Raw genomic sequence first — 60,948 nt, 5'->3', positions numbered from 1 at the left:
GAACAATTTTTAAAAACTGCTTTTTAAACTATTTTTGAAAATACTTTTAAAATAGAACATAATTCATGGGGGGTGCAACTTGGGTGAGCTATAACCCAATCCAATTCGAATCTAACTCAACATTTGGGTGGGATTGGGGAATCATTTTCAATACTTGAATTAAGCATGGATTAGATTTTTTCAACTTAGAACTCAATTTGTTTGGACAACCAGAACTCGATTTAATATTTTTATAATATTTATAATACATCTTATCTTATATAATAGTATTCATTTTTTTTTAAAATATCAAATTATATAATATCATATGTTTTTTTATTATTTTTAGGAAATACGTAAATTTATGTTTTTTTTATTGTTATCTTCAAATTTTGTCATATTTGTTATTTAAATTTGAATATAAATACATTAAAATAATATCATATAGATTTTGACTTACACAACTTAATCAATTCAAATTTAACTCAATCAACTCGAATCTAACTTAAACAATTTAAACTTAACCCGAGTTTAAAAAAATGAAATTGGATTGGACTTAGGTCGAATACCTCATGTCAGAGTTCGAGTTGGATTCGAGTTAGGTTGATTATTTTTTATTTCGGATTAGACTCAAATTAATCATCAACCCAACCAATCCAACCAAATTGTAACCCTATCATTCATTCACACCCTTTGAACCCAAAGGGGAGAAAAAAGAAACCCATAAAAATTATAAATCTTCATTCAGTAGACAAAAATAATAAAAATTGTAGGAGAAAGAATTTTATTTTAACTTTTTTTTTTTTTTTTTTATTTATTTATTTATTTATTTATAAATTGTAGGACAATCAAATATTTGCATTTAACGGTTTGATAGTTGAGTGAATTCAATGGCTCATAGGTTATATAAATATTTTTATCTTCTATGATAAACCACAGTAATAAACATCATCAAAGAAAGAAAACAAAAACAAAAAGGAAAAAATTAACAAGGAAATCAACCACCACAAAAATACCCAGCCAGGAAATAAAATTCTCCTTAAACTATCTTGTACATGCAACTTTAAATTTTCAATGGTCCATCCGAAATTGTACTCGCTCCATTGGAAAGGATTTTTTTTCCTTTTTTTTCTTCTCTCTCCCAAAGTTTGTTCCTGAGGCAAGGGGAATGTGTATGGTCCCTACTAGAAGCTCAAATCAGTTTCCTTGTTAATCTGCAGGAAATATGAGACAAATTAATGCTACAAATAAGCCAATCAAATACCAGTTTGAAACATTTTAAAAAGCCGATGATAAAAAATAGTTTTTGGGAACAGTTTTTAAAAACTTCCAAATACCAAAAACGGTTTTTTTCCTTCATTTTCCATGAAAGTACTAGGTACTTATGTACAGTATTTTAAAACAAACAAATTTCCCATATTTTCAATTATTGCTCTGAATGCTAAAGAAAAAACAACCGAAAACACCTCAAATAGTCAAATTTGTTCTTAAAAACAGGTTAGTTTCAAAACGAATTATCAAAAAACTGTTATCCATCAGAAGTTTCCCTTCCGCGTTTTCTGAATTACAAAACTGCAAATTTGAAAAAACCTGTTTTCCATCAAAGGTTTCCTAACCGTGTTTTCTATCAAAGGTTTCCCAAACGTGTTTTCTGAATTACAAAAATGTTGTCAAGAATCGTTTTCAACCAGGGCCTAAATAATCTAAAGTTGAAACTTACAGATTTAGCTAGCTCCTTAGCTTTATCATCGTTAAAACCGAGAGTTGCCAAAATCTTGTGACCTGCTGATTCTTCCTCTGCCCAAATTCCAAGAAGCAGATGACTTGTGGTTATTTCCCCTTCTTCACCTGCATTTTACAGCATCCATGAAGTAAGAAATCTACAGCTAAAATATCACTATTCACACCATCTAAACCAAGTTTCAATCAAAGTTCAATCCATAGAACAAAAAGAACAATAAAGACAGGCGGTATTTGCTAAAAATGTCAATCACTACTCATATACATGAATTTGGAAATCAACAATTCATGTGCAGACTTACCTATGATGCAGATATCAAATAATAAAACAGAATCTATGGATTGCACATCAATATCCATGAGGCACATGGAGCATTACTGATCAAACTTGTCAAGATTTATAAATCTCCTTTTTCTTTGTTGTTGGAAGAAAAGCCAACAGAAGTGTCAAAAGGCAATGCAATCCAAGTATAGGAGAAGTATACGAGGAATATCAATCATAAGCGATGAAATGAGGAAAAAAAGAACTCGGGCAATCAAAAGGTCAAGAAGGGCTCAACTCATCCATAGTCTTAAAAAGAGCCACTCCTATTTGCTGAGAAGCATGAAACTGGACATAATAAAAGCACATGCTTAAGCTTAAAACTGGAAGATCCTTCCCCATGAAGGTCCAAAATGTCACTCTCCTTCCTTAAACACAACAACACACCCAGATGAGCTGTTCTCACAGTTGGCAGCCTAGAAACCATTCATGCCAACTCCATGGACTCCCCATTGTTGTCTTTGACCAAATCCTAGAAAAACAAATTCACTCCAAGAAAGGTACAAACAAGGGAGTAAGGGAAGATGGTCAAACACCACCATTGTGAAATAAGTTTCCCTTTTGCAATAAACTGATCTACTGTCAGGATGTTATGCTGCATTGCCGATAATTACAATACTACCTATGGAGGTGCTTTCAAACTCCATACCTTTCCAAGAAAACTGTAAGCCTGAGTCCCAGTAGAAGATGTTAGAAGGATATCAAACTTAACACTCCTGTCATTACCACACAGACCTGACTCAGGTGGGGACTAGGGAGGTTTCAGGTTTGATCCCATGTACAAGAAAACAAAACAAAACAAAAACAAAATCTGATACTCCTCTCCTAGGGGCCAGGCACCTTATTGTCCTCAAATCCAAAATAACCATCTTCCAATAGTGGCCTGAAGAAAGCATCATGGAATTCTACCTCTCAATTTAGCAACTCCCTTGCAAATATCAGATTCAAAATACCTCCCGAATGATCAACATGCATCTTTATTTCCTGGAATACAAATAATTTAGGATCTTGTGTTCACAGCTTCCTCCCTGGAACAAACATCATGCCAAAAAAGAAAGAAAGAAAGCCTTTTCCAATTATCTGGAGTGAAAGGAAAATTTTGAGGTAGAAGTCCACCCAGCCCTTCCTAATATGATTCCACAAACCGAACCCATAATGTTGAGTAAACCACCACCTTTCAGCCCTCAGCCTCAATCCCTTCTCAATCATCACCACCCCTCTCCCCTTCACTGCATTTCCAAAGAATTGCCAGCCAAGCTACCTCCTGTGGATGTCCATAGCAATCTTCATAAAAGGGTTATACTGAGAAAGACTAAATCCCTGCATGACGAGGCATGATTTCACCATGACACACACACTCCTGCATCCTACCTAGATAGTACTTCTTATCCTCTAACCCAATTTACATGAAGTCCCACTGAATCTTTCTCATTTTCTCTGCTACAGAGATCTGAGCTGTGAACTGAGGCACAAAATATGTAGGATGGCCGGAGAAAGTACTTTTAATAAGAGTCACTCTAAAACCTTATAATACTGCTTTTTCTAACTCACCAATCTGCTCTTGAACCTATCCACTACCAAAATCCCCATGCCAAATAAAATGCCTTAGAAGTCCTATGCAACAACACAAAAATTGTGCCAAACTTGATACCCTCACCACCATACTATCTTTTGATAAAGAAGAGCAAAAAACAGAGATTGTTGAACAACATAGACCTCTTTTCTTAAAAGTAGTAAATGAGAGAGAGAATCAGTGAAATGTGAAAGAACCACAAACTCCGAGGACATGACAACTTTAAAAAAAAAGAGCAAAAAAAAAAAAAAAAGAAAGAAACTAGGGCAAAGAGAATTTCAACCAGTAGTCAGTACTATTTCAACCCTTTTTAATAGATTCTAATACCGAAACACCATCACTGGATTGAACTTGGACAATCAGCAAATATCTATAGCTGCTATCACTCGATCAGGAACAACCTTCAACAACAAACCACAAAAATAGGAGGAAACAAGAGAGAAATTTTTTTGTTCTATTTGGATCATGGAAAATATTAAAATTACAAAGAAAGTAAGAAGGAATATCAAATTCTCTTATTTGGTTTACCATGAAAAATACAAAGGAAAATTAAATATAATGTACATTATTTAGAAATACAATTTCAAATTCTTTGTTCTTTGTATAAAAGAGGAAACAAGAGAAATATACTGGGGGAGGTATGTAAGGAAAATTAAAACTAAAATGTAATTTCCATTCTCAATATTTCACATCTTTTAATAAGAAGGATGTTACTTTGTAGCACTAATAGCTAGTAGCTACAGCCTACATCAACAGTCCTCACTGACCCACAGATTTTGTTACTGTAGTCTCAGTGACACACGTGCCACACTTAATTTTAGGGTGACCTAAAATACACTAAGAAAAACATTATAAACAATAATACCACCACAGAGATGAACCTTCCAAGTCATATAGAGTAAAAGAAAGTATATTCATATGAGAAAAAAAAATTAAGTCCAAAGAAACTACAGAAGCATACATTGGGAAAGAGAAATACAAACTTGACTCAGTCACATTCTTATAAAAAATAAAGAAAAGTGAATCATCATTTGTCAGGTTGTTTTTTAATAGGCAAAAGTACAAGTTACCGCTTGTGTCCACTTCTAGCATAATATTCTCTCCAAAATTCTAGTTGTATAAGCTCCCACCCTCAACATTTAAATAGTGAGACATGAACCCCACCCAAATACCCAATGACCTCACATTCAATAAATCAACTGACTCCAAGAGCAGTATACATTTGACATCATATATTCAGTTACCTGAAGGCTGAATAAACCTTTCACTGTGTTAACACTCAACCTTGCATCACAAACTTATATTAGTTATTAATAATCATGAAAATTTGAAAAGACACAAAGCCATAAAATTACTGAATCTACACAAATGATAAGAACTCAAACTTAGCACTTTGATGGGGTCATTTGAACCTAGCTTAGTGAGTTTGAGTGCTTAAAACTTATCCAAGCTTAACAGTGAGTGAAGCTTAAGTGGGTCTATGTTGTAGCAAATGCTTGCTGCGCTGGTTGTAAGGGCCAGAAGTCAACAATCAAGAAATAAATACTGAAACTACCTGACTTTATTTTCTCATCAACAGCCCAATCAAGGGCTCTCTGGGCAGGTTCAGTCAATGGAGGATGCTCAGGGCTGAAAAAGTACAAATCAGATTTTCCAAGCAAATTCACAGTTTCTTCTCGCACCTTGAAAAGTGCAATTCCATTTGCCCTCAAAAATTTTGCAGCTAGGCTAGTACCTGCAAGAAAAAGAAAAACTTGCAGTCAAATGAGCAAGGAAAAGGAATATTCATAGAATGGCATGGCATATACAGGCAATTGCATGAGGCACCATGTAACTCCACAAGATGCTACATTGCCACCCCTATTACTATTTACATTTAAAAAATCTCCTTAATAGAAATTCATCAGGCTAGAAAAAATTTCACCAATAGGATGGAAAATATTACAACTATTAGGCTTTAGATAGAACAAATGGTTTCAGTAAATACTTCCAGATTTTTATTCCAATGCAGGTCCTGGTACCAGCATTTGTGCATGAAGTAGCCACAGGCAACTAATGGAGTAATTTGGAATCAATAAGAAACTCTCTCAAGGGGATTAAATCATTAAAGTAAAATTCTGTGCTTGATGGACCAATGGTAGTTAATAAGTACGTAAATAAAAGAACGAAAAATAAAGGTTAATAATTTTTCTATTTTTATTTTCTAAAGATCGTTATTCTTATTTTCAGTATTTTGAGTGTCTCGTCCATGCTGAAACAGCTTGCAACAAGAAAAATCTGCAACATCTAAAACACAAATGTGAACAGTGATCAACCTAAAAGATGTGACCAAAATTACTAACCTTCAACCAAGATTCCCATTAGAAGAGCCTCGGTTCCAGTATTTGGGTACTTCAGCTTCCTTGCTTCCAATTCCGCCATAGAAAATGACTTTATTGCCCTGGCCGACCATCTAAACACCATTTCCCATACATTTAAAGTAAGTTCTAACACTGTCTAGTTGCCAAGAAAAATAAGGAGAACAAAGAAAAATAAGTTTTCAATATTATATTTTATGCTATTTAATTACTGGGAAATAGAGAGTCAAGTTAGAAAGCCAAATACTGTACAAATCTAACTTGAATTGATTTTTCCTATTTTCTTGATAAGCAATATAAGAAAAATGGTAAGGACCTTGAAGGTCTCTGTGGAGAGGAAGACCTTCTAGGTCAGGGTAGAGGGTGAGGTTGGAGGAAATTGGTGTTCGATAACAGAGCATAGTAAAGGCTCTATTTTCGTCTTAGGCCTTGAGAAGGAGGAGGTTAGTTGGTTGATAAAACAGCTGACAAAGGCCATTGAGATGAAGATTTGTATGGGATTCAACAGAAAATTTAGAGGAAAAACCAGAGTACATCTTCTGGAGGTTTGTTTCAATGTTCATGGCAGGTTTATAAGATTATCAGAGTTCACCTCTAACAGGAAGTCAACCTTTCTGGTAATACCTGAGGGAGATAATGGCAGGGGATGAGAACTTTTAAAGTCTGCATTGAACTCAATGTTGGTGGTCCCCTCCTTGAGTTTTGTTGAAAAGGGAAGGCAAAGCAGGGAAGGAAGGATTATGCACAAAAATGCGGGTCCCCTGCAACGGTCCTATGCGAAGGTTGTCAGAGACGAAGGTCCGAGGAAAGGCGGCCTCGTTCCAGTTGGGAGATGGGCGAGGGTTGTGGTGTGCGAATGTCAAGATGGTGCTGTCAATTGGGCTGAGGCCGGCCGGGCCATGGCGAGAAGGCTAGGGCACAAAGGCGTGGTGACAATCGTCCCATTCGCCGGAGGAAAAAGATTGTTTTTTGTAGAAACCTTAGAGGAAGCTTTATCACTACACAATTCAAGGTCCATCAGGATTAAGGGCAGAATTACAGTCTTGTTGAGAAGATGGTCGCCAAAGGAAAATTCAGAAGTAGAGGGGAGATTCAAGGAAGGTTGGATAGAGTTAAGGGGTTTACCATTTCATTTATGATCTGAGGTTCACGTGAAGAAAATTATGGAACAGTGGGGGACGGTGACAGAGATCGATTGGCGAACATTGAAACTTTTTTATCTAAGCAAAGCAAGGGTGAAAGTGGTAATGAAAGAACGATCGGTTCTCCCGGCTTTGATTGAGGTGGTAGATGGGGGTTGGGACTTCACAGTTTCAGTCGCAGTAGCCGTGAAGGAAGAAGGTTGGCAGGTTAGAGAGATGGGTGAGTCAACTCGGCAATCGGCTGAGACTCACAAGGGGACAGGTGGTAGCAAGAGGGAAGAGGAAGGTAGATCAACGGCTGGTAAGGGGACCTCTGTTGGGGCAATTGGTAGAACGTTGGAGTGGAGAGGTGGGCAAAAGGCTAAGAACGCTCCTGGGAGGACATGTGGAAAGAACAAGACGTTAGTGGGATACAGTTGGTCCCAACCTCCATTGCAATCGGATTCAAAAAGGCAGAGAGCTGGATCTGCTGGGCCAAAGCAGGCTGGAGGGGCCAAAGCCCAATCAACCCTCCAGGATGGGTTTCGGGCCTCCAAAGTTATGTCAAGAGCCCATCCTTTTAGTAAGCCCAGCCTACGGACTGAAATTGACGTGGGCTGGAAGAAGGAAATCCATGGGAAAGGCCCGTTTCAGTTGTTGGGCCAAGAGAAGGGAGACCATCAAGACAAACAGTTAAAGGGCCCTTTTCACAGTGCTTACCTCTCTGCAAAGGGGAAGGCGAAGTCGGGCCACGAGGATCCTGAAAATCAACAGAGGGACTCCGCGATGAAGCGCGGTTCAAGGAAGCTGTGGAATGCTCTGCTTCCATCAAGCTCTATATGTCGACAAGGGGATCGAAGCCGAAGCGAGCCACTCATGACTGAGAGATTGACGCTACTCAGTGATACTCTTCCAATGGAAGACGGCTTCGAAGCGGGAACACAGTTGGTTCAAGGGTGTTCCGAGGAAGGAACGACGTCGACGAAGGAATACGTGGAGCAAAGGAATCTTCTTAGGGCTCCTTGTCTATCAAAAAGGAAGGAGAAGATGCGCAATACTGCTAAAGGAGGAGACGGAGCGGGTTTTAAGGGATTTGTGGGTTGTTCTCATAGTGGATCTTCAGTCATGGATCACCTTTCTCATCCCGCATCCAGAGAAAAAGGGCTCAACTTTGAGGGGTACTGTGGAATGACGGAAAAGGAAATTCTCGAGGTATCTTCTCACCATTTTTCTCAGCCTTATCTGCCTTTTCATTCTCCTTTCTCTAGTGTGGCTCCTCCACGCCCAAGCTTTTCTGCCATCGATCTCTCCATTCCAGCCTTTCAATCCCAATTTCCTACGAAAAATCGAGTGTTACCTGAAATTTTTTCAAAAAATGATGATGTTGGGACTTATAATATTGGGTTTGTTGGCATCCCTAACCGTGATGATGCGGTGCCCCAGCTGTCTAGATTGGATCTTTTGTCTGAAAGCTGTAATTATGTCAAGACCAATCCTAGCTCACATCATGGGGCCCCTGTTCTGGGTACAGCTAGCCAGGGAGACACTAAGTTCTCCCAGATGGGTGGGTTCCAAATTGAAGGTCTTTCCTCTAGCAAAATGGCTAAAGTATGTGAGGTCTTAAGCTTCTTGGATATTAAGGTGTATTCAAGGCGAAAGAACAGAGTCGCCATAGACATTTGAGTTCTATTGACGTTGGTTAGGTGGTATAGGGTCAGTGAGGTGTTTTTATGAAGATCATAAGTTGGAATATCAGGGGGTTGGGATCTAGGAAAAAGAGAAGGGTGGTTAAGGATTTTTTGCGCCTTCAGAATTCGGATGTAGTGATGTTACAGGAAACAAAAGGAGAGGTGTGCGATAGAAGGTTTGTAGGTAGTGTCTGGTCGGTTAGGAATAAAGAGTGGGCTACTCTCCCGACATGCGGGGCTTCAGGAGGGATTTTAATCATTTGGGACTCAAAGAAAATGAGCAATGAGGATGTGGTAATTGGATTTTTTTCTGTCTCAGTCAAGTTCTTGTTGGATGGATGTGGACCTTTGTGGTTATCCACTGTTTATGGCCCAAACAGTCCCTTAATTAGGAAGGATTTTTGGGTGGAGCTATCAGACCTTTTTGGCCTTACTTCTCCTTCATGGTGTGTGGGTGGTGACTTCAATGTTATAAGGAGAAGTTCAGAAAAACTGGGTGGCTCTAGATTCACTTCTAGCATGAGGGAGTTTGATGGCTTTATAAGAGAAAGTGAATTACATGATCCCCCATTACGAAATGCCTCTTTTACTTGGTCAAATATGCAAGAGTCACCGATGTGTAAGAGATTGGATCGGTTTCACTATTCAAATGAGTGGGAGCTTTCATTCCCTCAAAGCCTTCAAGAAGTTCTCCCTAGATGGACATCGAACCATTGGCCGATTGTATTGGATACCAATCCTTTCAAGTGGGGTCCAACACCTTTTAGGTTTGAGAATATGTGGTTGCAACATCATAGTTTCAAAGAGTGCTTTAGCAGTTGGTGGAGAGAATTTGAAGGAAATGGTTGGGAAGGTCACAAGTTCATGAGGAAGCTACAATTTGTTAAGGCAAAATTGAAAGATTGGAATAAGAATACTTTTGGAATGCTAAAGGAAAGGAAAAAAAACCATCTTGGATGAAATAGCTATCATTGATGCCAATGAACAAGAAGGGGCTCTCTCTTCTGATCTCGTTGTTCAAAGAGCTGTAAGAAAAGGGAAGCTAGAGGAAATAATAATGAGGGAAGAAATTCATTGGAGACAAAAAGCTAAGGTAAAATGGGTTAAAGACGGGGATTGCAACTCAAAGCTGTTTCACAAAGTGGCTAACTGGAGACGAAATAGGAATTTCATCAAATTATTGGAGAATGAAAGGGGTTTGGTGTTGGACAATTCCGAGAGCATCACAGAGGAGATATTACTTTACTTCAAAAAGCTATACTCGAGTCCTCTAGGTGAGTCTTGGAGAGTAGAAGGTATTGATTGGTCCCCTATATCAGAAGAGAGTGCCTCTAGGCTGGATTCCCCTTTCTCCGAAGTAGAGATCTATAATGTCATCTTTCAATTAGATAGGGATAAGGTGTCAGGGCTTGATGGTTTCACCATAGCAGTGTTTCAAGATTGTTGGGATGTGATCAAGGATGACTTAGTGAGGGTGTTTGCAGAGTTTCACAATAGCGGGATTATTAATCAAAACACCAATGCATCCTTCATAGTTCTTTTGCCCAAAAAGAGTCGATCAAAGAAGATTTCGGATTTTAGACCTATCAGCCTGATCACTTGCCTCTATAAGGTAATAGCAAAAGTCTTGTCAAGGCGTCTAAGAGGAGTACTACAGGAGACCATCCACTCCACTCAAGGTGCTTTTGTTAAAGGGAGACAAATTCTGGATGCAGTTCTTATAGCCAATGAGATTGTGGATGAGAAAAGGCAATCAGGGGAGGAAGGAGTTGTATTCAAGATAGACTTCGAAAAGGCTTATGACCATGTTAAATGGGATTTTTTGGATCATGTGTTGGAGAAGAAGGGATTTAGTCCTAAATGGAGGAAATGGATGAGTGGTTGTCTGTTGTCGAGCTCTTATGCTATTCTAGTGAATGGTAATGCTAAAGGGTGGGTCAAGGCATCTAGAGGTTTAAGGCAAGGTGACCCTTTATCCCCTTTCCTGTTCACTATTATTGCAGATGTGTTGAGTAGAATGTTGTTGAAAGCTGAAGAAAGAAGTTTGCTGGAGGGCTTCAGGGTAGGTAGAAATAGGTGTAGGGTGTCCCATCTGCAATTTGCAGACGATACCATCTTCTTTGCTAACTCTAGTGAGAAAGAATTGCAAACTCTTAAGAGTTTATTGTTAGTGTTTGGTCAAGTCACTGGGCTTAAAGTCAATCTTGACAAGAGTAATCTTTTTGGTATCAACCTTGATCAGAATCATCTCTCTAGGTTAGCATTGTTGCTTGACTGCAAGGCTTCAAATTGGCCTATACTTTATCTGGGTCTTCCCTTGGGAGGGAATCCAACTGCTTGTGATTCTGGGATCCAGTGATTGAGAGAATCTCTAGGAGATTAGACGGGTGGCAAAAGGCTTACTTATCTTTCGGCGGTAGGATAACTCTCCTACACTCATGTCTATCCCATATCCCTAGCTACTCTCTTTCTCTGTTTAAGATTCCTGTTTCAGTGGCTGCAAAAGTTGAGAGGATGCAAAGGAACTTTCTTTGGTCAGGGGTTGGGGAAGGCAAAAGAGACCATCTTGTTAGTTGGGATGCTGTGTGTAAGCCGAGGGTAAAAAGGGGTTTGGGGATTGGGAAGATTCCTTTAAGGAATCGCGCTCTTTTAGGGAAATGGTTGTGGAGGTATCCTAGGGAGAGTATAGCTCTATGGCATCAGGTCATTCTAAGCATATACGGGACACACTCGAATGGTTGGGATGCCAACACTTTAGTCAGGTGGTCACATCGTTGTCCTTGGAAGGCCATTGCACAAGTCTTTCAGGATTTTTCCAAGTATACTCGGTTGGTTGTAGGAAATAGGGAAAGAATTCGCTTTTGGGAAGATTTATGGTGGGAGGACTAAATCTTCAAAGACCAATATCCAAGACTATTTAGAGTAGTAATGAATAAAAGTGTTCCCATATATTCAATTTTTGGTTCGGCTCGCCCTTTCTCATGGAACTTTAATTTCCATCGTAATCTAACCGATTATGAGATAGAAGATCTAGAACGCCTCATGCGCTCTATTGATTGTATGAATTTATCCACCTCCGCTTCAGATGCGAGATCTTGGTCCTTATTGCCTTCAGGACTATTTACAGTCAAGTCCTTCTTTACAGCCTTGTCCCAAATGCCTGATTCATCTCCTTTGTTCCCTTTTAAGTTTGTATGGAAATCTCAAGTTCCCTTCAAAGTTAAGGCCTTTGTCTGACTTGTGGCACACAAGAAGGTAAATACCAATGACTTGCTACAATTGAGGAGACCCCACAAAGTTCTTAGCCCTGACATTTGTAAATTGTGTATGGGGCAAGGAGAATCAGCAGATCATCTATTCCTTCATTGTTCTGTGACGTTAGGGTTGTGGCACAGACTATTCCAGCTAGCCAAGATGGATTGGGTTCCTCCGAAAAGCATTTCAGACATGATATTCATCAATTATAAAGGTTTTGGCAAGTCCAAGAGAGGGTTGGTTTTGTGGCAAAATGTGTGCATAGCTTTAATTTGGGTTGTGTGGCGGGAAAGAAATGCTAGGATATTTGAGGACAAAGCTAGGAGAATCTTTGGGACTCCATTCATTTCATTGCTTCGTTTTGGGCTTTTTGCTCAGCGGGTTTTAAGGGCATTCCCCTTAACGTTTTACAACTAGATTGGCTAGCAGTGTGTAGTTCCAATGAGACGGTGTAGTGTCATGTTATTTTCTTGTGTTGTTTAGTTTTAATTCTAGCGGGAGGACTTCTCATCCTCCTTATGTACTATTTTATCTTATATTCATGCGTGGTTTCCTATCAAAAATCATAATGTTGCTTCTCTTTTATTGTCCTCCTTTTTCTCAGCAAGCCATTAGAGCATCAAAAAATGCCAACCAAAACAGAAAGAAAAACACTAAGTCTAACAAACTCACTTTGGAACTTTCTCAGAAGAAGTCCTCTCTGGCTTTCTGCAAAATCAAACCCATAATTATAAGAAAACCTTGATCCTCACAAAAACAAAGTCAACATATAAAACCAAAATGAATAGGTTAGCATTTTCTTACCTACAGTAGTTGAAATGAATGCATTTTTCATTTGAAAGAACAAAGAGAATATTTTACAATAAAAAGACTCTTCAAATAACTAAACGAGTATACCAAATTAATTAAATTACGGTTACATTAGCATTCTAGAAGACCTTTTTCTCACTTTTTTTTTAGCTAAATAAATGTGAAATTTGTCATAAAAACAAGATGTTCTGAACATGCCACCAAAAACAAATCTCGTAAACTCCTCAAACATCGTTAATCAAATTAGAGTTGAGCTGAGTTTCCATTTTGAGCATGCTTTAGTTCATTTTAAGCCACACGTGCAATTTTCTGCTGTTTTAAACAAAAATTATTCTTAAAGCAAATCATTACTACGAGCCTAACCATCACAAAAACCACAACCAAACCATGTATAATGCACCTCTAACTTCAAAAAGCAATTTGAATATTTGGAAGCATTTTTCTTGCACTTAATATTTAAAAACCAATATAATTCTTCCTTTCCAAAACAATAGGACTACTTTGAAAATTCTTGTCACAACCTTGCAGTTGGGCAACTTTTACAACCAGTAGCAATTGTAGGAGCAACACATCTCAAACTAAATTAAAATATATAAAACTACCAGACATGAAGAGCATTTTGAACAAATCATTCTCACAATAAAAAACACTCAAAAGAAAAACAAAACCAACATGTAAAGATTCAATACGAGTAGAAGTCCATGAACATTTTGGAAGCACTTCTGACTTTCAAAAGGCCGAATTAGTGCAATTTTGTTTTTCTTTCCAAACGAACAAAAGTGCTTTGCCTAAGCTAACAAAACAAATTATTCGTACTAACTCAAACTTCACAATAACATAAATCAACAAGTAAAATTAACCAAAGTACAATCCAATAAGGATTGTACAAGCACTTCTCTAGCTTCTGAAAACTTAAATCAATCCCATTTTCCTACCAAAAAAGGAAAAAAAAAAAAAGTACATGTACCGAGACATTATTCTAACAAACCAAACCCTCGCAGAAACAAACTAACATGTAAAATGCCCGACCAACATTCTATAAACAATTTCCTTTCGGTTTTTAAAGCCAGAATCAATCAAAATTTTGCTTGTACAAAGAGAAAGGAATTGTAAAACTTCTAATTGCTAACAAAACTTACGCAGTTGGAAGGCTCAACAAAACCGTAGCGACAGTCGACCTATAACGCGTCGAAACAACAAGCCGCGAATGGGAAGACTGAATGGAAAGCTTCTGACCAATCAAAGAGCTAAACAAACCGTTTTTATGGAGAGAAAGTAGAAGAGGTGAAGCAGGATCGTTAGGGTTTCTATGACATGAAATTGGGAGCAGAGACAGTGAGTGGGTAGACATATTGTTGGTTTAGAAACCCTAGACTGTGAAGAAGTGAGGTGGAGGGAATTCTTTTCGCCGGAGTGTTTGGATTGGTGGAAAATTTTATTTTGCGTTGGATGGAGTTTCCGAATGGATAGAAACTTGGACTTGACCCGACTCTCGTTTAACAAGTTGTAAATGTATGCGTATTATCAATCGGGTTAGGGACTGTTTGGATTGGCTTCCGACTGCACAACTTTTCTTTAGTAATTTCATAAGTTATTTGATTAAAAGCAAAGTAATAACTTCGTCCAAAAAAAATATCTTATTTTTGATAAAAATATCTTATTTTTTTTCTCATAAAAATAATATTTTTTAAAAAACTTACATAAAAATGATTGAAATATTAAAGGATATTTACCTAAAAAATAAGTTATTTTCAAGTTTAAACATAATAAGAGTTGAATTTATAAAATTGAAATTATTTAATCCCTTTTAATTAATTAATTTTACTTTTATTACAAAAGTTTTTTGTGCAATGAATAAATATATAAATAAGTGGTCCTATAAGATTAATACAACTATAGATTATAAAACATTTTTGATGGTAAATACCATGATATCTTTACAATGCTACAATTATATCTCTTTGAGTAATTATAAGATTAATTATTATAATTGATAAAACTCGTGTTTTTTCTTTATTTCAATTTAAATAGAACTTAATTTAACTCTAAAAATACAATTTAATAATATTAATTACGTAGGTTATTTTTTCATTACCTTATTTTTTGATAAATATTAAGTATTAATAGGGTAAGGGTCATGTCGAGATTGTGTTTTGGATATTTCAAAAAGTTATTTTTAACGTTCAGTAAAAAGTAAAATATTTTGATATTTTTATTTAATAAATAATTTGAATAATAAGTAATAAGTGAAATAAAAAAAGTTAAAAAATTATTTAAAGTTCAAAAACAAATTGCATTAAAGAAAACAAACACCACATGTATTTGAATGGAATTTTCTAGGAAAAAATTGAAGAAATACTCAGGTAACTTCAGAGAAAGTTCGGGACGAAATTGTAAACTTTTTTTTCAATTAAATTAAAATTTGAAATGTATACAATCTAGTATAAAATACAAGGAAAATCTTCAATAGACTTGTGATTGACTGTAACAATCTTGATTAATACAAACTCTTTAGTTGGCTACACTAACTATGACAAAAATAAAAAACTTCAATCAACTAATCTTATGTCTTAACATTCTTCCTCAAACTTAAGGTGAGAAAATTTTCTTCTATAAGTCTGAATCTTATTGAATTAAGTTGATCACTTGGAGCTACCTTCGTGAAAACATTGGCTAGTTGATCTAATGAAGGAATATGTCTGACTTCAATCTTGTCCTTCATTACTTTCTCTCTAACAAATTAAGAATCAAATTCTATATACTTAGTCCTAGCATGTAACATTGGATTTGCAAATAACAACACAAAACTCAAATTATCATACTAAATTAATCATATTCTCTGCAACTTCACTTGTAACTTGGACAATAAAGACTATATCCAAGTCATTTTAACAACCAAATTGGTTAAACCTATGTACTTAGCCTCAATATTGGATTTAGAAATAGTGTATTGTCTATTTGAGTGCTAAGAAACCTAATAGAAGCCAACAAAAGTATAATATCCTGATGTCAAACATTTATCATTGTGATCTGATGCCTAATTTGTAAAACAGAAACCTACTGAGTCTAGCAAAGCTCAAATACTTAAGAATAGTCTTCATAAGTTTCCAATGTTCTTTAGTCAAATTTTACATAAATTGACACACTTTATTTGCACTATAAGTTATCTCAAGTCTTGTTACAGTATAATATTACAAAGCTCCCATTGTGCTCCAATAAAACTAGACAATATCAATTGGGACTCTTTCACTTGTGTTGAGCTTCAAACCTTTTGCATGAACCATCTTGGATGTGCTTAACAAATCACCAATATATTTGGTTTGTGTTAGATGAATTCCTTCACTTGTTTGTTTTACTCAAATGCCTAGAAATAATCAATCTTATCTAGGTCCTTCAAAACAAATTCAACAGTTAATGTTCTTATCAACTGAAAAATAACTCTTAACTCACCTCCAATTATAAGGATATCATCTACATAAACAATAATGGAGATGATATCCATTTATAAGAGTCTTGAGAAAAAGTAATTAGTTAGACTTTCGTGATACAAATCCAAGCATTAAAAATGTCTTATGTCTTCAAATTGATAAATTGTAGTTTTTTCATTCATTCTTTCATTCGTTCATGTACAGAGTATATATAGAGGGTAATCACCATTCTAAGAATGGGAAAGAATGATACAAGGAAATAATGATATAAGGAAATAACAACTAATATCCTAATATCTCAACTTTCCTAATATCTCAATATTCCTAATATCTTAATATTCCTAGTATCTCAATATTCCTAATATCTCAATATTCATAATATCTCAACTTTCCTAATATCTCAACACTAAATGATATAAGGAAATAATGATATAAGGAAAGCATTCCTAATATCTCAACACTCCCCCTCAAGTTGGTGCATAGATGTCACACATGCCCAACTTGTCTAAAAATTTTGAGAACACTTGACTTGAGACAGCTTTGGTAAGGATATCGGCCAATTGATCTTCTGATCGAATCTTAGGCAATTCCACAATTTTATCATCCAACTTTTCCTTAATGAAGAATCTATCCACCTCGACATGCTTTGTACGATCATGTTGTACTGGATTATGAGCAATATCACATGCGGCTTTATTGTCACAAAACAATCGGATTGGTTGCCTAGATAGGTAACCTAAATCCTGTAAGAGGAGTCTTAGCCATAATGCCTCACAAAGTCCTAGAGCCATACCTCTAAATTCCGCTTCTGCACTTGAACGAGCGACGACATTCTGTTTCTTACTTTTCCATGTCACAAGATTACCACCTACAAAGGTAAAGTAACCAGATGTAGATCGCCTATCATCCATTGCACCAGCCCAATCAGCATCTATACTCTGATGATCAACATTTTTTGCGAATAAAATTCCCTTCCCAGGAGCATTCTTCAAATACCTCAAAATACGCATGATTGCATTCATATGTTGTTCTCCAGGATTATGCATGTATTGACTCACTACACTCAATGCATAAGCAAGATCTGGTCTTGTATGAGCTAAGTACATTAATCTCCCCACAAGTCTTTGGTATCTTCCCTTATCGGTTGATACTTGATTAGGCTCACCACACAATTTCAGACCTTCTTCTATTGGTGTATTAATAGGTTGACATCCCGACATTCCAGTCTCCTGTAAAAGATCTAAGACATACTTTCTTTGAGACAGAAAAATTCCTTCACTTGATCGAGAAACTTCAATCCCAAGAAAGTATTTCAGAGGACCTAGATCTTTCATTTCGAATTCTCTAGATAGATAATTTTGTAGAGCTTTTCTTTCTTCAGGATCATTTCCTGTAACTACCATGTCATCCACATATACGATGAGTGCCGTAATCTTACCATGTTGCTTTTTTAGGAACAAAGTGTGATCTGAATTACTTTGACGATAGCCAAAAGCTCTCATTGACTTTGTGAACCTTCCAAACCATGCTCTCGGGGATTGCTTCAACCCATACAATGACTTCTTCAATTTGCACACCTTCTGACATTGCTTTTCTGACACCATGCGTCCTGGTGGAAGATCCATATATACTTCTTCAGATAACTCGCCATGCAAAAAGGCATTTTTCACATCAAATTGTTGTAATGGCCAATCTAGGTTTGCAGCTAAAGACAGTAATACTCGAATTGTGTTGATCTTAGCTACAGGTGCAAATGTCTCTGTGTAGTTAATTCCATAAGTTTGAGTGTACCCTTTTGCTACCAGTCTTGCTTTAAATCGTTCAATACTACCATCTGCCTTGTACTTCACAGTATAGATCCAACGACACCCAACTGGCTTCTTTCCTGGTGGACATTCTACGAGTTCTCATGTTTCATTCTTCTGCAATGATTTCATCTCTTCATTCATGGCTGCTTTCCACCTTGGATCAGCTAAGGCTTCCTGCACACTGTTAGGAATAGCTACAGTAGATAATTGATTTACAAATGACTTATTTGATTCAGACAAACGATGGGTAGACACATAGTTGCTCATGGGATATTTGACTTTAGTAGACAATTCAGGTTCATATGTGGGTTTAGGAATACCTCTATTATGACGATGTGGTAATCGTTTCATGAATGGATCAGGCTCTAAATTAAGAACACCCTCAACAGACGACGATTGGTTTGGTATTTCAATGAAGACATCTTCGGACCCAAATTGTTGACCACTCATATCCAACTCACCCACTTCCTGGTTCACTAGTTCAGATTGTCCAGATTCATCTTCCTCAGAAATATGATAATCATAATCGAGAGTCTGAATTTCCTTATGGTACTCCCCCTGAAGTTCAGACTCGGATGAAAAATACATTGAATCTTCATGAAACACCACATCCATTGTAATATACATATGTCGAGTTGGAGGATGGTAACATCGATATCCCTTTTTGTGCAATGCATATCCAACAAACACACATTGCAATGCATGGAAAGTTAACTTGGTGCGTTGGTGCTTGTGTAGATGCACAAATGCCACGCAACCAAAAACACGAGGAGGTAGATTTGGGACGGTTGGGGCAACTACAGCATTAGTAAGAGCTTGGAGAGGTGTTTGAAAGTTAATTGAGCTAGAAGGTACCCGATTGATCAAGTATGCGGCAGATGTGATTGCTTCTCCCCAATAAGATATTGGTGTTTTTGCTGCTATCAAGGAAACACGAACAACCTCTAACAAGTGTTGATTTTTTCGTTCAGCGACTCCATTTTGCTGGGGTGTATTGGAACAAGTAGTCTGATGAATGATGCCATGTCCTTCCAAATACTTTTGAAGATCAGAACTTTGATATTCTCCACCATTATCACTATGCAAAACCCGAACCTTTGCATTGTATTGAGTTTCAATCATTTTATGAAATTTTTGAAACAACAAGTTCACTTCATCTTTGGTTTTCATCAAGCATAACCATGTCATTCTGGTACAATCATCAATAAAAGTAACAAAGCAACGTGAGCCACTCAAAGTTGGGACTTTGGATGGGCCCCAAACATCAGAATGTATAACCATAAAAGGAAACGGACTTTTATTCAAAATTAACGGAAACGAAGCACGATGACTTTTAGCCAATTCACAAATATCACAACGGAAACCAGAAATATCACTCTTTGCAAACAAACTAGGAAACAATTTTTTTAAATAACCAAAGGAAGCATGTCCCAGACGTCGATGCCACAACCAAATTTCAGACTTTTTCTTCTCCCCCTCAGATCCATCTGCCATCAAGGCTTGTTGCAACTTATTTGAATCCTTTGACTGCAAGTCCAAGTAATAGAGTTTTCCCCGTTTAATACCACAACCAATCGTCTGTCTTGTTTGGATGTCCTTAATCACACAAAATTCAGGCCAAAAAATGACAATACAAGATAAGGCTGTAGTGATTTGAGAAACTAACAAAAGATTGTAATCTAAAGATGGAACAACTAAAACAGAATCCAAATTCAAAGTATCAGTAAGAGTTAAGGATCCTTCCCCAATAACTGGGGTTGTGTTACCATTGGCTGTGGAAACAATTTTTTGTGAGGAAGGTCTAAGGGGTGAAACCTGTCTAGAATCAAAAGTCATATGATCTGTAGCACCAGAATCAATTGTCCATGTACTATTAATAACAGGTGTAAAAGTATTTAAAAACTTACCACCATGATCAGTAGCGGCTACCAATGCAGAGGCTTTCTCAGCAACATTAGCCTCTGTTTTTATTTCGGCAACAATTGCAGTCGAGGTTTTCTTGGAATCCTTCTTCCGTTGATCGCGATTATTATAATTAATAACAAAGTGTTGATAGCCTAAACATGATCTAAAGGTCCATGGTTCAAACCCTCGGTTCCTTATTGTTTTCCTGGTCATACCAAGAGTCGTTGCTTTGAAATTGTGGGATATCCAGACTGGTGGGACCAGTCTTATTGCAGTGAGTGCATTTGAAGGTTGACTTATCAATATTAGGGCTTGTCTTAGGATGGTTGATCGCTGTCGGACTACCATAGCGACAAAATATCCAGGATTTCAGTTCCATGGCTCTGATACCATCTTCAAATTGATAAATTGTAGTTTTTTCATTCATTCTTTCATTCGTTCATGTACAGAGTATATATAGAGGGTAATCACCATTCTAAGAATGGGAAAGAATGATACAAGGAAATAATGATATAAGGAAATAACAACTAATATCCTAATATCTCAACTTTCCTAATATCTCAATATTCCTAATATCTTAATATTCCTAGTATCTCAATATTCCTAATATCTCAATATTCATAATATCTCAACTTTCCTAATATCTCAACACTAAATGATGTAAGGAAATAATGATATAAGGAAAGCATTCCTAATATCTCAACATTATGTAGCTTATCAAACTAATCCTTGGGCTCCTATTTTGGACCATACAAGGCTTTATGAAGTTTGCAAACTAAGTAAGTTTCATCTATAAACCCATGATGTTGTTTCATAAAAGACATTCTCTTGAAGAACTCCATTCAAAAAAGCATTATTAATGTCCAATTGATATATACACCAATGTCTTGTCAAAGTTATAGTCAAAACAATCTTGATTGTGGTTAGTTTCATAAAATGATTAAATATTTCATTGAAATAAAATTTGGCCTATTGATAAAACCCTTTAGCCACTAATCAAGCCTTGTACTTGAGTATATTGCCATCTTTGACTTCGAAAACCTATTGACACACTATAGTTTTCCTCCTAGTTGGTAATGAAATCAATGATGATGTTCCATTCTTATGAAGATTACCATATTCTTCTAAGATTACCTTCCACTCTGGTTTTGTAGAGCAACAAGCAAACTAGAAGGCTTTCATGGCTTTGCTAGATAAATCTTAGGCTTGTATATACCATTCTTAACTCTTGTTATCATTCTATGAGTATAGCCAACTTAAGCTCCTTGCTTCTCTACCATTAACAATTGATCTTGCAATAGCAGTGCTCAAACCAGGTTACATAAAAGCATCAAACTTGAGTGTATGAGCAAAATCAACATTAGCTACAACATTAGAAGTATCCATGTTACATAAAGGCACATCTTCATATTGCGTGGATGGTATTGTAGTAGAAATTAATGTTTGAAAAGAATTAGCAAGAAAATTTAATGGTGCAAAATTTGGTAGAAACTAAGAAATATTAGGTAATACATATGGTGTGGTTAAAGAACCTAAGCCCGTTTAAGGGACTGAAGTAACAATTGATGACTTTTTTATTTTTGAAAAATGAAAAGAGAATTCATCAAATATGACATCTCTTAAAATACATAACCTACCATTAAGGTATAAACACTTTAAAACTTGTGGTTTAAATTGTAGCTTGTAAATATGCATTGAGCACTCCTAGCATAATATAAGGTTTAAGGTCTGGGTAACAAGTACATTCAAAGACTCTAAGAGTGTTATAGGTAGGTTTAGTCTTGAATAAGGTCTCTAAAGGAGATTTTATACCAAGAATAAGAGTCAGAATTCTATTATGAGGTACATAGTTGCTAAAAAAACCTCATCCTAATATTTCAAAGGAAAAAAATATCATTGAAAGAGTAAACCCATTTTTCTCTCATCCAACCCATGTTGTTTTTGTGTATGAGGGCAAGAAACTCTAAGTACTACCATTAGTAGACAAATAATCATGAAAGACTCACAACTCTCCTCCTAATATGTTTATATGAATTTGAGTTTGGTATTGAATTATAACTTTACTTGATTTTTGAAATTGATAAAAATTTGAATAACATTTGATTTATTTCTAAGCAAGTAAATCCAAGTGAATCTAGAGTAAGAATCAATAAAATGGATATAATATTTATATCCACTACTGGATTGAATGGATACTAAGCCCCATCGATCAGAATGTATGAATTCAAAAAGAGTGGTATAAACTATATTAAACATACTGAATGGAAATTTATGAATCTTGTCGAAATAACAAGATGAACAAAAAGAAAGTTCCATTTATGGATGACCTAACATATTATACCACAAATCAAACAATGAACTTTTTGAACGGGTTGAATAAACGGTATATGTTGAATTATCTATATTACAAGAGGCTAACATCACTTGAGTTGAACCCCTACAATATAAGAAATAGGATGAGATAACAATTGTGTTGGATTGAATATCATGTGTGAAGAGTCAAAGGTATGGGAACCATCCTTAACCTTCCCTACCATTAAAATTGCCTTGGAAGCTTAATCTTAAACAGGTGTTAAGATAAAATTCAAATAAAACATTATTATATCTTGCAAATTAGGACACACTTAATAGCTTTTTGGTTATCAAAAGAATATGTAAAAGATGCTATAGAGTAATAACTTTGAGACAAATATCGTATGCAACTAGATCTTGACTAATGATAATATCTTTATCTCATACGCAATAAGTAGATTGTCATCCACCTACAAGATCTAAGAGCATCACCATGCTTCCTTACATCTTCTTGTACGCATAAGACCTTTTACTATAAAAATATTTGATTGTTGAGAAATTAATGTTATGGAGAGAGGTAGAGGGTAAGCAACCATGATGAAGAAGGTTTGAAGTAAATGCAATAAAGCTTAAAATGGCATTTGGAACTCAAATTTGGCATAAACAAATATCCTGACTTTAACATCATATTTGATGTATTTCTTATGATTTTTTAAGGAAATCCACATACGGTTTTGAAGCTTAAGAACCTAGAACTTCAATGCTTTAATAATCCACAAATCAAAGTTGAAACGAAGAAGTTATGGTCATTTAAAGACAATTAGGCAAAGCTAAAAAACCATTTCAAATTCGAAAGGTAAATTCAACAATTAAACTCATGATTTTGAAATTCATTTCTAATTTATCCCAATTTCGAAATCACATATTGCTACTTTGAGATTTTTCTTCCTCTACCTCAAGAATTACATTTTTGGCACTCCATCAACCCTAAGTAAGCCTCACATGACTGGAAATCAAGATTTTAGTATTTTTTTGAATTGTTTTTGGGTAATTATTTGGGAAATAAGTGGCTAATAAGAGCATGCCACCTGTTAGGTTTTATCTTTGCTAATGAGAGGCCAAAAAGTCATATTGGGATATGAAACATGAAAACCTAGGGTTAGATCTAAAGGTAAATAATGAATGAAATCAAACTAATAATAAATTGAATGAAATCTTAGGGCACCAAATTTAAAATCAAAATACCCTATAAAGTTAGTTTTACTTATGAGATGATATAATCTCACAGTCTTTGATACCAAGGATTCCTGGTAATTCTTGATCCTTAGTTATTTGAGGTTTTGTCATTGTTAGCTACTCTAAGACAAATCTACACATAGTGGCAAAAACCTAAAAATCTTAAACCCAAACTTAGATATCATATCCATTCATCTATTAGATAATTCAAAATGGAATAAAATATTAAAAGTTATTATATAAATCAACTCTGAAGTGTGGAATTCAAGTTAATCTCGTTAGACCATGCATTTTGAATGTCCTAAGACTGATTAATTTACAAACCCTTATTTTGCCTAAAAGTTTATACTCGATGTTGGATTGTGGAACTCCATAATCTTGATAAATCAAATTAATAATCAATAATTATTCTACAATTTGAATAGGCTTATTTAGAAAGTCTTTATTCATTTGTTATTATGATGTATTTAAATTATTATTTTTTACCTTTAACAAATAATTAATATTTCTAATGTAAAAACAATTGAACACATTAGAATTAATCTTAGAGGATGATAACTCCGGATATGACAAAGTCATGGTAACCTTATCTCTATTTTTTTTTTTGTTAGGGTTATCATGTATTTAGGCTTTAGTATTTTAATTACAACAAAGATTTGCAGTCAAGAGCTCATATTAATCACGAGTGGTTAAAGATCCTATTATGGCTTTCGTTACTGTACAAGGCATTTGCACTAAGTGTACAATGCAAATGTGTTATCTATACAAGTGTGTACAAGGCTACCTATCTTGAAGGATTTCAAAATTTTTTCAAAAAATTCCTTGCTCATTTCTTTTTTCATAGGGGGACATTCCTCATACTCATTCCTCATTTCCCTTCGTACACATTCATTGGAATGTGCTAGCACACTTATGATGAATGAGAACCTAAATTGGGTTTCATTTTCCCCCTTTTCACTAAGCCATGACATTGGGAAGTGGTTAACCTACCCATTTACACTCATTCAGTTGTAGCTATGTCGGATTTCTCCAACTATACAAGGCATTTACACTAAGTGTATAAGGCCAATGTACTAAATGTGTAAGGGTGTACAAGGGTGTGTATCTTAAGGGATTTCAAGTGATTTTGAAGAACTTACTTATTTACTTTTTCCCAATCGTGGGGGACATTCCTCTCACATATTGCTTGAATGGTGACTCATTGCACGCATTTTATTTGATGTCTACCATGGTAATTCATTCTATTAGCTCTCCTACTAATGATGCATATGAACCGAAACGATTAATGCCTTAAGATCACCCTACTTAAGAAACCTTGGTTCTCTCTAGCTCTTATACCTTAAGTTTGCTTGTGGAAAGCCCCCGACATGAATCATTTGAATTAAAAATAAATATTTGCACTATTATTAATTCAATTTTCATTTATCTAATTTTATTCCATAAAAATCAAATTCACATATTGTTTTTTGCTTTAGGATTGATGTAAAAGCAACTTGTTTAACCTTGTATTGATAATTTCCATAGGCCTAGCCCTTGAGGATGATAGCTAGAATACTACATAGTTGAAGTAACTCTTCTTTGATTCGTCTTAGTTAGAGTTAGTGCGTAGTTAGGCTAAATTATTTTGGTACAATATAGAAAATCAGTTTATTACTTTGTCCCTAAAATTTAGCAGTTATATTAGCACCAAGTACAAAGTTCAAGGCCTTGTTGTTCTTCTTGATCCTTGCTTATTAAGCCATTACTAAGGACTTAATCTCTTCTACACTGTAATTATAAGTTCTAGCATTTATTGACACCACAAATAGATCATACTCTATTGTTAATCCATCACAAATATCATTGACATGATCTTTAGTGGAAAGAAAATGTCATACTGATGCTAAAGAATCAACACAACCTTTGATCTTTGGACGAATACCCATTAACAAGCAAGGATCCCTTCTTTCTATTTTGAAGTTGAGCTTTGAATTGACTAACCCTAGCCCTAGTTTAGGTGGTAAAATACTACTCAAGCTTACCCCAAACTTGGAAAGAAGTTTCACAACCTACCATTCAAGGAAGAATTGACTTTGAAATTAATGATAAAAGCCACGACATTACCAATTGATCTTGTTGTTTCTATTCAACAAATTCTTAATTAAACCTCCTAGACCTTGCATCTTCGTACAATAAAAACCTCTTTGAAATCTCACCACTACCAAAAAGTGAATCTTTGCAAACTATGTCCTCTTATTGCCAAAACAACATGTTGTTTGAATATCATAATTATTATCAAGTTTTACCAATAAAGAATGGATAAAGTTGATAAGTGCAAATCTTGACAAGGAATGTGATAAATTTGTCATGATTGAAACTTGATTTGTTGTCGCTAATGCTTGATTATCTTCCATTGAAGAAGAAATGCACTTTGTTACCATGATAAAGCTCTGAATTTGAACATAATTTTCTAGCAAAAGAAAGTGATAGAATACTTAGGTAACTTGAGAGAAAGTTTGGGAGATAATTCTGGAATTTCTATCAATTGAATTAAAATATAAAATCTATACAATTTAGTATAAATAGAAAGAAAAATCTCTAATTTGTAAATGATTGTAACAAACTTAACTAATATAATGACCAAGCTAACTTTGACTAAAACATCCTATCATTTTTCAAAATAATACGCAACAAGATAATAATATAATTCCAATACAACCATAATCCTCCTAAAAATCCTATTATATTAATGAAGTCATAACAATTGAATTGGAGCTTAGGTAAAATATTCAATTTTTATTGACATTAACTTTAATTTCAGATAAAAACAAAATATTAGGAGTTAGATTTGTTGATAGCTTCCTAACTTGATATACAAAATTAGGGCGATTAGCTCCTCTAACATTCCAAGTCATAATCTTCATGGGGTAGGATTTGATGGTTCAAGGGATCTTTGCCCTTCTTCTTGATTATTCTTGTTTCCTTATTTTTTTAATTTGTTCTAAATCCTCTTTGGAAGAGTTTAGGTCATCAACTTTTTTTCCCCCTCCCAAAATAGGTTCACTATAACTTATTTTCATCTTAGTTGCATTATTACTGGGTTCAAAGCCCTTTGGAACCATTTTTTCTTTTTGTTAGCTTTCTTACCCTTTTCATCATGTAGATCCATTTCCATGGGAGAATGACAAGGTGGAGATTCAAGGATGGAAGTAGGGCTATAAGTGAGAACTACTTCTTAAATAGCTAGACTAAGTTTGCTAGGAATTTTCTCAGCTTCTTTTTCTTGTTGTTAGGTCTCTTGATTCAAATTGTTATAATTCACAACACCATCTTTAAGGTTGCCACCAAAAGGTATGGTCACTAATACTTTAGTAACAAAAGCATTACTTGCACTTGAATTGTCTCTTTCATGCCCTTAGATGAGCCCTTTTGGGTAGAGTTTTGTCTTAGATTGGTGTGACCTTTACTAGGGTCAGAACCATGTTTAAACCTAAGGGCCTAGTCATTTTCTTTGGTTGGACTTCAATCGAGGTTTGCAACTCCCTCATGGATGAATTCATTTCAAAAGGCCTCTCATTTTCACCATTTCCATATTTGAAATGTATATTTTTTTTAAAATAAAATAAAATAAAATAAAATTTGATGACAATCTTTTTCTCCATTTTAGGACATTTATCAAACTTATGATCAATAAGACCGCAACCAAAGCAGCTCTCTAAGACCCCTTCATAATCAATTATGACTTACTTAATCTTACCCCTCTTATAGTACTTAAATTCAGATTTAAGCGATTGAATCAAATCCACCTCTATACACACCCTTAGAAACAAGTCTTTGTCAATCTCTTCATTCTTTTTATTAACTCTTAAAACCATCCCAGTTTGAGACATAATTTTTTACCATATTGGTTTCATATAATTCAATAGGAAGATTAATCATTTAGGATGAAAAAAGGGAAACTTGTGTTTTGATGGGGTCATTTGATAAATATATGGTTTTTGAAACCTAATTTTATGAAATATGAGAATCAGATTTTAACATGGAAAATAATATTACCTTCATGCACTCTGAGCCGACCCTTTTTTTTTGTGCCAAGATTGCCTTTTCGGTGTCCATCACCGATAAAAAAAAAAAGGTTATAGTGGTGCGGCGTCAATGGACCGATGTGGAGCTGTGGCGACCTTGGCACCTTCGAATTTTTCTTCCACAATAGCATCCAAGCTTCCATGTCCGGAGATGGGTTTAGCTTCAGTGGTGGCATTTTTCTTTTCCTTCAACTGCTACGACTATTGTTAAGATGGAGGTGGATCAACAACGAATAGGTATTGAAGGATTGGAATTTGGTGTGGTGAAGACGGAGATGGTTTTAGAGTTGGAAGCCGCCGAAAGTGGAGATGTGAAGAAGCTGCAACAGTGATAGTGGGTTCTGGTTGCGATTGAGGGGAAGCTAGTGGTGATTAATGGCGACAGTGGTCGGCGCTCACCTCGTGCGGCGGCTCTACTTCAACTCTCTTTTTTTTAGTGGAAAAACCCAGAAAACGAAGACGAAGAAAGAGGGGAAATAAAAAAGATGAGCCAGGAAACCTCTTCAAAATTTGATCGGTGTTTACATGGAGGCTTGGATGCTGTTGTGGAAGAAAAATCCGGGGGTGCCAAGGCCGCCGCAGCTCCACATCAATTCATCACCACTGTAACTTTTTTTTTTTTTATCGGTGATGGAGACCGGAAGGGCAATCTTGCCACAAAAAAAAGGGTCGACTCATAGTGCATGAAGGCAATATTATTTTCCATATTAAAATCTGATTATCATATTTCATAAAATTAAGTTTCAAAAACTATATATTTATCAAATGATCCATTCAAAATACAAGTTTCCCATGAAAAAAAGTAAAAATATTAATGAAAGTAACAATATTAATAACTAAAAGTATCACTATAAATAGTAGGATGTACCGACTTATTTATTATTCATCACCACTTTAACTTCTATATCAAATATGTTTAATATTATTTTTACCTAAAAGTAACAATGTTAGTAACCAAAAATATCATGGTAGATAATAGGATGTACTAACTTATTTAGTTTTTTATTGTCATTACTATCACTTTGACAATTAAATAATATGCTAAAAAATGCACATAATGTACTTTTTTAAAACATTATTTATTAAAAATAAAAACAATTTTAATGGTTTAAAATTTTAATTAAAAATAATAATTTTTTTACCTATTTAAGAAAAAATATTAGTTTTTTTTATATTTTTAAATATCAATGTATTATGATGGAAATTGTGAATTTATATTAAAAAATTTAATGCAAACACTTTTAAAATTTTAATTTCACCTACCTTCAAATATTGTTTTTGAAATTAAATACTCTTAAAGAGTAATCATTACTAATTTTTTGTTGGGTGAAATTAAAAGTAAGTTATATATATATATATATATTGTTTTCATTTTGAAGAAAACAAAAACACATGTGGATAATGTTTTTTTTTTTTAAAAATTAGGTGTAATATTCTATAAAAAATTTAAAATAAAATATGAGATCCATAATATAAAAGTTATAAATATTATGAATATGAAACAAAATAAGATATTATATATATATATAGATTTGAAATCAATATTATTTAAAATATTAGCATTTATTTATCAATTTATTAGATTATTAATTATTATAGGTGAATATAGTTTTATATTAAAAACTATTTTATTTTAATGTATTAATTACAAAATAAAATTTTAATAAATAAAATGAAAAAAATGAATAAATGAATTGTACTTTAAAAAAAAATTGGCTTTTTAATTAATTAGATTTTCAAAAATGGGGAAAAAAATTAGAATTATTTAAAAAAAAATCGAAATTTAAAAACCATTTCTACCAAATAACATAAAGAGAAATCGAACGAGGTGAATTGAAATGGAAAAAAAAAAAAAGAAAGGAAGGAGGGTAGTTATGAAAGCATGCATAGAATTATTATCCTAATGCATGATTTTGAGAATTATTTTCCTCAAAATATACTTTTCATGTAACTTATTTTTTTAGATTCTCAATTCATCCATTTATTTCAAACAGTGCATTTTTACATGATTCCCCTAAAAAAAAATATCTCCTACCACATAGTTGCAAAGTGTGTCATCATCCATATATTCCAAACAATGCATATTTACATGATTCCCCCTAAAAAAATATCTCAACCACATAATTACAAAGTGTCGTAAAACCTTCTCTCATTCTCTTGATTTTTTTTTTTCCTCAAACCCTCTCTCACTTCATTTGTATTCATTTTTTTCCAAATAAAATTCTTTTATTTAAAAGTAAAACATCTTCTAAAAAAAATTTACCTATTATCTTTAAAATTTACCTAATAAAATTTTAATATTTGAGGTAATAATTTTTTTTTTGAGATCTCAATTTTCTTAAACTATTTTAAATCTTTAAAATTTATTGTATATTATATAAAATTTAATATTATTAATTTTGTTTTAAAAATAAAAACATATAAATACAATTCCCTCTTCTTATGTTAAGATCAATTTGATTTGGGAAATTATAATATTGATTAGGTAGATTTTTTTTTTTTAATATTGAATTTATTTTTGAACCTTACCCGTATCTTCTGCGCCGCATGGTCTTGGGTGCGGTTGTTGTTTTGAATTGAATTGAATTCACATTAAAAAAAAGAAGACAAAAATATGAATTAGGTGGCGACGGTCCAACCATATGCTTCCAGGTCGCGTGGCTTTAAGGTAGGTCTTGGTCTCGGACTCTCGCACATGAGAAAGGACCAAAAAGGACCGGTGGCAAAATCCCGGACCCTTCCCTTATAATTTGAAGTATGCCTCGAGTCCTCGACTCTTGCCACCGGGCAAACCGATTCCGTGTAGCACACTCCTTCGTGCTACATCGGGGAAACAAATATTCCTCGGGCAGAGTGAATTCGTCAATCACGTAAGGGTATTTAAGTAATTTGATAGCTTTTGTCTTAAATTTTAATGGCTCTGTTGAGACGGCGAACAATAGAATATCTTAACTGCTGTATTCCCGCGAAATTAGGCCAACTGCGTGGAATTGAAAAACAATATATATATATTTTTTATTATTACTTAATTTTTACTCATCCTTTCACATCTTCTAAATTTTGACTTAACCCTTTGTTCTAGGTCGGCACATTTTTTTTTAATTTAAAGAAAAAAAATCAAATTTAAAAATGATTGGATCAAAACTATAAAAGTTTAGCATTTTTTGTGTATTATTATTAATTTTTTTCATTTTAAAGATATGATAAATTTTAAATTACCCTACACGATTTAAAGGTAAAAAAACAAAATTCGATAATATTTATTTTTTGATTTAATAAAAAAATCAAAATATTTGATTTTTTTATTTATTTAACTAATATTCGATTTTAGTTATATTGGTTGATATTAATATATTATTTTTAGTTAAATAAAAAAACCTAATTAACAAAAAGACAAACACCACAAAAAAAAAACAAGATCATATGGCATGTATGTTTAGGTATCGTTGATTCTGTCATTTATAGATCCAATTATTTATTACCTAAAACTTTTTATTTTTCAAAGCATTCGATCAAAGCATTTTTGTAAATAATCATTTTCTTGATTTTTATCAAAAGAAGACTTGGACAATTAATGTCTTGTCACATGCCCAAGCTAATTACTAAATATACCATGACATTTCTAATCAAAATTGCTAAATGGGAGGGTAATTTAATTAATATTTGTAAATAATTTTGATATGAATAAAGATTTTAATAATAATAATAATAAATATAAATAGAAGGGAGAATCAGGAGGGGGGATTATGGTGGGCGAATATTAAGGGCTAAGCCTCGTTCATGAGATTAATTGCAATAATGACAACAAAACAGGGAAGAGAAAGAAAGCTGAAAAGTCATCCTATCATTTGTCTCCAGTTGCTCCCTCCGTGTTTATGTATGTAGGTATTATTAAATATTTTTCTGGTTCCACATTCCAGCTTCTCTCCAGGCGTTTCATCTCCCGCTGGAAAATCCTGAATTCGCTTTTTTCAGGTTCGTGTTGGCGTAGATCTCGGAGCATTTGGTTCTTCTCGTCTTCTTTTGTGTTTTATTTTTTTATTTTTTTATATAGAAGATTTAAAGATGAATTTAACCTTTTTTTTTTTTTTTTATAATTTGAAGTAGTTGTTTTTTGGTTAGATTTGTGAGCGGATTTGATTTTTGTGGCTCTTTTTACTCACATTTTGCTGGTATAGTTTGATGTTTGATGTTCTAATCATATGTTGTTCGAATCAAGCTTTGATGTTGCTGTTTTTAATGGCTTTTGTTCTTATTTTCCTGAAGATTTTTAAGAATGTTGGCTCGAATTTTTGTTTTCTTGTTTTTGCGAGTGAATTTGATAATGACAGTTTATTTATTTATTTTAAATCGAGCTGTGTTGTTGATTTTTTTTTTTTTTTAAATTTAATTTAACAAATAAATTTAAAGGTTTTTTTTTTCTTCAGTTTTGATTTCTGCATGAATTTGAGTTGTTGACCAAATTTTGTTCATCTTTTATTTGCACAACTTGATGTGTGATGTTTTATATGCATTTCTTTGATTTGTCGAAATTTTTGCTAAGGCTTTGTAACGGATTTGCTTTCTTTGTGTTTTCTTTTGTGTGATTTTGAATATTAATCTGTGCTGTTTATCTTTACTCAGGAAATACGGATCGAAATTTGAGGTTTCCGAGAAGCAATTTGAAGAGTTTGTTTGATTTAGATAGTTTTGTGCTGGGAATCAATCTGAAGTGGGAAATTTGAATTCTCTGGGAATAGATCACTTTTTTTTTTAGGTTTGTTTGAATAGGAAATGAGAGTGAAGATTTTTTGATCAGCTGCTTCATATAAATATATAATTATTTATGTTTTCCGATGTTTCAGTTGAGAGATCTTTAGTTTTTGGTGGTTGATTCGGTTTGAGGAACCCCATGTTTTGTAGGGTTTACTGAATGTTCAAAGCCATGACTTTGGCTTCACCAAGAGGGTTTCCAACAATGTCTGCCTTTCCCCGGTCTCTCTCCTCCATAGCAGTATCAGTGGGAGGATTGGCATTGTTCTTAATTTTTGCTTCTTGCCTTTTGCTCTCATACCCAATTGGTTCCACGGTCCGGGGCTATTTTTACGGTGATGATTCAGGAAAAATGGCATTGTGGGATAATGAAACTATAATTGATACTCGCCTGGTTGACAATGTAGATTTAGTTAATAAGAATCTGCCTGCCAACCCTAGTTCAAAAGTGCCCATAAGTTCTTCTGGTCAATTGATTGATTCTGGGACTGATGGACTGGTGAATGAGCCAGCAAAGGTTCCCCTGTCATCTTCTAATATAACACAAGAAGAGGAGATCAGTAGTTACGTTTCCTCCAATATTGCAGATAATGTGGAAATTGCTAGCCCTCTTTCCATGGCTTTAAAGAATAATTCTGATGTTACAGTTACAGGATCAAATCCTACCAGTCCAGCTTCTCCTTCTTTGCCTGAGGATGTAGGGACTAGTTTGGTCGATTCAGGTATTAACCAAATCTGCTTACACTTTTGTCTTTGCTGTTTCGCTTTATAATATGTTCTTGAACCTTTATTCAGTTGGTAATTTGACTTATTCTTCTTTGACCCATTCGCTTTAGTATTTACATGGTAATATATATTATTTATTGATTTGAGGGCAGGCTATTGTTACTCTGTAAGTCTGTACCTATGTTTTTATAAGTGATTGGGTGGTTGTTTTTAGTTGCTTTGTTAAAGTGATGTGCTTCCATTTTCTCTTTCTTCTGACAGTAAGCCTATTCTTCCAGCAATAAAATTACAAAGCAGTGTGTGCTCTTTTCATGATTAAATAATGACTAGAAAAATCTATTGGTTGTTTTTAATTGTAGGTCAGTGCTAAACGAGGTTTTTCGTTGACATTTTGCTGGCTCTTGTTATTTTTTAATTGAATCAAAATTAATCTTAATTGCCTAATTTCTATTTTTTTTCCAAATAAATTTGGTCTAAATTTTCTATTGAAAAATGTTGAACCATATTTCAATAGAGAAAAATAAATTCAAAGTGGCTTTCAACATTTTTCAATAGAGAAAAATAAATTCAAAGTGGCTAAATTTCCCGGAGCATGATCCCTAATATTTTGCTTACTGAGGAAGTAGGAAATTGTCTGAGTGGCTTTTATATTCTTTTAGTTATTCAACTTATAATTTGTTGATTATAAACTAGTAAGCATTTGTTAGTTGCAGTAACAAAAGGATTTTTTCCAATCTAAAAAGTTTTCTAGCTGCTTAGACTCTTCCAGCTTGTGAGCTGGCAGGAGATTACTGGTTCTTTTTGGGAAATATCAATGGAGCAACAAGTTAATGGAATCTACATTGAAAAATGCATGCAAAATGTTGCATATTGTGAAATAAAAGAAAGAATTTATTTAAAAAAGATGTGGAAATTCCACCTCATGGTCGTCAATTTTCTTCTTTTCCTCTAATTATAGAAGTATATACCCTTCTCGGTCTTTATATGGAAGGTGAAAGGGAAGATAGGGTGAGAGCAAATTTGTGAACCTTATTTGAGGTTCACAGGGGCTTAGTGGCATTGCTCCCTTTGCATGGAGATGATTTAACTTCATTTTCTCATGGCTTTGCTCAGTATTCTTTCTTGCTTGCCCATATGAAATTACCTATATTTCTTCTTGTTGATGTATTAACATCACTTACATGAGTAGTTTAAACAAATACTGAAGTTAATCTCCTAGTTAGGACATCTAAAGGGATACAGTTCACTTTTTACCACCTTAGTTCTATTCTTAGTGTTCACATGTAGTTGCTTTTTGTTGGAGGAATCATTGAAGATGTATTGGCTTGATTTGTTTTGTTCTTCCTTGGAAATTCTGTCCTCCAGTTCTTTGGAAATTTTTTCTTTTGCTTGTTTTAAAATAAATTATTGGTTGCCTACAATAAATGTAAAGTTCTAATTTTTCTTTTGTTTTTTTGTTTGTGTTCCTTATTGTTGCGTATCATTCTATATTCTGATTATCTTCTCAATTATTTGATTGCTCCAAACAGACCAAAAACATTAAAAAGTGATTCAGATATCAATATTGTTAAATAATTTCATTCTCTGGGCTTCTATTTCTGTCAGATTGTTTTAAGTTTTGTGCAGCTAAGTAACTTTCTCCAAGTTTTAGTTGTGTTACCAAATTCCCTAGGATATAAACTAATCTCAGATGCATCTTTGCTTATTTTAGTTTCGTGGTTGCTTCTAGCAATACAAGAGAGACTATAGATATTCTGCTTTCCACCTCTAATTTATCTCAAATGCACTCAAATCAAATTAATGTTTTATTGTTTTACCACTTATCCACATTAACTATACTCATTTCATGTGGTGTTCAAGATGATATAAGCTAAGTTATGTTCCTTATATATTTTCTAATAACCTTTGTTAATGAAAGCATCTGAGTAGAAGGTTCTAGCAAGTAAATTAACGCTACATATGGTGAACTGAAGAATTTTTACTCATTGGAACCAAAGTGAAAATACTTTTAAATTTGTAGCAATTGTGTAGAGTATGCCATAAATTGAAAGGTATAAACTGTAATCTAAATTTTACTTTTGGGCCAAAATAAACATACAATTTAATTTCTAATGCTCAGATGAAATATGCTATAGTATAGGGGTCAGCTTATGATTTTTATAGGGATTAATATGCAAATTATTTGGTTGGAGCAGGGAGTCAGGTCTAGCTATTGGTGGACAACAATCTGAACCCTATGCTTACCTTGTTAGGGTCTCCTGCTTCTAAATTAGAGATTTCTACTTTGGGTGCCAAGCAATAATTCAATGTACCTGCTATTTGTGTGTGTGTGTGTGTGTTTTAATGAGAAGACTTAATTTACACCTTATTGGTTCTATCCTCATCTGGCCCTTCTGTTATCCATAAATATCAGACAATAGGACCCCTGGTTTTTTCCCCTACTACATTTACTGTGAACGGTTTGTAGGATATATGCCACATCAGAGGATCTAATTGTTTCTATATATTAGGAAACATTAATAGTAATTTCTAGTGTCACCCCGGGTGTAGCTTGGCAGCAGTGCCCTCTGGCAATGAACCAGAGGTTGCAAGTTTGAGCCCCCCCAGTATTTAAATGGTGTAGGGTACAGGGGCAGGCCCATATCCCTAGGGGTTTGCTTTACCAGAAATTGAGATAAATGCCTTGCAACAAGGTGTATTCCCCATTGCAGAATAAAATAAAAAAAATGGGAAGCAAATACGCTATCTAAGAAGAATTTCCTTTGTTATTTTCCTAACTTTCAAACATATAATGGCTTAAATTCATTCTTGCTAACCATACAAAGATATTATATGCCATCTCAGGCATCTGATTGTTTGTTTCTATATATTGGGAGCATTTTAGGGGTTCCACTGGATGAAGCTAAATTATTTGCAAAATGAATTAACTGAATGCAAAAATGCTTATTTTTGTTCCTGTAGAAGAATACACCCCTTTGTTTGTGAGTGGGAGAGACTGTCAAGGAGTTCTGAAATTATTCATGAGAAATATCTTAGATATCATGCTTGTATTGAAGATATCCCTCCAAAAAGTAGTTTTTATAGAAGAGTGTTCCAAAAAATGTTTGTATTTGCACATTCTTGATTTTTTTTTTTTTATTCAGTTGCATATCTATCACTATACCTAAAGCTGGAAAAGTTTCATTATTCAGAACATGCTACTTATTAAAATACTAAGTGCTGTGTTGTAAGCTAGAATTATTCATTCTCCAGATTGTATTACTTCTTGATTTCTTGTTTCTTTTAAGCTCTTAATATTCTGTTTCATTGGTTGTTCTTTAGGGTGTGATCTGTACCATGGGAGTTGGTTTTATGATTCATCTGGACCATCATACACAAACAACACATGCCCTATTTTGACACAGATGCAAAATTGCCAGGGAAATGGGCGACCTGACAAGGAATATGAGAACTGGAGATGGAAACCCTCTCAGTGTGACCTCCCAAAATTTGATGCCAAGAAATTCCTCGAGTTGATGAGGGGAAAGACACTGGCTTTCATTGGTGACTCTGTTGCTAGAAACCAAATGGAATCGATGCTGTGCCTTCTATGGCAGGTAAACTATATAGACTTCATATTTTGATACAACTTTATGGTTGTGATTCTTCTCCAAACTAAGGTGCAGGAGTTTGTTAAATTGCCTACAGCCTTCTCTTGTATGGTTTTTATATTCCTGGACTAACACTTATTATAATGTGTATAACAAAATATTCCTAGGGTTCTGACAAAGCAGAAAGCAGGTTGGCTGTTGGAGCAGTTCTTCTGCTCCACAGATAGGAGTGGTTTCCATGCCTAAATAGAATTTACTTATCTATGTTATTTTTATTGCTTATCTATATTCTTATTTTTTTCTTGTTGGACTTGTTTATTTTCAGTTTTTTACCATAAACAATAATCATTTTCTTTACCTATACCTTTCCCTTTGAAAAAACCAAAATGCTATTACGTCAAGAGCAAGAGCCTCTATAATGCCCTTTATCTGAGTTTATTGCATTATTCTTTCTTTCTCTTGCTTTCTTTTTCACGTGCTTATTATATTGGCAATTAACGTATAATTTGACTGCTTTAACCCTCTGAAATTGTGGCAATATTCACAAAATTTTATGAGTTTCATTTGGTAGTTTGATTTGCTGGGTGACTCTGTTCCCTTTCTTTTTGTAAGAAATTATGTTGGATACAGGCAGCAGAATTCAAAAATTTTGGGCAATTCCATTCATACTCCTTCAGATTCTCCCATTTCACACACAAAGGAAATGTTCTTATTTTCAGTTTGATCATTCAGTTTAATCATTCATTTTTCAGGTAGAAGTTCCAAAAAATCGGGGGAATCGAAAAATGCAACGCTGGCACTTTAAGTCGACATCTGTAATGATTGTCCGGATATGGTCCTCATGGCTCGTCCATCAAACAACTGAGCCGCTTGATTTTGCTCCTGAGGGTGTGGTCAAGCTTCACCTTGATGTCCCTGATAACGTCTTCATGGAGCACATCCCAACATTTGACGTGGTTGTGCTTTCTTCAGGCCATTGGTTTGCTAAGCAATCGGTTTATGTCCTGAAAAATGAGATTGTTGGAGGACAATTGTGGTGGCCTGACAAATCTCGCCCAATGAAGATTAACAACATTGAAGCATTTGGGATATCCGTGGAGACAAGTCTCGCTGCCTTAGTTACACATCCTAATTATACAGGTCTAACCATTGTGCGGTCCTTCTCGCCTGATCACTATGAAGGCGGTGCCTGGAATACAGGTGGATCATGCACTGGGAAGGTAAGACCTGCCTCAGCAGGCGACTTAGTTGAAAACGGCTTTACAAATATAATGCATGAGAAGCAGGTGATGGGTTTCGACCGTGCAATCAAGAAGGCCACTAACAAATCAAAATTGAGGTTGATGGATATCACGGAAGCGTTTGGGTACCGCCATGATGGGCATCCAGGTCCATATAGGAGCCCTGATCCAAACAAGATCACACAGCGTGGCCCTGATGGGAAGCCCCCACCACAGGATTGCTTACACTGGTGCATGCCAGGTCCAGTTGATACATGGAACGAGTTTGTGCTCGAAATCATAAGAAGAGAATTCAATGGTAAGGAAAGCTTTCCTTCATGAGATACCATATTTTTGTTGGTAACTCGCCTATATTCTTGTAGGATGGGGAGGAGGTTAGCCTAGTCTAACCCTTTCAAGAAGGATGAGAAAGAAAGAAAGAAAGAAAGAAAATGCAAAGCTTGTAGAGAAAATCTGTGTGGTTGTAGTTGGGAGATTTGTGATTTTTATTCTTGTAGGAAATGAGTTAAGAGCAGTTTGATAATATAGAGCAATATGTCAGATGATTAAATAATGAAGATAGAGCTGTTTTGATTTCTGTCCAGATGCATAAAATTTTGTAGGTAAATTATGACCAGACTTTCATTTCCTAAGGAATGTATGGTAAAATTCACCTTGTTTTGGGGGTTGGGACTGTTGGGTTTGGTATGTTCATATATTTTTTGAGTTTTTTCACCCAGTGTTTGTCAGGGATCATTACTTGGGGTTTCTTTAGGGTTCTGTTTGGCCCTTTTTTGGCATTATTATACTATTAGCCTTGTTTATTTTAATTTTGACCGCCTAAAGTGCTTTATTTAATTAGTAGGGAACTTTAGTGGCTTTTTCTTTATTTCTTAAAGAGTTGTAAAGGCATATTCTTTTCTTTGTCAAGTAGCACATATATCATCCCCCACACTTTTTTGTTTTTTCCCTCTTTGCCGGCATGCATGTAGTAGTGGTGGGTCTTGCAAAGTTTTTAAAAATAATTCTCTTAAAGTTTGTTAAAACAAAACTTGTTTGGAAGCCTCAAACATTTTTTATTTTATTTTTCATATTTTTAATTTCCTTTACCTTCTGTGTTGTTTAGAGTGTGTTTAGTAATAATTATAAGAGATCACTGCAATTATCCACCATTCAGATTGCAAGACCTTTTTTAGCATTGCCCACTATTAAATATTTTTAATGGTTTTTAAAAATAAAATTATGTTTATGAACAAAATGGTTTTCTTTACTTATTTTTTATAAAAATACAATACATTGACCTATAATGCAAAAAAATTTAAAACGTTCTTTATAATTTTAATCATTAGACTATATGAAAGGACTAAAATCACCTAAATTTTATTTTAAAAATTAATTTGTTTTTGGAACAAAGAATAATTTTCAAACATGGTCTAAAGTTCATACATGTTTGCTCTAGGTCAGATTTGATTTTAAGAAAGAATACTTTCATTTAGCATTTAATTTCAAATGTGATAGAAAAGAAGATGATTTTCGATAACTCAAGAAGAAGATGTGCAATTTAATGACATGGAGTTAAAAAGAGGAAATCAATATTATTTTTTTTTCAATAACATAATATTCTATATGTCGTTTTGTAATGAAAGGTCAAGGTGCCGATCAATGAGAATAAATATACTCTAAAAAACTAAGCCTTTTGGAACAAAAAAGAACCACATTTTAATAATGTTTTTTTTAAAAAAAAAAACTTATTTATGCATTATTGATGATTTTTTTAACGAAAAATTAAATTAATTATTTTAAGGATAAAAACTAATGTTTAATATGCTTTTTCATCATTAAAAAGAGCTTTTTAATCTTAAATTTTAAATTTGATTTAAGTTGAGTCATTAGAGGTTACTTATGTGACTTTTTTTTTTTTTGAGTTTCTTGTATAATTGATTAATGGTTGACCAAGTTGATCAACAAGTTGACCCAAGTGGTCAATCACTTTAGCATGGTATTGAAGGTGATGATGACAACAACTAAAGGATAAGGGAGTGGTTAATGTTGAACCATCTTGGGAGTTTTTCCATTGTAAATTCATACATAGCAATCAAGGAAGTCCGGTGAAATAGAAGATCTACGTGATCAAATTTTCCTATTCAAAAGAAGATCTCTCTTCTTCTTCATTTTCAACAGGAATGCATCAACAAAACTGTTGCTCTCGTTGACACAAGGGCTAAACTCAAAGAGGGATTCAAAGAGCCTTCCATTGAAGAAGAAGACGACCATTGAAGAAGAAGACGACTTTATACTATCATCCTAACCCGAGATAGACTACCTCTCACCCATTCTCGAGGGCCAATCTACTGAACATCAATCAACCAGGGTTCTTATCATCCAACAAATCCTAAAAAATGCCCAACATCTAGTTTTTAATCAATTGTTCAATCAATCGAATCAATAAAAAATATGCCTACCACTAGTTTTTCTACATAATGCTATAAATATTACTATAACTTGAAAATCATCATTACATGGACTCTAACATTTCTTGAACGTTTATTGTGCATCAAATCCAAACTTGCATACTCTTTGATAACACTAAGTCCTAACCTTTTTTCATTTGCATATGTCCTCTAGTTCTTCACTCGTAAATTTGTGCAAGATTGAGAAAAACTCGTGAAAACCTAGTGAAAGGATGAAAAGATGCGAGGATAATACTAAGAGTGTGTAGAGGTCCTTTGTTAGCTAAGAAATCAAGTATACGTGTTTGAATCTTGGTTAAAAAAGCTTTGAAATGATAGTGAAAAAATTGTCAAGGCTTCAAAGGAGCTTAGTAGTACGAACTCGTAGTTAATATTTTTTTAATCATGATATAATTAACCATGGACCCATGTGACACCCACTTTGTCTTTTGGTTTTATTTGAAAATAGTCATTTACTTATTTATTTTTGAAAATTTGAGTTTTATTTATGATTTGGATATCAATTATTTTATTTTATTTTTTAAAAAATTAAAATAAAAAATAAAAAAGTGGTTGAAAGTGTATAGGGTCTCAAAATGACTTCTCCTAACTTTAAATGAAATCAATTTATCTTCAAGATAGTAAATTTTTGTATATTTTTTAAAATAATTTTTAAAATCACCTATTTTTCTAATATAAGTCTTCAAGAATTTTTATATTTTAAATAAAAATTACTATTATTTTTAATTTTAAAAATAGAAAAAAAAAAAAAAAAAGTGGATGTAAAACACCTTTTGAATTTTGAATTATGGAAATGATATATGACGAAGTTTAAAGTAAAGCAACTAAATAAATAAATGAAATCATCATCCACTTACCGCCCATTGTCTCATCCATTGACGAAGTCCTCGTCTTGGCGGCCATTACTAACAGTGAGCCGAGGAACAGTGACGCCCACTTCGTACTTCGGTGTCGACGAGGAGCTTCGCCTATATCCATGAAGAGGAAACTTACGCCGGCAGAGACCTGAACCTGCAGGCCAAGCCTGTGCAGCCACGAGGGGGCCGCGGCTATTTCAATGGAGGTATATATGGTTTCATTGGTTTGCCTGGTTTTCAAGGCTGAGTTGCAGGAGGGTTCACCGTTCACGGGGTTGAGGGTGGAGATGGAGGGAGCCACTGCATGGTTGTTGAAGGTGGCGGCTATGGAGGTGGAGGAGAGGAAGGAGTTTGATGGAAGGCCGGAGCCGTAGATGGTGTCTCAAGGTTGGAGATATGGCTGTGATGCCCTGGAGACATCATATGGAAGCAGGCCTTCCTCAAAAGTAATCACTTCTGTGAATGAATTTTAAGGGAAATGACCTTCTTCAAGTGGCCATTATAAAAATTAAAATTATGCAAAAATGAAAATTAGAAATTTAAAATAAAAAAGCTATAAATTTCAACCGGAAATAAAAGTACAATACAGAAACAGCTTTAAGTACCCCTGTTTGTTACCCTTAGGGGTCTCCAACGGGTGGGTCGTAAATAAGAGGCCCACGGTCCAGCTCGGGCCGGGCCGGGCCGGCGGGCTTTTTTATTTAAGCCAAAATGAAACCAAGGGAAGGGAGATGGGGGATTCAAACCCCTCCCCTCGTGCTTAAACCTTAAGACTCTAACCAACTAAACTACATTCTTTTTATGTTTATTAATTGAGTTAGTTATATGTATATAAAAATAAAGTATATTATTTTTAAAAAAAAAATTAAAGGCACATGACCGTTGGAGCCTAGCTCCATCCCATGTGACCGTTGGAGCTAAGCCTCCAACGGCCATATGGTCAATTATTTTGATTTTTTTTTTTTTAACATTTCTATAAATACATCTTCTTCCTTTTCATTTTTTCATCAAATTCTCTCTATTTCTCTCTCTATTTCTCTCACATTCTACAATATTTCAAATTCTTTTATTTTTCCATCAAATTATACAATATTGTTGGTGGTGCAAAACAAGCATTGGTGGCTCCAAGAGTTCAAATTTGCTAGGAATTTCTGCATCGGTTCTCTAATTGAGTAACATACTTCACCCCTACTACTTTATTTTTTTGTTACATTTTTTTTTATATTTATTATTTTATTATTTTTGGCATAATATTTTATCAATAATTATAATATGACAAGTGCTTCTTCATCTAGTCCATGTGATGAAATATCATCAAACAAAAAATTTACTTCAAATATATGGAATTTTTTTATAGAATATAAATAATTTTAGAAAATAATAAAAAAGAAATAAAAGCAAAATGTAAAATTTGTAATAAATTTCTTACTGGTGGCTCAAATGCAGGCACAAGTCATTTAAAAAGACATCATGAAAATTGTAAAACTAAAAATAATGTAGATATTAGAAATTATATGCAATTAGGTAAAAATGAAAGTGAAAATTTAAAAACATTTTCTTATGATGAATCTAACTGTCATGAAGAAATGATTGATTATATAATAAGAGCAGAACAACCTTTCAATATGATGGAAACTCATGATTTTGTAGGAACAATTCAACGAGGTATTAATCCTCAATTTAAAGGTTGGTCTGGAAATACAGTAAATGAAATATTATGAAAAAATTTTATACACAAAAAGAAATTAATTTTTTTTTTTTTTTTTGCAAATTTTGAAGGAAATATTTGTTTAACATCTGATATTTGGACATCTTTAACTCACACTGGTTTTTTATGTATAACTGCTCACTACATTGATAATGAATGGAAATTAAATAAAAGAATAATTTCATTTAAATTAATAAATGCTCCACATAGTGGTAAAAATATAGCATCTTTAATAAATGATGAAATTATAGATTTAGGCATTCGTGATAAAATATTGACAATAATATTAGATAATGCTGCTAATAATGATGCAGCAATACATAGACTAAAACTATATTGGCAAATAAAAGAAGATCATGCTAAAATATTTCATGTGCGTTGTTGTGCACATATTTTAAATTTAATTGTAAAGGATGGATTAAAAAATGTTGATAGTACATTGAAAAAAATTAGAGGCATTGCATATAGTATTAATAGTTCTCAAGCAAAACGTGAATTATTTTTTCATTGTTGCAAAATGTTAAATATGAAAAGAAAAAATATGTTAGATGGAATTCCACATATAAACTTTTACAAAATATTACAAAATATAGAAAAGTAGTTGAATTATATGAAATACAATTAATTAACAATGATTGTGAAGCAGATATTTATGCATTAAATGATTATGATTGGCATATTGCGGATCTTTTAAGAGATCTTTTTGAAATTTTTGATACTTCAACAAACATTTTTTGTGGTGTATATTATCCAACTTCAAATCGAGTTATTACGCAAATAACTAATATTTTTCTTGTACTTCAAAAATATTTAAGTTTTGAAATATATAATGATACAATATTTGCGATGATAGAAAAATTTAGAAAATATTGGGGAGAAATACCTTTAAATTTTTTATATTGCTTTAATTGTGGACCCTAGATTGAAATTTGAAGCTTTGGATGAATGGTTAACAGTTATTTATTTTAATGACCAAATAAAAATTGAAGAAATTAAAAATGAAATAAATTCATTATTATGTAATTTATATAACTATTATAAAGAAAAATATGGTAATGATATTAATACTATTAAATTACCACCTACATCTACAAACTCCTCATCTTTTTATAAGGAGCTCTAGAAATGTTGAAAAGTCGAAAAAAGACAACAAATAGTTCTCCAAATAATACATCTGATTTAGATAAATATCTTAATACTGATATAATTTCATTTGAAGATCAAGAAGATTTTGATATTTAATATGGTGGAAATCACATCAACACAAATATCCTGTGCTTTCTATAATTGCTCGTGATGTACTAACAGTTCCTGTGAGTACAGTTGCATCAGAAGCTGCTTTTAGTGCAGGTGGAAGAGTAGTTAGTAAAAAACGATGCAACTTAGCGCCAGATATTATTGAAGCAGGGATATGTGTGAAAGATTGGGAAATAGCAGATAAAAGGATGTACGATTCCATTCGAGAAATAGAGATGCTTGCAGATATGGAATCTTTAAAATTATCAAGATCTTCATGGATGCATGATAGTTCGCCATCACCGCCAGAAAATAATGACTAAATGTATATTATATTTTTATTTTTATTTTTTGTGGTTGAAAAATACAGATGATTGACAAATAAATAGGTGCCAACCTAGTTGGGATGTATTTATTTTGTAGTGATGTAAACTTTTCCCACATTTTTAAATGTAATTATACATTCAATGAATAAAATTTTGAAATGAATATTTTTTTTAATAATTTTTATTTTTGTAGTTTTTTTTTAAAGGGGCGGGCCTACGGGCGGGCCGGGCCGGGCCTAAAATTAGGCCCGCGGCCCGGCCCGCCCAAAAACGAGCTCAGGTCTAGCGGGCTTGGGCCGGGTTGGGCCTAAAGCGGGCCGCGGGCTTTTTGGAGACCCTTAGTTACCCTTTTTAAAACAATTTACTTTTGATAATTTCAAAATAAAATGTAACCGCACCTAATATTGTACATATATTATTTTGTCTTTGCTGATGACTTAAAAAATCGTCTAAATGATAAAAAAGAATTCATACTTATATAATACTAATAACTTTTCTTTCTATTCGATGTGCAATATCATAATGGGATTGCGGAACCAAACAGACAAACATCCCTATAAAACAAACCTCACATCGAGATCAGAAATTGTTTATGATACCATTTATAACAACTCGCATTCAATTATGTAGATCATGTCTGTCTTGGGCCTAAAAGAGCCCTTACGACTTTAAAATACATCATTTTTATGGTTAAAAAAAATTCATACTTATATAGTACCATGAATCTTCCCCCTATATAATGGAATGTCACATAAAAACATTTTTTAGTTGCTTTTAATAATTTCACTAAAAATAATTACATAAACATGAAAAATAATTAAAAATAAATTATTACATGCAAAACTCATTTTTAAAACATATTTAAAATATATAAAATAAGTTAAAAAATATTTTAAGTTTTTAGACAAATTTTTTTTTTGGGCAGAACATTTTAAAACATTTATCTATCCTTGTTATTAAATCATTTTGGTAGAAAGGAAGGTGATAGTAATTTAGAATATCAAAGATGAATTTCATTTTTGTGACAAAGATAGTGCAATCAAATTAAAGGTGAGGTAACATTTTTTTATTTATTTCATTAAAAATATGACTATATCAAAGAAAATATTATGTTAAACTATAATGAATTTTATTTTATTTTACATATATTCCATGAATTTTTATACTTGCTTATATATATTTTTTTATCTTAGACATATTTTTGTAGTTAAATTACAAATTTTATTGCTTAGTATCATGCTATATCCTTTAGACTAGTCACATTTTTTATACCCTAATCATACTTTTTGTACTATAATACTTCGATCACATTTCTCGTACCTTAGTCATATATTTTTAATATTCTAGTCACATTTTTTTTATTTAGGTTATATTTTCCATACATTAATACTTTAGTCACATTTATTCAGGTCCTATTATTATTATTGTACATTTTAGCTAGCATCCATAATGTGAAGAAAGGAAAGAGAAAATAAATTATCATTGACTTAGAAGATCATATATGACACATTTTCCATATATCCATAGAGTCACCTCGAAGAAGAGGAAGATGAGCCGATACTAATTTTAAAGGGTATTTTGGTCTTTTTACTAACATATATTTTCATCCCAGAAATCATAATTTAGGTGGATGTGTATTAAGTAGATGCAAATATCAATCCTAAAAAAAAAAAAAAATTGGAGATTTTGGGCCTGTTGGTTTCTATTTTTAAGAATTGTTTTTTGTTCTTGAAAACAAAAAATACAAAAAATTTGTTTGGGAAAGGGGGCGTGTTTTTGTTTTTTTTTTGTGTTTTCAAAAACTATTTTTTTGAAAACAATAAAAAGATGTTTTCATTGTTTTTTTATAATTCAAAGAATAGATTGTTTTTTGTATTTTCTCTTCCTTCTTTTTATGTTTTCTTAACTGTTTTTTGTTTTTCTACAAAGGTGAGCTCCATCCACCTACCACACCCCTACTCGCAAACTTTTTTTTTTCCTTAAATTATTGAAATTGATATACTTATACATGGTGACAAAATCATCATTTGTTTAAGAAAATTATAAGTGGTTTAAAATTTTCAAAATGAAATAATTTTTTTTTATAATTTAAATGAATTATACATATGAAAAGTATTTATATATTTATAATATCAAGTTAATGGAAGACAACACTTTATTAATTAAAAAAAAAAATTTCAAACATGTTTTTTGTTTTACTTATTCTAAAAAACTTTTTTATTAACTTGACAAAATATGTTTTTTTTTTTCGAAAACATAAAAAAATATTTTTCTGAACAGTTTTAAAAAACAACAACCAAACAGACCCTTAGATTTTAAAAATGATTTTTTTATTTAAAATAAATATATTTTTATTATTTTAAAAAATGTAATTAAATAAAAATGTAGCATCCATATATTATATTTGAAAAAAAAGTATAAATTTTCATTTTAACCTCAAATAATTGATATAATTATTAAAAATATTATATAATAGAAAAATATTTTTTTAGTTAAATTTAGAGTGCGTTTGAAATAATAATTATGGAAATTAAACATTTTTATTTCTTAATTGAATAATGAAAATTTGTGATTTTATTTGAGGATACTGCAGAGAAAATGACCGGAGAGCCGGATAGCATCAATTTCACTCACCTTTTACTCTTAAATTTGAAATTCAAATCAGCTTCCTCTATCTCTCTCTCGCCTCATTTAAATGCAAATCCTCAACATGCGCTCTTCAACGGTTCATTTTCACCAACGGCTACTTTTCCCCTTCCCCTATTCATTTCTCTCTCTTAACAACCTTTTTCTTTTCATCAAATTCAAACCTCTCAAACATAGCAACTCCCACATTTTCCGTCCAAATTTTCTCGAAGATAGAAAGTTCGCTCAAATATTCCACCTCGTCGGTTCTTCAGGTTCGTCGTCTCATCTCCCATCCGGTGTTCGAATCCCTGTTTGGTTGCCGAGAAAATGCAGGAAAAGTAACAGGGTTTTTTCTCATCAACCAAACGGGAGGCGCAAGTTTTCTTGTGTTTGTAGTTCGTTTCTTTTTTGGATTTGAATTGTCTCGTGTTTGGATTTGTTTGAGCTGAGTGTGTTGGTTCCTTTCGCGCACGGTTTGCAGATCTGTTACTCTGTAAATGTTCTGTAACTTTTGTTGTTAATAGCTGTGTGAAATGCGAAATCGAGAATTTAGGGTTAAAATAGTTTGGAAATTTCCCCAAATTTCAAGTCAAGCTTGAATGCAAAACTTGAGTGTGAAGGAAATTATTTTTTTCTTCAAACTTGGCCAGTGTAGAAAGGATAGTTTTGGAGTTAAGGGAACAGAGAGTAGTCATTTTGTTTAGCAATGAAGGAGAGAGTGAAGAGATGAGGTTTGTGATGCATAATTTTTCTGTAAGGTTCCAAGGTGAGAATGCAGGGTTCTGTGAATAGTGAAGGAATTTTTAGGGATCAGGGAAGAAAATCGAAATTATGATGAGTAAAATTCACTTGATTAAATATATTTTTCTATTTTCTCCAACTAGAAAAGTTCAATTAGGATGTGAAAGTTTCCTGTGGCCAGTATCAATCAAACCCTTCTTTTATCACCTAAATATGTAAAAAGACTGAATATGAGAGGAATCGAGAAACTTCAATGAAGAATAAACAACTTTTAATACTTAATCCTGATCCACAAACCTAATTACACCTCACAACCCTAAAACCAAATCATTAGCAGCTACAATGAAGGTAGTCTTACATTTTGATATTTTCTACTTAGGTACAGCCCATATCAAGCTTGCTTTCCATTCTGTACCTTCAAAGAATATGCTAGCATACTAGTTTGAGGCATTTAGCACAAAATGAGGAACCTGTCAAAGCCTTGGAAAACATGTGGAGCACATAAATATTATATGTAGCTTAATATTTTTCCCAAAAGGAATAACACATTTTAAAATCTGATTTTGTTGAGCAAGCATGCAATTATTTTTCATCACAAACCCGAGAAATCTAGTGAGCAAGAGTTATGATACCATGTTGAGTAATCAATTTTCCTTAAAGCTTAAGCCCCGTTGGGTGGTAGGTTAACTATGCATATAATGCTTTTATAGATTTTACAGGCCCTGTGGTTTGTGCTGTATTTATTAGATAGTATACTTTGTTTATTATCGGATTGTGTCAATTATTGAAGTTGGTTCTAGTCAGTCTTTGGCTAAATCTAGATATAAAAGCACTCCAAGATGGACACCAATCTCTCGCCTTCAATTTCAGTTGGTCTATCCTTTATAGAACGTTTCGTATGTGACTTTTAACCTTTTTCTTAGTCGCCCAGAATTTTTTTTCAGGTTGAGCATCATAGGTTTAATGAGATTCATGTTCTTTTATCAATCTTGAACCACACTGATGTTTCCTTAGCATGTGGTTTTGTCTTATAGTGATCATTTCAATTGGCAGGTACAATTCCTTCAACATGTCTAATGTCCAAAGTGATCCGCTCCTACAAGTTGAAACAACATGTGGATCTCTTCTATATGAGCTTCAGGTCCTTTATGAACCTTCTATACAAATTATAAATTCATTGGAATTTACTTTATATGATAATTCTAAATTTTTTCCTTTTCCATCTCCTGTTCCAATCACATTTTTCGAATTGTTCTGTAAAGTTGTTCAGCTGCAGATAGTAATCTTATCTTTCCCTGGTTTCTTATGTTATCATCAGATAATATGGGATGAAGTTGGGGAGTCTGATACTGATAGGGATAAAATGCTGCTTGAACTTGAACGAGAGTGTCTAGAAGTTTATAGGAGAAAGGTAGATCAGGCAAACCGATGTAGAGCTCAGCTACGTCAGGCAATTGCTGATTCTGAAGCAGAGCTTGCTGCCATATGTTCTGCCATGGGGGAGCGACCAGTGCATATCAGGCAGGTCAGTATTACGTGAAGATTATAACTGACTGGGTTAAAAATTGTTGAGCAGCTAGAATTTTTATTTTTACTTGTTCAAAAATAGTAATAGTCATGCTTTGCAAGAATATGAAATGGTATTGAAGATACTTGTTATAAACCCAACAACAATTGGAGTACCAAATAAAAAAAACAAAAAAAACTGGATATGAAATGTAAGATGAATTTCATGTGATAGAAAAATTTGCAACTCATTAAAAAATGATAAATAAATTAATAATCAACTTGTGAATCATGCATAATATGGCATATTACTTGTAAATAGTAATAGGAATTTTCTTGAAGCCTCGTTTACCTGGGAAATATAAATGTTACATTGAAGTTTAACATAGTGCGATTTATATTGGAATGTTCCTCTTCAGTCTGATCAAAATGCTGGAAGTTTGAAAGAGGAGCTCAAGGCCATTATTCCACAACTGGAAGAGATGCACAAACGGAAAAGTGAGAGAAGGAATCAATTTTTTGAAGTTGTGGAGGAAATAGAGAAGATAAAAAGTGAAATCTATAGTTCCACAGAGTACATTGCTTCCAAGACAGTTGTAGATGACACTGACCTGTCTTTAAGAAAGCTTGAAGAATTGCACAAACAGCTTCAGGCACTTCAAATAGAGAAGGTTTAATTCTTCCTATATCATGTAAAGCACTTATCTTTGAAGTTATTCTCTTATTGACTTTTTTGAAATTTTCATGCAGAGTGATCGCTTAAAGCAGGTTCTCGACCACCTGAGTACTTTGAACTCTCTTTGTTTGGTCCTTGGTATGGATTTCCAGCAAACAGTTAATGAGGTTCATCCCAGTTTAGGTGATTCTGATGGAAGAAAGAACATAAGTAATGCCACAATTGAGCAGTTGGCAGCTGCAATACAGACCTTGCGAGGGGTTAAAATACAGAGAATGCAGAGGGTATATATTGCTACATATTGTCTACTTCAGAATATTTTACTCTTTTATTGACTTTGTTGGTCCCTTCATTGTGGCAGCTCCAAGATCTTGCATCTTCCATGTTGGAGCTATGGAATTTGATGGATACACCAATTGAAGAGCAACAGTTGTTTCAGAACGTTACTTGTAATATTGCTGCTTCAGAACATGAGATAAATGAGCCCAACACACTCTCTGTGGACTTCATTAATTATGTGAGTTATGGATCTTTTCAAAATGGGTGAATTATGTGAGTTTATGGATCTTTTCAGAAGGAGTAAATTTCAGTTTTTTTTAACATGTTTTATCAAGCTATAAATGGATGGATTTGGTTTTGGAAATAATGGAAAAGTGAATTCACTATATGCAGGTAGAGGCAGAAGTTTCTAGGCTGGAAGAGCTGAAAGCAAGCAAAATGAAAGAGCTTGTTTTAAAGAAGAGGTCAGAACTAGAGGAGATCTGTAGGAAGACACATATGATCCCAGAAGCAGATAGTGCGCTGGATTATGTTATTGAAGCTATGGAGTCTGGTATTATGTTTGTACCATATAGAACATTAATACTGCTAGTTTCTCTATGGTTTATTGTATTCTTATGTATCATTCCTGCTGTTGAAGGAGCTGTGGATGCTTCTTGTGTCCTTGAACAAATTGAGCTTCAAGTTGCAAAGGTTAAAGAGGAAGCTTTTAGCAGGAAAGAAATACTTGAAAAAGTTGATAAATGGTTGGCTGCATGTGAGGAGGAGAGTTGGCTTGAGGAATATAATAGGGTTGGGTGTTTTCTCATCTTTGAATTAGTTCTTTGTTTCATCATATGCAAGTTCTTAACTAATAATTTTATGGTCATTTAGGATGACAACCGATATAATGCTGGTAGAGGCGCTCATCTTACTCTCAAGCGTGCTGAGAAAGCTCGTTCTTTGGTTAATAAACTTCCAGGTAACTATTGTATCAAATTTTATGCAGTGTTTTTAGTAGAATTGGCAAATGAGAAACAAAAATGATGATTTGTGTGTCAAGTTCCACTATAAGAGAAACAATTTTGTTGTTGTCTCAAGTATTTGACTTGTGTCTTTTAAGGAGTCTCTACCTAACTTTCTTAGTCTTCTTTTCAATATTTGATTCTGTTATGACTTGCTTTGCCTTATGTTGAGACAGCAATGGTGGATGCATTGGCTTCAAAAACTGTGGCATGGGAGAAGGAGAGAGGTGTTGAGTTCACATATGATGGGGTAAGTACTCCCCTTTTATCTCTTAAAAGTTGAAAAAGTCTTAACAAGTGGGATACAGTCCAAGTTCCTTCTTTGATTCATCTCAGTTGCTTCTATGGTTTGTTTGAGTCATTTCATATGAACTGTTATTATCCAGATTCGTCTTCTTTCTATGCTTGAAGAGTATACTTTTCTACGGCAAGAGAAAGAGGAAGAACGCCGAAGGCAGAGGGTATGAACCTGTTATTTCACTCAATATATTGCTCTTGGAATATTGTGTATTGTGGTTCATCCATAAATTGTTTCTCTATTCCAGGACCAGAAGAAACTTCAGGGGCAGCTAATAGCTGAACAAGAGGCACTTTTTGGGTCAAAACCAAGTCCTTCAAAGCCACAGAGTGTTAAAAAGGCTTCTAGAGTTTCAACTGGAAGCACAGGCAGCAGAAGACTCTCTGTTGGAGGAGCAATGATTCAAACTCCCAAACCTGATCCAATTCACTCTACAAAAGCCACCCCCAGGCCAGGCAAGAAGAGTGATCGTTACCAAATTGACCAAGTAAGACATTGCCAGGATGATGGGTTTACAGCATTATCAGCTGGTAAGTTTCTTTAACTGGAACTTTAAAAGTTTTTAATGGTGGTCTTTATCAAATGTGTTTCTTCTATCTTTGGTTGAGGACAAGAAAATTGAAGAGAAGCATAATAAATTCGCTTTATCTAGTATTTCCTCTGTATGGAAGATAAGAAAATTGAAGGGAAGCATGATATGACAGTTGATCACTACATTTTTAACAGATACTTTAAACAGCATAAAGAAACATTTTTAACAGATAGTGCATTAAACAGCATAAAGAAACAACTTCAAAGTTCTTTTGGGCTATTAACAGATAGTCTGCATTAAACAGCATGATATGACAGTTGATCACTACTTTTTTAATAGATAGTGCATTAAACAGCATAAAGAAACAACTTCAAAAAGACCTTTTGGGCTATTGCTGCTAAATCCTACAATGATTTTGAAGAACAATCATAATGTTTTTGGAGTTTTTTTTAACCATTTTGCTGTTTTATGCAGGTACTAGAGGCTTGGACATTGCAGGGCTCCCCATAAAAAAGCAATCCTTCAATCCACGTGAAATAGACTCACCCATGATGCGAAAACCCTTCTCGCCAATATCTTCCACAGCATCATCAGAAGCCAACACCATGTTAGAAGATCTCAACAGACCTCAGCCCAAGATACTGCACAAGACAGTGTCTAGTAACAACATCCCCTACACAACTCCCTCCAAATCACAACTACCACCACCTTCTGCCACAGATGAAGAGAACAGGACCCCAAAGACAATGCCAATTCCTGTCCCCTCCACACCTTCAACTATATCAGTGCCAATGCTGACAGCCATGACCCCTGCTCCCCCTCCAGCCCCGGTCCCTTACAATGCTAATCCAGTAGAAGAGACTGAGTACTCATTTGAGGAAAGAAGAGCTGGTTTTGTGCTGCCCCAGGCACATCTAAAGACTGCAATACAAGTTTGATTTTTGTTTGGTAGAAGACTTTCCAAGTGTTGTTCTTCTTTCATTTTTTTGTTGACTTTTGTGGAAGATGAGTCAATTGTGTTATTGGCTTCTCTCTAATATGTGCATGGGGAGTATGGACTAGGATTATGTTGTTCCAACTGTTTCTGTTCTCAATCTTTCCTTTCTTCTCTTCCCATGTGTATGAAAAAAAAAACCCACACAAAAAACCAAAAAAAAAAAAAAAAGCCTTCTAGTTGGGATTCTAGAGATGGTCTATATTGTGTATGACTTTTGTCCTAATTAGACAAAGATTGTGTTCTTCTTTCTTCTTATCTCCTACATAATTTGGTTGGCAAAAGTCAAAAGATACAAAAGTCAAAAAATTAGAAATAGTTGCTCTCCAAGAAAACAACAATTCCATCCAAATTTCAAGCCAAATAAATATGTACACATGGGCTTTTTCTTATAAATTAGGTGTGAAAAAATTAAGTTCTAAAAAAATGAAAGTTTCTTTTTTGGCAATGTGAATAAATAAATCTACCCAAAAAAAATAGTAAGATTAAGAATAAGATTGAGAGAAATTATTATTAATTTTAATTTTAATTTTTAAAAATATGGAAAAATCCAGAAGGAATGAATCTAGGGTTTGGACCTGTGGGAGAAAAACACAGACTGCATAACTGCAACTGGAAGTAGCAGTTATGGTGTCACATGTCAGCCTCTCCATAGTGGCAGCAACAGTAAATTATTTGAAAAGGGAGGGGATTTAAACTTGTATAGTCAACTTTAATTTACCTGAAAAGACAAAAAAAACAGGTCAGTGGTTGATAAAATACAATTGCTTTACAGCTTTAAATAAATAAATGCGAATTTTAAATTAAAAAGCAATTTTCTTTTCCCAAATTTTCTTATTTTTTTATTCTAATTTACTATCTTTGCCATTTATTAAATCATTTGTCTTAATTTTCCAAGACGGACGTGAACCATTTTATAAACCAGAATTTATACTTTGAATTTTGTAATTTAAAATATTAATTATTAATTAAATTCCCCAATATTTAATTCTATTTTAATTTTATTTTAATTTTATTTTAATTTTTTACTTTATTTCCTTCTTCTTTTCCTGCAAAACCCTAATTTCACAATCCTTGTAGAATTTCTGAAATCACATCAAATTTTTGATTTTTTTTTGCTGGAAAAAAAAATCTAAGTGTCACCATTGAAGCTCTGTGTATCTCTGCAACAGTGGTGATTACATAGAATAGTGTCTGTTACAGAGTGTAAGTCTGACTGTCTTAGGTTGTAAGAAATGAAGGTTTGATCTTTGGAGTTTGAAGAAAACTGGTTAGAGTTTTTGGGTTCTTCGAGTTTCAAGTGGGGTTTAATTTTTTTTTCCCATTTTTCTCTGGTTTTTTATTTTTTATTTATTTTTATTTTTCAAGGTTGAGTTTATTGAGAGTTTGCGTTGAAAATAATGATTTTGATTCTTCTGGGTGTTTGGGTTTGAAGAGAGTTTGGATCTTTGCTGCCTAGATTATAGGGGTTTGGGGTTTTAGGGTTTTTGGTATGAAAAAACCTTTTTGAATGGAGGGAACAGAGGGTATAAATTCTGGGGTTACAGTGAAGGGTGAGGAAGCTCCGGACACCTACCGGGTGGCAGCGAGGAGCGAAAACCCTAGTGAATTTGGTGGGTCCACAATGACAGCTGTGTCTCCGGTAGCGGCTCCGGCTCCTACTCCGGCCACCGTGCCGGCTCCAGCACCCGGATCCGCGCCGACACCGGCACCTGTCAGCGTGGCCATGCCAAGTTCGGAAATGAAGAAGAAGAGAGGGAGGCCGAGGAAGTATGGTCCCGGTGGGTCCCTGACGATGGCATTGTCGCCGATGCCTATATCCTCCTCAATTCCACTCACTGGAGAGTTCTCAGCATGGAAACGGGGTAGAGGGCGGCCGGTGGATTCATTCAAGAAGCAGCACAAATCAGAGTCAGAGAGTGCAGGTAATGGATGGCTGTTGATCACTTGATCTAACTGTTTGGATTTTGAAGTTGGGTCACTGTATTTACTGTTACATTGAGATTGTGATGGATCAGGATTCCTATGCTTAAGAGTAGAAAATTTGTACAAATTTATGGTCATCGGGTTATCTATGCTTACTAACTTAGTATTGGTTCCTCTAAAATTGAAGCTATCTGCATGATCGGATCATGATCTGTTTGGATGAACCTTTAGGGGATTAAGTCAGATTCAATGTGGTAGTGGGACCCCTTATTCTCCAGATCTGGAATTGGTCATAGTTTTAAGTTGAAGATGCTTTTCTAATCTGACTGTCTAATGGGAGATCTTTCTATTCCTGATAGATTTCCAGTACTTACCTTTTGTGAAAGAGAAATAGCACAAGGCTACAGCCAAATGATGAGTCAGAATTATTGAAAAGGCCCAGCTTGTTTAGTAGTTAAAAGTCTGCTGCTGAACTGACGTGACTCATGTCCAAAGTCGTCCTCACCTCCTAATATTTTTTTTTAGAACTGCTTCCTGTGGTGTTGGAGGGCATGGGATATTAAAGGAAAATGAATAATGAAGTCAGTTGTGAGTGATCAGGAGGAATTTGAGGAACACATGTCTGGTATTTGCATTAACACTCTAGGTAAAGTATGGGTTAGGCATCAGTGAATAATTTTTACGTACGATAGCCAAAAAAATAGTTTTTACTTTATTAAATTTGTTGTCTTCATTACAATTGTATTTGGTCCAACTATAGTAAAGATAGTAAAGGAATCTCCAACCAGAACTTGAAAAAAATTTAGTTCTCATATAAAGTACTGACAAGTTTGTACAACCCACGACTAGATCATCCACAGCCTTTTTAAACTGGTTTTTTTTTCACATCTTAGGTGGAAGCTTCTCCTATGGGTGTTCTTTTAACTTGATGAATCATTCATAATTTTTCTTGCCCTTAAAGTCTCTAATGAATGTAAATTGATTTAAGATGCCTTTTTACCCAGAATGGAAAATAAAATAGCTGAGTTGCTAATCTGAACTTAAAAAAATATATTTCTCATAACTGGTTGGAAAATGTATATCAACCACCTGCAGCCTTTTTTAACTGGTTCTTTTTCACAACTTTGGTAAGGGCTTCTCCTAACTTGATGCATCACTCATAATTTTCTTGCATGATGTAAAGTCTGTAGCAAATGTAAATCTACTTTGAAGATATTTTTTTATCAAAATGAAAAGTAGAATAGCTAAGCCTACTATCAAAGGCTTAAGACGTTAACAGAGTTTAATCCACATCAGCACAGCCCTCGGTTACTGCCATGCCATGTACGCAACACATGTTTTCTCAAGCAAGAAAGATCAGTTTCCCTTGTTTTTTCTGGAGTATTGATGTGAGAGGTAGCTTCAAATCTTGAAACTTTTGATATCATAAAATGATGTTTAGCTAAGGAAGTTCACCGATCATCTTCTTTGTTCTAAGACCCTCAAAAGAAAATGTTAAGGGAAAGATTTCATATAACATTGGAGGTTTGTTACTAAACTGAAAAGTAGACAGCAAGCCAATGAAAGCGACAAGGTGGGATTCACAGTTCCTCATCTTCTGATAGCACAAAATACTTAGGTAAATTAATGCTTGGTTGTGGGATAAACCTATTTAAAATCGGCAAGCGAATTATCAGTCTCTCTATTCAGAGGCTTTACAGTAAACAACCATTTATGTGCATAAACGCTTAGCATCACCTGCTTTTAGTTGTAAGTTGGATGCTTTTATTCCATTTTTATGTGTACCTTAGAAGAAACAAAATTAACATAATGAAACATTTATAAAATTTTGTTGGTTTCTTTACATGCTTTTCTATTTTTGTGTAACCATCTATCATCTTTATTTGTTTGGTAGTGAAGTATATGTTCACCATCCTAAAGGTATTCATGGTTGGGCATTATCATTTCCTTATCTTTCGTTAGATGAATTTAAGTAGCCTTTTTCTGGGGCATTTTTATTGGCATGAACTGGGGGACATTTTGACAGGCTTTATTGTATTTTAGTTTTATGTTTTATAGCTTGTGAGCTTCATTCTATAATAAAGGAGAGGAAGCTGACTCATCTTTTGACCAAGTAAAAAGGAAATATATTGACCTAATATGATTTTTTATATCTTTCTCCATTATTATGTCAATCATGATCCAGGGTTGTAAAGATAATTATGACTTCCCATGGTAAAGCTGTTAATTGTCATGCATTATGTGCTAGAAATGTGATTTTTGGTTTTACTGATATTTCCAAATTAAATAATCAGTTGTAATGAGATAGGAAATAGAAAAAGAAAAAAATCATTAGCATTCTAAGAACTTTGAAAATCTTCCTGCATCAAGTCAATGCTACATTTGGTTTCCAATTTCTGTCTTAATCAATAGACATTCTGAACTCTGGATTGATGGATGTTTTGTTTCTATATGACTAATCACGAGGCTTAATATTTACACAACCACCATGCAGTGCATAGTATAAATATTTATATTTGTACCCTTGACAATAAAAATAGTATTTACATGTGTGCCCACATTTTAGAGATTCAGTTTTGATATTTTTCTCTGAGAGGTGAGGCAAGAGAAGCATTCTTACATATCCTCAATGACCGAATTCTTCTCAGTTGCTCTTAGAGATAAGCACTGCTAAACTGTGCATATGTTGTTGTTGTTGAGACTTATTTTTTTTTGTAGGGTTTATTTAACTTTTGCAATCATATATGAGTGATTTATTCTACACCAAAATGTGATGGTTATTCTTTGGTGTTTGCTTAGTAATTTCTGTTTGAAACTGAGACATTCCATTTCAGGTTTACTGATTTCCTTTCAAATTAACTCTTAGGTGAGCGGGTTGCATATTCTGTTGGTGCTAATTTCACACCCCATGTGATCACTGTTAATGCTGGCGAGGTATGTGATGAATGTATACAATTAGCGGTTTATCTCAATTTTCTTTTCTTGTTTTTACCCATCCATTGGTTATATTATGGTTCTGAAGTTTGTTTGATACTGAATCTTTCTCTAAAGTGCAAGAACATAATGCATGAATGACATTTGAACTTCCGTTTTTTTTTTAAGATAAGAATTCTCAAATCTGGGAAGCTATTGTGAGATTAGATGATATTAATAAAATATTTTTCTGACTTTGGTCATGAGAAAAGTTTTTATTTATTTATTTTAGTGAACCTTTAAATTCACAGACTGGTAGTTGGGTATTGGGCTTTCCCCTCCCTACCGGTTTTGGCACCATTGATGCCAATATCCTTGCTCTTTTTGAGGGTTTGGTTGAGGCAGTTAAGCTGGGTGTGGGGAACACTATTTTGGAGGGAGATTGGGCTTTTGCTTTTACATAGATGTTCTGTGGTAGGAGAGGTCCTGGAGAAACAATCAATGGATAAGGTGGCTTTCTTTCTGTTTGTATGTTTATTTCTTGTTTAATTTTATTTTATTTGTTTATTTTTATTTTTAATATTATTATTCTTTTTTGAGAATTGTATTGCTCGTTTCAATGGTAGTGGAGGATTGTTAACTAGAAAGTCCTACTTTAGCTAATAGGGAGCCCTCCTCTACTATGAGCTTGTTGAGGAGTTTTCTTTCTCTGTGTTCCTGAGATATTGTTTTATCTGGGTTTCATTGTTATCTGGGTTTTATCATTTCTATGTGAAGGGTCTCTCATCCTTGTGCATCCTTTTCAAAGTTGCACAGCAGGAGTGCATCATTTTATAATGGGAAAGAAGAATAAAAAACACAAAACATATTTGCAAGCTCTTTTCCTAATGATTTGTTAAGGATGGTTTTTATTTGCAACTTTTTCAGAATTTATTTATTGGTTAATTGTATAGTATTGTATTACTTATTCTTCTTTTGCTTGCGTCAAGGATGTTACTATGAAGATCATATCATTCTCACAACAAGGGTCCCGGGCTATTTGTATTCTTTCTGCAAATGGTGCAATTTCGAATGTTACCCTTCGTCAGCCTAACTCTTCCGGGGGTACTTTGACTTATGAGGTGTTGCTCCTTTCCTTTTCTTCTATTGATTTTCTTATACAAATGAGTGGCATCCTGTGTTTGAAGGACTAATGGATGCGCTCCAGTTGTTACTCTGTTACTTGCAGTTCTGTACTTAAGTACTATACTTGTATTTGAGTGGTTGCACTTGTAGTATATTGCTATTTAATTCAAGTTTTAGCAAATCAACTTCCCTATTTCTACAACTTTAACCTGGGTAAAAGATTTTTTATTTTCATATGGTCACAAGACCCAAGGGAACATTATCTCTTCTCTTTCAAGCAATTGTTTGGTTAACTTTTTTCTTTGATTGAAGGATTTCCAACTAGATCACTAAGTTAATACAGACATAACTTGTGCACAATGAGACAAAGTTAGGATCTATAATTATTTTCTTTAAATGATTTTTTGTTTTTGTTTTTTTGTCTTCATGTTTTGTTGCTTGTGCTATTCGAATTAAAACAGGCACAATTTCATTCCCACCATCATAGCCTATATGCATGTTTATTCCTATTATCTCTTACTTGACTGGGATGTCCGCTTATTTTTCTTCTTCTTCTTCTCTCTCTTTTCTTGGGGTAAATGAAGCTTTATTTTCATCTCTCTCTCTCTCTCTCTCTCTCTCTTTATATATTAATATCTATATAAATATGTATGTATGTATGAATGTATGTATGCTTCCATGCACACGTACATACATATGTATATTGAACTCTTTGTTATCTGATTTATGAATGGGAACTCTTTGTCTTTTTAATAATTTTCTACGTCCCTTTATTTCTATGTTTTTCCGTTAAATTTCATATGCATTGCCTTCCTCTTGCCCATGGGTTTACATGCACCTTGTAGTGTGTGCATGTTTGTGGACACACATTTGACCCTCTGTATGTTGAAGGGTACGCATCTTGGGCCTTAGCTTTTTATTGCATATTAGTTTGTAAATGAAGAACCCTTGCGTAGTTCTTTCTTTGATGCTTTAACTTATGAGCCTTTTTTTATGTCATATACTCACAAATTCCATGCTTTTTTTTAAAAAAAAAAAAAAAAATTGTTTTCTCCATGTTCAATGCTCCCAAAGTGGCTGAAATATTTATATATGCCTTATCCATGTTATTTGTTAATTTCCTTACATTAGTAATTGTTTATTATTTTAATTATTTTATGTTCTTTTCTGAATATGAAAATAAGAAAATTGAAATATTTAGTTATCATTCTTGCATGGTGGGCATGTTTAAAAGTTATCACCTCATCCTTTTGCCTTTCAAAACTCTATTTCAATCATATCTAGTATTAATTTTCAAGACAAACATGTTGTAGGTTGCTATCTCCACCCTTTTTTTTATTGTTTTTGTTGGGGTGTGTGTGGGGTCGGTTGGTTTCCTTAGTGGGCAATCATTGATCTTCAATCCTGCTCTAAGGTTCCTATTTGAGGTGTGTAAGATACATTTTGTGCTCTACTACTCAGCATTATAGCTGTTCACAGAATTCCCTCTTACTAGCAAGTATGGTTAAATGCCTTTTGCCCCTCCTTAGAAATTCGCCAGTTATTCTGGAAATTAGTGAATCATTCCTCCCCTTGTGTATTAGCATAGAAAAGCTGATTTTTCTTGTCATTTTTTCATTGCAAATATTTCATATGGTTATATTTGAGATTTTCATGGTTTCTGTTTAGTTCTTGGGGAATGATCTATCTTTTGTTTTTTCTTACATTTTTTTTTTCTCACATGCAAATTAATTATTGAATCCCAATTGTCACTGCTTTTGTGCCAAGTGTTCTTTTATTTCTGATTATGCATGGTGACTATGGATACAAAAACACCATGTATCTTGGGCTCTTCTACATATAATTGTGTGTGGGGTCTCAGC

At 33.8% G+C, this 60,948-nt stretch overlaps 4 protein-coding genes across 5 annotated transcripts in view; 3 read left to right on the top strand and 1 right to left on the bottom strand.

The window, feature by feature from the left end:
• Nucleotides 1–863: 863 nt before the first annotated feature.
• Nucleotides 864–14,327, bottom strand: LOC117933896 (ATP-dependent Clp protease ATP-binding subunit CLPT1, chloroplastic). Its single transcript, XM_034855470.1, has 6 exons — nucleotides 13,985–14,327; nucleotides 12,708–12,743; nucleotides 5,957–6,066; nucleotides 5,170–5,349; nucleotides 1,700–1,827; nucleotides 864–1,193 (listed from the first exon to the last, which is right to left on the bottom strand). Exons 1-6 carry the CDS (start codon nucleotides 14,194–14,196, stop codon nucleotides 1,164–1,166), a joined length of 696 nt encoding a protein of 231 aa, XP_034711361.1. The 5' UTR covers nucleotides 14,197–14,327; the 3' UTR covers nucleotides 864–1,163.
• Nucleotides 14,328–31,367: 17,040 nt separating this feature from the next.
• Nucleotides 31,368–38,696, top strand: LOC117933899 (protein YLS7). 2 transcript variants are annotated; one of them, XM_034855475.1, is made up of 5 exons: nucleotides 31,368–31,553; nucleotides 32,202–33,052; nucleotides 36,378–36,652; nucleotides 37,399–38,185; nucleotides 38,250–38,696. In XM_034855475.1, the coding sequence occupies exons 2-5, from the start codon at nucleotides 32,491–32,493 to the stop codon at nucleotides 38,264–38,266; spliced, it is 1,641 nt and encodes a 546-aa protein (XP_034711366.1). In that variant the 5' UTR covers nucleotides 31,368–31,553; nucleotides 32,202–32,490; the 3' UTR covers nucleotides 38,267–38,696. The 2 variants fall into 2 exon arrangements, with proteins under 2 accessions (XP_034711366.1, XP_034711365.1); XM_034855474.1 differs by having other exon boundaries at nucleotides 37,399–38,694.
• Nucleotides 38,697–47,191: 8,495 nt separating this feature from the next.
• LOC117933644 (65-kDa microtubule-associated protein 3) lies at nucleotides 47,192–53,373 on the top strand. The gene is made up of 13 exons (XM_034855117.1): nucleotides 47,192–47,364; nucleotides 48,887–48,974; nucleotides 49,152–49,358; nucleotides 49,759–50,010; nucleotides 50,090–50,299; nucleotides 50,377–50,532; nucleotides 50,688–50,847; nucleotides 50,935–51,086; nucleotides 51,168–51,255; nucleotides 51,475–51,548; nucleotides 51,685–51,759; nucleotides 51,844–52,126; nucleotides 52,603–53,373. The coding sequence occupies exons 2-13, from the start codon at nucleotides 48,903–48,905 to the stop codon at nucleotides 53,064–53,066; spliced, it is 2,193 nt and encodes a 730-aa protein (XP_034711008.1). The 5' UTR covers nucleotides 47,192–47,364; nucleotides 48,887–48,902; the 3' UTR covers nucleotides 53,067–53,373.
• Nucleotides 53,374–54,183: 810 nt separating this feature from the next.
• Nucleotides 54,184–60,948, top strand: part of LOC117933645 (AT-hook motif nuclear-localized protein 1) — an 8,233-nt gene continuing 1,468 nt past the window's right edge. Inside the window, exons 1-3 of the mRNA XM_034855118.1 lie at nucleotides 54,184–55,047; nucleotides 57,915–57,982; nucleotides 58,951–59,082. Of these exons, the coding sequence (XP_034711009.1) occupies nucleotides 54,633–55,047; nucleotides 57,915–57,982; nucleotides 58,951–59,082 (615 nt within the window). The 5' untranslated portion in view covers nucleotides 54,184–54,632. The remainder of the gene's footprint in view (nucleotides 55,048–57,914; nucleotides 57,983–58,950; nucleotides 59,083–60,948) is intronic.

The sequence above is a fragment of the Vitis riparia genome, chromosome 16 (assembly GCF_004353265.1).
Source record: "Vitis riparia cultivar Riparia Gloire de Montpellier isolate 1030 chromosome 16, EGFV_Vit.rip_1.0, whole genome shotgun sequence".
Lineage (NCBI taxonomy): Eukaryota > Viridiplantae > Streptophyta > Magnoliopsida > Vitales > Vitaceae > Vitis > Vitis riparia.
Note: the sequence above shows the minus strand (reverse complement) of the source record. Positions and strands in the feature narration are given on the sequence as shown.

What these genes read in the sequence shown, in the direction of transcription:
- LOC117933896 (XM_034855470.1), bottom strand. Translation starts at nt 14,196, where the DNA reads ATGTCTACCCACTCACTGTCTCTGCTCCCAATTTCATGTCATAGAAAC. An exon ending in TCTTCTGAGAAAGTTCCAAA is followed by an intron (nt 6,067 to 12,707) that starts GTGAGTTTGTTA and finishes AATGGTGTTTAG; the next exon opens with ATGGTCGGCCAGGGCAATAA. An exon ending in CTAAGGAGCTAGCTAAATCT is followed by an intron (nt 1,194 to 1,699) that starts GTAAGTTTCAAC and finishes TATTTCCTGCAG; the next exon opens with ATTAACAAGGAAACTGATTT.
- LOC117933899 (XM_034855474.1), top strand. Translation starts at nt 32,491, where the DNA reads ATGTTCAAAGCCATGACTTTGGCTTCACCAAGAGGGTTTCCAACAATG. An exon ending in GACTAGTTTGGTCGATTCAG is followed by an intron (nt 33,053 to 36,377) that starts GTATTAACCAAA and finishes GTTGTTCTTTAG; the next exon opens with GGTGTGATCTGTACCATGGG. An exon ending in TGCTGTGCCTTCTATGGCAG is followed by an intron (nt 36,653 to 37,398) that starts GTAAACTATATA and finishes TTCATTTTTCAG; the next exon opens with GTAGAAGTTCCAAAAAATCG.
- LOC117933644 (XM_034855117.1), top strand. Translation starts at nt 48,903, where the DNA reads ATGTCTAATGTCCAAAGTGATCCGCTCCTACAAGTTGAAACAACATGT. An exon ending in TATTGAAGCTATGGAGTCTG is followed by an intron (nt 50,848 to 50,934) that starts GTATTATGTTTG and finishes CTGCTGTTGAAG; the next exon opens with GAGCTGTGGATGCTTCTTGT. An exon ending in AAGAACGCCGAAGGCAGAGG is followed by an intron (nt 51,760 to 51,843) that starts GTATGAACCTGT and finishes TCTCTATTCCAG; the next exon opens with GACCAGAAGAAACTTCAGGG.